Source organism: Neovison vison, chromosome 3 (assembly GCF_020171115.1).
Source record: "Neovison vison isolate M4711 chromosome 3, ASM_NN_V1, whole genome shotgun sequence".
Taxonomy (NCBI): domain Eukaryota; kingdom Metazoa; phylum Chordata; class Mammalia; order Carnivora; family Mustelidae; genus Neogale; species Neogale vison.
Window position 1 is genome coordinate 156,071,691 of NC_058093.1, and position 72,089 is coordinate 156,143,779.

At 36.1% G+C, this 72,089-nt stretch overlaps 1 pseudogene; it reads left to right on the top strand.

The window, feature by feature from the left end:
* Window positions 1-17,322: 17,322 nt before the first annotated feature.
* On the top strand, window positions 17,323-33,543 carry LOC122903573 (annotated as a pseudogene).
* Window positions 33,544-72,089: the final 38,546 nt, after the last annotated feature.

A 72,089-nucleotide genomic window follows, 5' to 3' on the forward strand; every position in this document is an offset into this window, starting at 1 on the left:
CAAAATTAATGCTATATTATAGATCTTAACCTTTTGTCTGGCCCCTGCATTTCAATTTCTCCCCTAAATTTTTGGTAGATCTGTTGAGACTTTTAACCTTCATACAAAAATATTTCTACTTCTTATGGCTAAATATTACCTATTCTTTTTTGGTTGTTTGTTTATTATCTGTACTTCTTGCCCTAACAAAGTTTCTCTAAGTCTGCTTATCAGATCTCTTGGAACAGTTGTTTTTTATTTTGCAGTTAACCATTTAATTCACACTAAATTTTATTTTCTATATGGCATAAGATAAATGGATTGTTTTATTTCTATAGACAGGAGATATATGTGTGTGTACACGCATATATATATGTATATATGTGTGTGATATATACATATAGATATATATCTATATATATATAACAATATAATATGTTAAACCAAGGGGCATCAAAACTTTTTCTGTAAAGTTCCAGATACTAAATACTTTACTCCTGGCATACCAGATGGCCTCTTTCATAACTACTCAACTCTGCTGTTGTATCACAAAAGGAACCATAAACAATATACAAATAAACAAATGAGTGTACTCAAATGACATTACAGACAAAGGGCTGATATCCAAGATCTATAAAGAACTCTTCAAACTCAACACACAAAAAACCGATGATCACATCAAAAAATGGGCAGAAGACATGAATAGACACTTCTCCAATGAAGACATACAAATGCTAAGAGACACACGAAAATATGTTCATCATCATTAGCCATCAGGGAGATTCAAATAAAAACCACTTTGAGATACCACCTTATACCAGATAGAATGGCCAAAATTAGCAAGACAGTAAACAACAAGTGTTGGAGAGAATGTGGAGAAAGGGGAACCCTCTTACACTGTTGGTGGGAATGCAAGTTGGTGCAGCCACTTTGGAAAACAGTGCAGAGATTCCTTAAGAAACGAAAAAATAGAGCTACTCTATAACCCTGCAATTGCACTACTAGGTATTTACCCCAAAGATACAGACGTAGTGAACAGAAAGGCCATCGGTACCCCAATGTTCATAGCAGCAATGGCCACAGTCGCCAAACTGTGGAAAGAACCAAGATGCCCTTCAATAGATGAATGGATAAAGAAGATATAGTCCATATATACAATGGTGTATTATGCCTCCATCAGAAAGGATGAATACCCAACTTTTGTATCAACTTGGATGGAACTGGAGGAGATTATGCTAAGTGAAATAAGTCAAGCAGAGAGATTCAGTTATCATATGGGTTCATGTATTTGTAGAGCATAAGGAATAACACAGAGGATAACTCCTTGGGTGAAGGAGAGAAGTGAGTTGGGGGAAATCGGAAGGGGAAAAAAACCATGAGAGAGTGTGGACTCTGAGAAACAATCTGAGGGTTTTGGAGGGGTTGGGGGTGGGGGATTGGGTGAGCCTGGTGGTGGGTATTAAGAAGGGCATGTATTGCATGGAGCACTGGGTGTGATGCATAAACAATCTTGGAACACTGAAAAAATGAAACATTTTTTTTTTAAATGAGCATGCTGTGTTCCACTAAAACTGTACTTATGGACACTAAATTGTCACGTAATTTCACATAATTTTAATGTGCCATGGGACATCATTCTTATTTTGGTATTGTTTAAGTCATTTAAGAATGTGAAGCCTGTCTGAAAACAGATGAAAAATAGTAATGACTCATGGCCATAGTTTGCCAAGTGTTAAACCATTATTTTCTGGGTTATACTATTATATTTCCCATTCCTATGGCAATGTCATATTGACTAGATCACAGTGGCTTTATAGTGTGCTCTGATATCAAATAAGGCTATTCCCCCATAGATTTTTTTTCCTACTTTTTCTGCTTATATTGGAGAATTTTGGCAACATTCTTCCATTGTAAAATAAAATATTTGTTAATTTGGGGTGAATTTACTTTTTGACGGTTTAACTTATCAAAGAACGTGGCATAAATTTCCATTTAGTTAGCCCTTATTTCATAACCATTAAAAACACTATAGTTTAATCCTTGTGCATTTATTCTTAAGTCTTTTAATGTATGGTTTTCAGATTGTAACAGGAGTATTTCTTTCATTTACATATCTACATAAATCTTATACAGATATATAAGAGAGAAAGTTGGTTTGAGAAAGTTGGCTTTTTTGTTTTATTTTCATCATTCTTCCCAAATTCATCTCAATATTAGTACTTTTAAAAATAAAAATGAAGATATATTAATATTTACATATTCTTTTCTGATGATTATAACACTTATTTTCTTTTCTAATCTTACTGTATTTATTAGAACCCCTAAACAAATATGTAAAAATACTGTGGTATTAGGAATATCAGTGTTAGTCTTGATTTTAATTAACTTGCTGTTTATTCTTTGGAATAATATTTTCTGTGGATTTTGTCAATTCGTTGTATTGTTTTTAAGCATATTTTCCTATTCCAACTATATTGAGGTTGTATTAGAAGAATGTTGAGTTTTGCCATGTACCTTTTTAGTATGTATTTGGATTTTCTCCTTTGTTGCTTTGATGATTTATTTTTGCAATGTTGATATGTTCTTAGAAAAAAAAACTGTGAAATTTGGAAAGATGGCCGGTGGAGATATTGGAGCAAAGAAAGAACAGAGATTGCTCTTACCCCAGTAAATATTCTTTGAATTAGCTGGTGCCCCTATTCCTCAAGGAGCTGTAGATTAGCCAAAGATTTGTGAATAGTCTGCTATGTCCTTTAAGCAGGGAACATACCAGCACTTGCCATCTTTTAAGCTGAGCAGACCAGGAAAGAGAGAGGCATGAACTGAGAGAATAAACAGGATAATGATGAGCTTCCCACCATTATACTATGTCATGTCCTTAGGTAAACCAACAATGCCTCCTATAATTCATCAGCTTTTTGCTACAAGCCACAGAAGCTGGACCTAAGACCCAGGGAATAGGTAAATGAAAAAAAAAATGAAATACAATTTAAAAATTTAAAAGTGTCCTAAGTTCAAAGAGAAAAGAAATAAAACATACCCAGAAGACATGACTTCTAGTAAAACAGAATTACTGAAAGACTAGGTCAGACAATAATTTGAACAAAAACAGCAACAAAATAGCAGGGACAATTAAAATTTATAAGACAAAAAATTCTGTGAAAGAATCTTATTTCCAACTAAAATATTTAGTAGCTGAAACATAAGGAAGATAATTTTAAAATATAACAAGATATGTGCAAAACAAGTAGTAGAAATAAATCACATGGGGTAGAAACATGGATATCATAAAAATTGTGAAGAAAAAGCCAGGAACATGGAAGATAATCAGTTGACCCTTCCATATAAATAGTGGAAAGCAAGAAAACAAATTGAAAAAGAAGCCTTGGTAAAATTAGATGTTGGGTGCATGGCAAGCGATTAGAAGTTATAAAGGTAGGTGAAAATAAAGATGAGTGAGAAGATTAAAAGCCCCAATACTGAACAGAACAATCATATATATATACATATAAATATGTGTGTGTGTGTATATACATGTATACACACATATATATGCATATATATATAATTTCTTTTCAGTGTACCAGAATTCATTGTTTATGTACCACACCCAGTGTTCCATGTAACACATGCCCTCCACAATACCCACCACGAGGCTCACCCAACCTCTCATACCCCGCCCCTTCAAAACCCTCAGATTGTTTTTCAGAGTCCATAGTCTCTCATGGTTCGTCTCCCCCTCCAATTTCTCCCAACTCCCTTCTCCTCTCCATCTCCCCATGTCTTCCATGTTATTTCTTATGCTCCACAAATAAGTGAGACCATATGATAATTGACTCTCTCTGCTTGACTTATTTCACCCAGCATAATCTTTTCCAGTCCCATCCATGATTATACAAAAGTTGGGAATTCATCCTTTCTGATGGAAGCATAATATTCCATAGTGTATATGGACCACATCTTCCTTATCCATTCGTCCATTGAAGGGCATCTTGGTTCTTTCCACAGTTTGGTGACTGTGGCCATTGCTGCTATGAACTTTATGGTACAGATGGCCCTTCTTTTCACTACATCTCTATCTTTGGGGTAAATACCCAGTAGTGCAATTGCAGGGTCATAAGGAAGCTCTATTTTTAATTTCTAAAGGAATCTCCACACTATTTTCCAAAGTGGCTGCACCAACTTGCATTCCCACCAACAGTGTAAGAGGGTTCCCCTTTCTCCACATCCTCTCCAGCACACATTTACTGTCTTGTTAATTTTGGCCATTCTAACTGGTATAAGGTGGTATCTCAATGTGGTTTTTATTTGAATCTCCCTGATGACTAGTGATGATGAACATTTTTTCATGTGTCTCTTGGCCATTTGTATGTCTTCGTTGGAGAAGTGTCTGTTCATATCTTCTGCCCATTTTTTGACATTATTATCTGTTTTGCGTGTGTTGAGTTTGAGGAGTTCTTTATAGATCCTGGGTATCAGCCTTTTGTCTGTACTGTCATTTGCAATATCTTCTTCCATTCCATGGGTTGCTTCTTTGTTTTGTGAACTGTTTCCTTTGCTGTGCAGAAGCTTCTGATCTTGATGAAGTCCCAAAAATTCGTTTTTGCTTTTGTTTTCTTTGCCTTTGGAGACATATCTTGAAAGAATTTGCTGTGGCTGATATCGAAGAGGTTATTGTCTATGTTCTCCTCTATGATTCTGATGGATTCCTGCCTCATGTTGAGGTCTTTTATCCATTTCGAATTTATCTTTGTGTATGGTGTAAGAGAATGGTTGGGTTTCATTCTTCTAGATATAGCTGTCCAATTTTCCCAGCACCATTTATTGAAGAGACTGTCTTTTTTCCACTGTATATTTTTTCCTGCTTTGCCGAAGATTATTAGACCATAGAGTTGAGGGTTCATATTTGAGCTCTCTACTCTATTCCACTAGTCTATGTGTCTATTTTTATGCCAGTATCATGCTGTCTTGGTGATCACAGCTCTGTAGTAAAGCTTGAAATCAGGCAACATGATGCCCCCAGCTTTGTTTTTCTTTTTCAACACTTCCTTAGCAATTCGGGGTCTCTTCTGATTCCATACAGATTTTAGGATTGTTTGCTCCAGCTCTTTGAAAAATGCCAGTGGAATTTTAATCGGAATGGTATTAAAAGTATAGATTGCTCTAGGCAGTATAGACATTTTTACAGTATTTATTTTTCCTATCCATGAACATGGAATGGTCTTCCCTTTTTTTGTATCTTCTTCAATTTGTTTCATGAGTGTTCTGTAGTTTCTCTAGTAGAGAACCTTTACCTCTTTGGTTAGGCTTATTCCCATGTATCTTATGGTTCTTGGTGCTACAGTAAGTGGAATTGACTCCCTAATTTCCCTTTCTGTATTTTCATTGTTAGTGTATAAGAAAGCCAGTGATTTCTGTACATTGACTTTGTATCCTGCCACATTACTGAATTGCTGTATGGGTTCTAGTAGTTTGGGGGTGGAATCTTTTGGGCTTTCCATATACAGTATATGTTATCTTCAAAGAGAGAGAGTTTGACTTCTTTCTTGCCAATTTGGATACATTTTATTTCTCTTTGTTGTCTGATTGCTATTACTAGGACTTCTAATACTATGTTGAACAAGAGTGGTGACAGTGGGTATCCTTGTCATATTCCTGATCTCAATGGGAAGCCTGTGAGCTTTTTCCCATTGAGGATTATATTTGCTGTGGGTTTTTCATAGATAGACTTTATGAAGTTGAGGAATGTTCCCTCTATTCCTAAACTTTGAAGCGTTTTAATCAGGAACAGATACTGGATTTTGTCAAATGCTTTTTCTGAATCAATTGAGAGAACCATGTGGTTCTTTTCTCTTCTCTTATTGATTCATTCTATCACATTGATTAATTTGCAAATGTTGAACCATTCCTTGAAACCCAGGAATGAATCCCACCTGGTCATGGTGGATAATGTTTTTAATGTGCTGTTGGATACTATTAGCTAGGATCTTGTTGAGAATCTAGGCATCCATATTCATCAGTGATATTGGTCTGAAATTCTCCTTTTTGGTAGGGTCTTTGCCTGGTTTGGGGATCAGGGTAATGCTGGCTTCATAGAAAGAGTCTGGAAGTTTTCCTTCTGCTTCAATTTTTTGAAACAGCTTCAGGAGAATAGGTGTTCTTTCTTCTTTGAAAGTTTGGTAGAACTCCCAGGGAATCCTCAGGTCATGGGCTCTTCTTTTGGGGAGATTTTTGATCACTGCTTCAATCTTGTTACCAGATAGCAGTCTATTCAGGTTATCAATTTCTTCCTGGTTCAATTTTGGAAGTTTATAGTTTTCTAGGGATGCATACATTTCATCTAGGTTGTGTAACTTATTGGCTTATAAATGTTCATAATAATTTCTGATGATTGTTTCCATTTCCTTGTTGTTAGTTGTAATCTTTCCCTTTTCCTTCATAATTTTATTAATTTGGGCCTTCTCTCTTTTCTTTTGGATTAGTTTGGCCAAAGGTTTATCGATCTTATTGATTCTTTCAAAAAACTAGCTTCTAGTTTCATTGATTCATTCTACTGTATCTCTAGTTTCTATCTCATTGATCTCTGCTCTAATCTTGATTATTTCCCTTCTTGTATGTGGAGTAATTTATTGTTGATTCTCCAGTTCTTTAAGGTGTAGAGACAGCTGGTGTATTCTGGATTTTTCAATTTTTTGAGGGAGGCTTGGATGGCTATGTACTTCTCCCTTAGGACAGCGTTTGCTGTATCCCATTGGTTTTGGACTGAAGTGTCTTCATTCTCTTTGGTTTCCATTAATTGTTTAAGTTCTTCTTTGATTTCCTGGTTGATCCAAGCATTCTGAAGCAAGGTGTTCTTTAGCTTCCAAGTTTGAATTTCTTCCAAACTTTTCCTTGTGCTTGAGCTCCAGTTTCAAAGTGTTGTGATCTGAGAATATGCAGTGAATAATCTCAATCTTTTTGTATTGGTTGAGTCCTGATTTGTGACCCAGTAGGTGGTCTATTCTGGAGAAGGTTCTATGTGCACGGAAGAAGAACAATTATTCTGTTGTTTTAGGGTGGAATGTTCTGTATGTATCAATCAGGTCCATCTGGTCCAATGTGTCATTGAACACTCTTTGTTTCTTCACTGATTTTCTGCTTGGATGATCTATTACTGAGAATGGCATGTTAAGATCTCCTACTATTAATGTATTCATATCAATATGACTCTTTATCTTGATTAACAGTTTTATGTAATTGATTGGTCCCATTTTGGGGGCATAAATATTTACAATTATTAGATCTTCTTGGTAGATATTCCCTTTAAGAATTATGTAATGTCCTTCTGAATCTCTGACTACAATCTTTAGTTTAAACTCTAATTTATTTGATTTAAGAATCACTACCCCAGCCTTCTTTTGAGGCCCATTGGCATGAAAGATGCTTCTCCATCCCTTCACTTTCAGTATGGGTATATCCTTAGGTTCAAAATGGGTCTCTTGTAAACAACATATGGATGGGTCCTGTCATTTTATCCAATCTGCAACCCTGTGTCATTTTATGGGAGCATTTAGGCCATTCACATTGAGAGTGATTATTGAGAGATATGTTTTTATTGATATCGTGTTACCTGTGAAGTCATTGTTTCTATAGATTGTATCCATATATTTCTGTTCAATAATATTCTTGGGTTTTTTCCCTCTTTTATAGAATACCCCTTAATATTTCTTGCAGTGTCAGCTTGGTGGTCACATACTCTTTTAAACCTTGCCAGTCTTGGAAGCTCTTTATCTCTCCATCCATTTTGAATGTCAGTCTTTCTGGATAAAGTATTCTTGGTTGCATGTTCTTCTCATTTAGTGCCCTGAATACATCTTGCCAGCCCTTTCTGGCTTGTCAGGTTTCTGTGGGCAGGTCTGACGTTATTCTGATGGGCTTTTCTCTGTATGTAAGGGATTTCTTCCTCCTAGCTGTTTTAAGAGCCCCTGTCTAAAAGTATGATTCATAATTTTCACAATCAGGTGTCTTGAGGTCTTTCTGGATTCTATTATCTTGGAGGGAGACCTTTCTGTCTCTAGTACACAAACGCTGGTTCCATTCGTCAGATTGGGAAATTTTTCATTTAGAATTTGTTCAAGTATATCTTCTAGTCTTCTTTCTTTCTCCTTCCCATCAGGGATTCCAATAATTCTGACATTGGAATGTTTCATGGCATCATTTATTTCCCTAATTCTGTTTTCATGGCTTCTAAGTTGTTTGTTCCAGACTTCCTCCTGATCCTTTTTCTTTATCTCTTTGTCCTCCAGATCACTAATTCTATCTTCTTCCTCAGTTACACTAGCTTTTAGAGAATTTAGATTGGAACGCATTGTTAACATCATCCCTCGTCGCTTTCACTTCTGCCCTAATCAATTCCATTTTGTCATCAAAGGCTTTCTCCAACCTAGCTATTGCCTGGATAATTGTTAGCCTGAATTCCCTTTCCAACATACTGTCTATGTCCATATCCAATAGCTCTAAGGGAGAAGGCACAGTCTCTGAATTTTTCTTCTGTTGGGCATTCCTCCTCCTAGTTATTTTGGTGAGAGAAGGCTGAATGGATATGTAACTGAATGTATCAACCATGGTGCAGACAAGTTGCACCCTGTGGAATGCTTCTGTCCACTGACATCTTCTGCCCCCATAGAGATCCAGAAGTGTATAATTATAATCTCAGGCTGATTTCACTGGTGATCAGAGTTCTTTGGTAGGTGATCAGCTCACTTTAGGGGACAGGTTGAAACAGCGCCTCCTACTTCATTGCCATCTTGTCTCCTCCTATTGAACAGAACAGTCTTTGAACACATAAATAAATAAAAAGGTGAGAGCACAGAAGAACAGCCTTGAAATAGTGCAGAGCTTTCTTCTACACAAACTGTTCTGAATAAGCACATGTTAAGATATCATTGGGAGGATCTGAAAAAGCTAAGTACTCTTTCCTTGGCCATGCCAATTAAAGGTAATTACTAGTTCTTTAATTTGAAAAGATTTATGCACCCTATGTTTATTGTAGCAGTAGCCAACATACAGAAGCAACCAAACTATCCATTTATAGATGAATAGGTAAGGAAAATGTGGCATATATATATATATATATATATATATATATATATATCTCACATCCATGAAAAGCATGACATTGTGCTGTTTGAGACAACATAGATGCTAAGTGAAATAAGTCAGACTGACTGGATGGATGGATGGATGGAGCAGATGTGGTATATTTACACAATGGAATATTACTCAGCCTTTGAAAAGAATGAAAGCTTGCCATTTTCAACCATATTGGTGAAACTAGAGAGTATGCTAAGCGAAATAAGTTAGTGAGATAACAGCAAATGTCATGATTTCACTCATATGTGGAATTTAAGAACAAAATGGATGAACACAGAGGAAGGGAAGAAAAAATAAGATGAAAACAGAGGGAGACAAACCATAAGAGACTCTTAATTTTAGGAAACAAACTTAGGGTTACTGGAGTGGTTGGGATAACTGGGTGATGGGCATTAAGGAGGGCACTTCATGTAATGAGCACTGAGTGTTATATGCAACTGATGAATTACTAAATTCTACTTCTGAAATGAATGATACACTATACATTAATTAATTGAATTTAAATTAAAAAAGGAAAATCTTTAAAAGAAAGTCAGATTGAGAATGGTAAATACCATATGATTCCACTCATAGGAGGAAGCTAAACAGCAACAACCAAAACAAATAATCAAAAAGCAAAATCAGACCTATAAATATAGAGAACAAACTGGTGGTTGCCAGAGGGACGGGTGTAGGCATTTGGGCAGAATGGATGAGGGGAGAAGGGGAGATACAGACTTCCAGTTATGGAATGAATAAGTCACAGGAATAAAAGGCACAGCATATGGAATACAGTCAATGATAACATAATAGGGATATAACAGGACAGATGGTAGCTACACTTGAAGTAAACAGTAGCATAATGTATAAACTTGTCAATATATAAACCTGTCAAATCACTAAGTTGTACACCTGAAAGTAATGTAACATTGTATGTCAACTATACTCAGTAACAACAAAGAAGGTAATTACCAGTTCTTCAGTGAGGTGGAAGTGAGCATTGAAATTATATATCTTTTTAACTAAGTTTTACTATTTTCTTGAATATAAGTATACAAAACACCACTATAACTATTAGATTTTTATTAAAAACAAGCAAAAATGGGCATTTTCCTTATCTCAAGTTGATTCTTAATCCAACTTCAGCTCTCCATGCCTTTGTTTAAAATCTTTGGCTCACTATTTAGGGCCTGTGGGCAAATGCTACTCCCTTTCTACACCCAATGTTAGGTCCCCAAACTCTAACCTGTCTGAAAAGCTGTGTGTCCCCATTTGTTTAAAAATAGAAATAAGATGATGATGCTTAAAATTAAAAATGGATGGTAACATTTAAATACACAAATTTAAAAAAATAGTACTTGGATATAAACACAAAACAATAGTCCTGAAGAAAGCAATAATAAAATTCTATATTATTATGTAAAACATTAAAAAATAAGTCTATATAACAGAATTTATGGGATGAAACCAAAAGCTCTATACAGAAGGAAATGCTCTTAAACATTTACATTATTAAAGTAAAAGAAAAAATATTTTAACTAGTTATAAGGGTTTTTTTTTCCTCTAGTAAATCAAAAAGTAATTGTTAGGAAAATTGATTATAGTCTAAGAAAAAAACATGAAAAATTAGAAAATCAGAGTGCAGAACAACAGTAAATTGGTTAGTTTTTTAAAAAGTCAAAAAACTGGGGTGTCTGAGTGCCTCAGTGGGTTAAAGCTTCTGTCGTTGGCTCAGGTTGTGATTCCAGCATCCTGGGATCGAGCCCCATATCTGGCTCTCTGCTCAACAGGGACCCTGCTTCCCTCTCTCTCTCTGCCTGCCTCTCTGCCTAATTGTGATCTCTGTCTATCAAATAAATAAATAAAAATTTTAAAAAAGTCAACAAACCTGTAATTTAATCTATTTAAATTTTGTGCAGTTAAGAAGGATCACAATAGACTTTTCATGAAAAAGCATATACTGTATGTGTTTATATACTGATTAGTGTATATTTCTTATTGTCAAATGAAATGAATAAGGATGAAATGAAATTTTAAAGCACTATTCCAATCAAAACTTATATGTTCCGGTGGTTTTGCTGACAAGTTATTTTCCATTTCTAATGAGTAGGTAGTACGTGTGGTATATAGACTATTCATGACAAGATAAGGTAGATCCTGAAACTTGATGAAGTTTTCAAATACAATGAACAATCTCATTTTGGAAGACTTGTAAAAATAAAGCAAGAAAGCAACAATAAAAAAGCTTAGTAGAAAATATAATTGCATGATATATAAATAATGCCCCTGCTGGACCACATAGTTCTTATCAAGGGACCAGTAAAAGTACTCTCTCTGTTACTGTAAAGCATTGTAATGGAAATGTCCCAAAAGCATGGTCAGATCACTGCAAGGAACGTCATGAAAGTGTGCGGAGCATTTTAAATAAATTCAGTTAATTCTTAAACAGTTCAATGAGGTAAATAATATGATTATGCCCATTTTACAGAAAAAGAAACAGAAGCTTAGAGAGTGGATGAAATGTTTCCTTTACTCAATATGTAAATGACTCCAGGCTCCCCCAGAGGCTGACTCTGTCCACACTTGTAAAGCATGTGCCATGCTGTCTCCTGCTCAGTATCACAAATATATTAATCAAATGTGTACTCATCCATAATAAAGATGCAAATGTAGAAACACATGGACAACAGATTATGTTAAAAATTATCTATTTTGCAAACCAGTGACTAATCGGAATGAAAACAAAATGTTTCAAATACCCAGGTAAAACACAGGAATGTCAAAAGTGTATGTGTAATTACTGTATTTGTTTAGTTATTTTTAATATTCTCACAAATTCAATAATGTATAATTATTTGAGAGTAAGAGATTTAGGCCTAGCTGAAATTCCACACAGGGTCCATGAGGGAAACAGTCCCATGAAACAGGTTGGCCTGGCACTAGGGTCAGAATAAAGTGGTTTTCCCTGGGCTTCCCAAGTCATCTTGTACCATTAAACTCCAAAGTTTTTCAGAATATTATTGGTATGTCCATGTGGATGATCATTTTATATCTATTATTTCATTTGATCTGAAGATTTCATAGTGGACTCACTGCTAATCTTCTATTCATTTTGGTGGATTAGAGAACTTAAACATTAACTAGACGTCCTGACATTAAGAAATAGTATGAGGTAGGTCCACTGCTATTACTACCTAGTCTCTATGTGCCAGCACCCTACACAGTGCTTTCCATGTCTAATTTCCCCAACTTTCTCAAGGGATCTTTGTCAGAACTCAGGTCTCCAGAATCCCATACTTCACTCAGGTTTTTCTAATATTTTTGTACTTTTTTCTTGCTACACCTTCTCTTTCTTTCTCCTTCCTTTCCTCCCCTTGTCCCTCCCTTCTTCCCTTCCTTTATTGCCTTGAAAGGAGGAATTCAATATGCAACTTTTTGTATTGTTCTTATCACCTCTTTGGATAGAACTCAGTATGTTTATTCTCGTTGGAACTATACAAAAAAAATTTAAATAGTAATAACAGTAATATATTCAATAATAATATAAATGGTACATTCAATAATAATTCAAACAATATATTCAATCATAATAAAATCTAATGCTTATTTAGTGCTAACTACCTGTTCAATGTTGAGAACATAAGCTCTGTGAGGATAGGGGGCTTTGTATGTCCAGTCCTAAATCCTTTTGCCTAGGGATATACTTGCCACACAGTGGACACAGTGATAAGATATTTAAGCAAATGAACATTGTTACTGTGCTAGGAATGTTATACCGAGTATTTTATTTAATTCTTAACATACCTCTAAGAGGTATCATAATCCAGGTTCCACAACTTGGCCCAAAGTCACATCCCTTCTAAGAGGAGGGAGTAAAATTCAAACTTTTGTCCATCTTAGTCGATAAGTTTAACCACTAAGCAAGTTTGCACCTTCTGTATGTGTGTGTGTGTATGTATGTATGTATGTATAGAGAGCATGAGCAAGGGGAGGGAAGAAGGAGAGAGAGAACATTAAGCAGGTTCCATGCTCAGTGCATAACCTGACTCTGGGCTCAATCTCACAACCCTGAGCTCGTGACCTGAGCCAAAATCAAGAGTTGAATATTTAACCATCTGAGCCACCCATGCACCCCTGTTCTTTGTGTATTTAAAGTTGAGCATTAACAAGTAACTTTTATGTTTTAAAATACTACACTATGTGTCTGCCTTTGCTGGTGGATACCGAGTTTATCTCTATCTGTTTACTGAAGCCATGTTTGCTATCAGGATGGCTGTTTTGAGTTAACATTGGCTATCAGCCTTCTGGCTTGTCTTGCTAAGGGTAGACATTCAACCAAACAGCAGGGAAATAGAAAATTATAACAATGGACACACCCACTCTAGCTACTGTCCTTGCATGCCTTTATGGTACCCCCTCTGCTTCCTCAGATCTGGTCTTCCAAAGACCCGGGAGGCTTTGCCCTGCAGCCCAAGGTTTCCACTGGCACCTGACCATTTGCCTAAATCAGACTTTAGCATCTTCCTGATTCTCCTTGTCTTCTCAGACTCAGCACTCCTACAAACCTGACCTTTGATTTGGGAACAAGCCATCTCTTCCCTTATTCTAACCTTTCAGTTGTCCACGCAACCTGCTGCTACATGTATTTGCACATGACAATCACATTTCCTGCTCCCCAAGACATTTACCCTTGTCATTAGCATTTCCACTGCTAAATATCTTCCACAATAGTTCCCCCATGGGTAGAAGAATATTTGGGGAATGCAGCTGGTAATTAAGATTCAAACCCAATCTCACAGCAAGGTGAACAGGAATGCTATATATTAAATGTATTTCCAGAGGGCTTTTAGGGGCCATTTTTTCTGGTTTTCACTGGCCATTTTTCTCTGTATTTCTCTGTCATTTTGTGTTATCTCACCACCTTTCCTCAGGGCCAAAGTCTCTGTCTCTCCCTCTCAGCAATAGGAGGTTGCGCTGCTGAGAGTTGCCCTCATCGATCCGAGACTTTCAGATACACAGTGAAATAGAGGCATGCAGATTGTTGATCAACTTACTAGATATCGGGAAAATTACCTTGGAAATGTTCACTTTTCCTATTGCTTTGTTTGCTTGTTGTACATGACAGGCATTTGCCCTGTGAGACCACAATACGAAGAGCAGATGGCAGAGCACTGCTCTTGGTCATGAAGGATGGTTTCCTAACAAAAGAGGTTTTATTCTCCCCTGTATTTCTCTTACATATGGCAGGCATTTTCTCCCTTATTCTTCCCTTTTATTCTTTCTTGGACAGCATATATGGCCTTGGCCACAGCCTTGTGGCATTTTGCTCATTGATCAGCATTAGCTCAGAACTAATAATAAATCTCTTTTCATTTCTCCCACTGGGATGCATTAGGGTTATGGCTTTGGAAAGTAAGTCATACCAGCTGGGTTATCTCTGCTGTCTATGCCTCTGGTGGCAGGGTGTCATCATGAGCATGCATTTACGAATCCCAGAATTGTTATCCTGTTTTTGTTTTGTTTTATTTTTTTATCTTTTTTTTTTTTTTTTCTCCCCAACACAGACTGTGCCTTGTAGTTCCATGGAGCAGGTGTGTCACTCCGGATGGCGTGATTATGGGGACGGAAGCCTCAGCCACGACCTCTGAGGTTGAAACAGTTAGAATAGAATTTGGTTTTATGAAGCATGTTTTATGCTCAAAATTCCTCAAAGAGCTTTAAATATAATGAGTTCAGCAGTGATAGTCTAGGAAACTTGTAAGCAAATAAAATACCCTCCCTATGTTTTGTTTTGCTTGTAACTGATGATTTTAGAAGTATCTTTATTATATCATTACTTTAAAAGAGAAATGATCTTCTCAAGCTCTCAGGTTATCTGTTTTCTGGCAAGTACTAAAGAATTTATTAATGCTCCCAAAAGAACATAGTGATTAAGATTATATCCATGTAAGAATGTAGTCCTCTGATTTCTAAAAAGCCCATGTGAGCTACAACCCAAGGAATGGGAGCCAGCACCCCTACACCTTCACCAGGGAAAGCCACTTAACACTTGCAGAATAATAGCTGGTACTCTTAGTTCTTAACCTTATTTTCAATTTATTTGCAATACAGAATCAGCAATAGTGACCACCCTATGGTTTTAGGCAATCGTAGCTAAAAGAGATTTTGGTTATCATCTAACCCATTGAAAGTCTTGGGGGTTAAGTGATATTGAAACCCAAATACTTCTGCTTGTTTCATGAAACTGTAAGCTTCCACCCTGTCTTCCAGTACTCTGACTGGGAACTTTCTCTCCTCCCTGTCTCCACTGCTTAGTGCTTTTCTCCAAATTAAAGCCAAATGATGAGAATAGGAGGATTTTTTTAAAACTAGAAAAATAACCTTTAGTACACTAAGACTTAAATAATGTGTTCGGTTGTTTTGAGGCTTAAACATTTGAGAATTTGTTTCCAAGTTTTCACTTTCTGTTTGTTATGTGCATTATGTGGACATGACGTAATGCACTGTGCTACCTTTATATATTATGTACCAGTAGGAATAGTACCATATAAGAGAAATTGGGGAAACACATATTAAATTCCAGGTTCATTCAGCCCTTGGATTTAGGCAGTGTTTGGGAATAGTTCAGACCCCATGGTGAAGAGTAGCCATAGAGCCCTAATAGCGGTCCTGGGAGAGAGATGGTTCTGATCTTCTAAAATGACATATTGTGCACTATTAATTTCTGCTCAACTTTTCAATATCTGAGAAAATGTTTTAATTACAGGTTTGACTTTTTAGTGATGTTTATCCTGGACAAACACTGGACTTTGTTTGCATTAGATAAGTAAACATCAAGTGATCACAGAGGCAGCCCCAACTTGGCATTGCATTTCTGTTGCAGATAAAACCCATATGCATAATGAGATTTGATACTATACAAATCAGTGAGGATTATATATTAAGAACGTGTCTGGAGAAAGTGCATTTTTGGAATAGGGAGATGGGGAAGAGGAAGGAGAAAGGCCAGACCACGTTGTCAGCAGTTCCTTCATCTAGCTGAAGACTAGGGAAGACTTCACGGAGGGAGAAAAGCAACCGAAGTTTTCATCTATCTGACTGCTCTTCCCTTCCATCCTTGAATAATAAAGTCAAGGCCTACACAAACATGACTTTTGATAAGATTGGAAACTAGAGGATCTAAGAATCCTTTCATTGCCAGGTTTTGCTGCTGTCAGCAGCCTGTGATGTGAGCTCTAACTCAGCAGTTGGATATCCTGTGGCATTTGTTCCTTAGAGGGATGGAGCCACCAAACACTTCATAATTAAAATGCAGAAGCTGGGGAAGTTGTAAAGCCTGCTGAAGGAGGCTGGGACAGGTGAAGAAAGACAAATAGGGAGCTAGAAGAAATCTTATCAGAGGAATTAGAAAAGGGAATATGACAGAATGCCAGTTTGGTTTTGCCTACTCTGCGACAGAGGGTGTCTGAGTTTGCAAAATGAAAAGATCGGGAAAGATATCCCAGAATTTCTCATTTCCAGTCCTACATGTGAATTGAGCGATTCAGTCATTTATAATGGTTCCTCTAACTGCCTTCTCTCTTCTATTTCCTGTAAAATTGCACTATGAACACCTGTCCTACCAATTAAATTACAAAAGGAAAAAAACAAACAAGCAAAAAATCTAATGAATGTCTCCACCATCCTCCCAGGGTCCTAAGCCAGAAAACTTGAAAATCATTATTAAGTACTTCCTATTCCTCCCCAAATGCTTCCATAACATTCAATTGATCTAGCCAACCAAGATATGAGCTACCTAAGATCATTGGGAAACTTCTTTGAGAGACAAATAATTAAAGATTAGAATTCATGTCTTTCACACACACACACTCTCACACACACATACACACACACACACACACACACAGCCCTGCTTGCTTATATTCCTGTCATATATTCCAATTCTCCCCATTTTTCCCTTAACCAAGATTTCTTAAGAATTGAGTTCTGACAAGTTGAGGTTTTCCTGTAGTGACCATAAGAATTTTCTCAATCTTTTTTGTGGAGGTTATCCAACACAGAATATTTTTATTTTATTTCCTATCCACTAACCATGGACTATATGAAATTTCATCCCATTAAATTTCATCTCTGGAAAATGAACATCTTGATGAAAGAAGCTGATTCTGGCAAAATTCATACATACACAGCAGAACCTGATGCAACCGAAAGATTCAGTACATCCCACTCAATATGCCTCCTTGGCAGCAGTTACAGGCTATCTACACTTCACAGCCAAAATGGGCCTTGCTTCGCCAACTGGGGACAGGCCATGAAGTAATAGGAAGAGAACTGGGAAGTGAGACAAGAGAACCGGGTTCTAATCCATCTCTGCTTACTAGGATTTCTGAACAAGTTATTGAATTTCATTAGCCTCAGTTTTCTCACCTGTAAAATAGAACTAATTATGCCTACCTTACCTATTTCATACAAGATATTTAAAGTAATCTACAGTAAAAACACTTCCTAAAGTCATATAATTATTTCTATTAATATAAGCAATAAGTCTATAAATTTGCCACAGTATTAAAATCGACATTAAAAATTATTTCTCTCTATTCAGCAAAGGCATGAATCTAATAAATAAGGAGAAAAAGAAATTTCAGTGAGTGTCCTTGATGTTTGACAAAATGAGAAAAAAAGGAAACTGAATAGATTAGTTTTAAAATACTATGTGCTGACACAGAGATGAGATTCGAAATCTGTTTTCCACTTTTTAGCTAAAAATGCTTTACCTTCCAGAAATGGTTTTGGCCAAGACTTTAAAAGCTTCCCAAACAGTAATTACTACATTAAAAATAAGTAGGTGACAAGGAAAACAAGTAAGAGGGATCCAGATTTTTTTTCTGGTGTATCCGATGAGGAAATGATGGTGCAGGGGTTAGTGTTGGGGAACTACAATAACAAAATATAGCCTAAAATTTAAGATTGATCCTTGGGTTTTTAATAAAATGAATAAAAGTTCACTGAACATAAACTTTGCAGAAGTAACTCCGCCAAGTACTTACTCTGCCAAGTACAGTGCTAAGTACAAAGGAATATAAAACAAGAACAGGATATTTAAGATGATTAAAGCCGAGATTGGGAGGAAAAACCTATCCACTTGAAAAGTTAATTTATGATGGAAAGTGGCAAGTTCAGTATACCTAAAAATGGAATGGAAGTGGAAGAGATCTTATCTCTGGTGTAAGTTTTGATACATGCTTGTATCAAACATTTTGTGCAAGCTGTGTAAACTCAGATTAATCTATATATCTCTTTCTCTCATCATCTAATTCTGTGAGTCTGTGGTTCTAAATGGCCAATTCTATACTATGACAATGATGTTGCTGTTTTATTTTGGAAGAAACTGTGAAGTTAGAAAGACTTCCCAGAACAATATCTATAAACTGCTTCTTCTTTATGTTAACCACTTCTTAAATAATAAGTTAAATTAAGATAAGCAGAGAGGAGTAGGATGAAAATTCCTGAGAAAAGTAATGTAATAAGAAAATGCACACTCTTCTGAATCTAGAAGATTCTAGAAATGAAAAGCCTAAATGGACCAGTGCAGATATTCAATGAAAATAAGATAATGAGGAAGTTCAGAAATTAAATTGGGACCAGAAATTAGAGGGGTTTTTTGTTTGTTTGTTTGTTTGTTTGTTTTTGGCCAACTCAGGAGTTTGGGCTTTCTGTTTCACATAATGGTATGGCTCTAACATTTACCAAACACTAATGTCTGCCTGATGGATCTACCGCTTCACACAACTTCTAACAATTAGGCATATTCTAATTGCTTCCAAATGCTTGTCTTATATACAGACTTCCTCCTCAAGTGAAAAATACTAGATCTATCGTTGCAGTTGCTTTCTGATTATTAAGTCAAGCATCTTGATCTCAACAGATCCTGCTTTTAAATGCTTTTAAGCAAAATGTATGAGCTTGGTTGTGAAGTGCGTTTGCCATGAAGTCTGTAACATTTGTGTTTGGTCTTGAAGGGTAAGAACATAAATTGATGGATGGAAACAGGGAAAGTCAGCATAACTGCAGAACTCAAGCTGAACCTGACACGGAGATACAAATGAAAGACCAGTTACAAAGACACTGCCACAGTAGAATACAGAGGTAATCATGGTATAATTTAAGGGCATTGAAGGAAATGAATTTTAAAAATAATCAACTATCTTTAGTTACTGATAGATTGTAAGTGGCAACCAAAAGGACTTTCTAATCATAGACATATATAGTCCTAGTCTTTATGAAGAAAGAGTTTGTTCAGTTTATGCTAATTATTATGTCCTTGCCATGGTAAGATTTTGTCAAAGATTAGATATAGGGAATATTCTATTTCAACCATAGATGGAACAAAGAAATGAAAAAAGAGAAATACAGTGACTTATTTTAAAAATTCTATAACTTTGAAACCACAGTCTTCGAAAATTAATTTTATGTTCTCATCCATCTTGCCCATACCTCCTGTCTATAGTCATTTTGTGGCTTTTGCTTTCTTCTCTAGACAGGTAATTATAACACCTGAGTCCAAATCTTGTAGTTCTTTACTCTGACCACAGTGTCCACATTCTTATCTTTTTCAAGTTTCTTTGCCTCTACCATTTGTTTGTGTCAAGCAATATCAAGAAATCTGTGAAAATCAATACTTAATAAGTTACAGTAATATTTTCAGTTTCCTGTCACCTTCTTTAATGTACATGTATTCTCCATAACTCCTCATCACTCACTAAATCCATCTTGTGATCAGTTAGATGTAACTTAATGTAAAGTTAATCTTTTCCTGAGTGACCTCAAATTTCACTGCATGAAAACCAGGTCTGCTGGACTTAGTCATTGTTTGGTATTTGAGAAGGTAAGGAAGATAATGAAAAAGGTGAAGGCCACTTACCTCTAGTAGTGACAGTCCTGTGCATAGGGTGTGTGGTGGTAGTATTTTGACAAAAAAGAGTAATAACTTGGGCTTTTAATTCTTAGGTTACTTTTTCATTTCACTAGGGTTGGCGAGTGTTGATCTATGCCCAGGTATGAATTGCTAGGTTTATTGTTTCACCAGTGTGTAGAGAGCAATTGAACCCACGATTTCTGGCATTAAACATCTCAGTGGCATGAACTTTTTGAAATCGTTTTCAAATATATCCTAAACTTTTATAAAGAATCATCTTCAATCTATTTTTTAAAATATTTTATTTATTGATTTATTTGACAGACAAGATCACTAGTAGGCAGAGAGGCAGGCAGAGAAAGAGGAGGAAGCAGGGTTGTGCTGAGCAGAGCCACCCAGGCACCCCTTCAATCTATTTTTCATAGATTAACTCTACAAGGTATTAGGAGAGCTGTTTTTATTTTTCCAACATATTCATGCTAGTTTTTCTTTTTTTTTAATTTCAATAACTTTTTCCAACTGTAAATGTAGAATATACTCAATACATAATGCTTGAATACAGCAATAAAAATGATCACTTTTGTTTTTGTTGCTATGCTACATGACTATATTACAAATATATATAATACTATAAAACAATTTTATTCTTAACTAAATGTATTGTGACCATTTTCCACGTGTTATTAAAAATAAAAATATTAAAATATATTTATTATAACAAAAATATTTCTGGCTTTTGTAAGAGCCAGACACACAAAAATAGTTTGAAAATTCTCTCTTTAAACATCTAAAATGGTCGGGGCGCCTGGGTGGCTCAATGGGTTAAAGCCTCTGCCTTCGGCTCAGGTCATGATCCCAGGGTCCTGGGACCGAGTCCCGCGTTGGGCTCTCTGCTTGGCGGGGTGCCTGCTTCCTCCTCTCTCTCTGCCTGCCTCTCTGCCTACTTGTGATCTCTGTCTGTCAAATAAATAAATAAAATCTTTAAAAAAAATCTAAAATGGTCACCAATTACAGTAACAAAAACAAAAATTACAGTGCATTGCTAGGATCATATGGGAGGGACAAGTCCTCAACAACAAGAAATTTTCAGATGCCCAATTCAGAGCCAGTAGGACCTAGAGGTAATACTTCTAATTACCTGAGATGTGGTTGGAACACTTAGGGACTTGAATATACTATGTATATAGTGATCCAAGTCAAAGTTCTATACCCAGAAGAGAATGTATTTAAAATTGAGGCCCCTAAAGAATGCATAAGATTAGGGGCGCCTGGGTGGCTCAGTGGGTTAAGCCGCTGCCTTTGGCTCAGGTCATGATCTTAGGGTCCTGGGATCGAGTCCCGCATCAGGCTCTCTGCTTAGCAGGGAGCCTGCTTCCTCCTCTCTCTCTGCCTGCCTCTCTGCCTACTTGTGATCTCTCTCTGTCAAATAAATAAATAAAATCTTTAAAAAAAAAAAAAAAGAACGCATGAGATTAAAAACGTGTTCATTCCCATAGAAGACCACAAGGAAGCTTGTTGGTGCCTGGTTTTATCTCTCCCTTAAAAAAAATTAAGACTTTGAACCTCTATCCCTAAAACAAGGAACTGAATCTCAGCAGGGGATAATCGAGGGTCCCTTACATTAGTAAATGACAGCCAATGGAGAGACAGATTTAAAACCTAAGAAGTCTTGAACCCTCACTGAAGTTAAGCTTAAATTTAAAAATGTCCTTCTTTTAAAAAGATTTTATTGATTTATTTGACAGACAGAGATCACAAGTAGGCAGAGAGGCAGGCAGAGAAAGGAGGAAGCAGGCTTTCTGCTGAGCAGAGAGCCCAATGTGGGGCTCAATCCCAGGACCTGAGATCATGATCTGAGCCAAAGGCGGAGGCTTTAACCCACTGAGCCACCCAGGCACCCCTAAATTTAAAAATGTCTTAGTACAGCAACATACCTGCCAAATAAGAGTTCACAGACTGCAGTAAATAATAATGCCATCTGTAATACCTTCCTATTCCTTGTAACTTTATTTTACATTATTTCAGTATCTGAATTTTCCAGCACAGTGTTGAACAGACATGTTGATAAACGTCCTGGCTAGGTTTTTTTGTTTGTTTGTTTGTTTGTTTGTTTTGGGAAAAAAATGTTCATTATTTCACCATTAAGTATAAATTTGGTTGTAGATAGTTGTATGGTTTTTTTTTCTTTTTTTCTTTTTCCTAGATGCTGTGGCTCAGACTGAGCAAATTCTCTTCTATGTCCCTGTACCTAGTTTGTCAAACAGTTTAATCCTGAGTGGGTACTGAAATTTTTTCAAAATATAAAGTATTATCCTTTAAATATAGGTAGCATCTGCAGTAAACACCCTCTTCTATTCCTGACAGTGATGGTTTTTATTTTTGATTCAGAATTACTAGACTTTTCCAGCTCATTCTTTTATATATGTGCTGCCGAAGCGAGCACTCCAGCTCATTCTTGTTAAGCTTCTCTGTTGTATACTTGTTTTCAGCATTACTGATTTAAGCCCTTATTGTCATTTTGTTCTTTCTACTTTGGGTTTACTCTATCCTTCTAGATTTTAGAAGTGAAATCTTAAGTTATTGGCTTCAAACTTTTCTTCCTTTCTATAGATATTTAAGACTATATATTTTTCTCCAAGTACTGCTTTGGCTGTATCTCACTAATTTCCATATACTTTTTTTTTTCCCAAGGCATACATCATGATGTTACACTCACACACACACACACACACACACACACACACACACTTTTTTTTTTTTTTTTACCCACACACACATTTTGAAATGATTACTACAACTAAGATAATTAACATATCTGTCACTGCACACAGTTACTTTTTGGGGATAAATATTCTTTTTATCAGCACAAGTCAGATGCAATCCACATACTTTATTTTATTTAAAGTGTGTTCTAATTTCTTTGTGATTTCTACTTTGACAGTTTTTTTTTTATAACTTTGTTGATTAATTTATAAATATTTGGTTTCTTACAGAGCATGTTGTTAACAATGCTTCATTAATTTGCTTGTGCTTAGAAGATATCCTTTGTACGATAACAGGGTTTTTTGAGACATAATTACATAAGATAGTAGATAATGTTGTTCAGCTATTTTGTGTCTTTACTAACATGTATCAGGGTCTAGTTGTTCCATCAGTTGCTGAGAGAACAATGTTAAATTTCTTAAAATTTCTATTGAAAAACTTTCTTGCATTGGATTTGTAAGTTTCTACTTTTGGTCAGTGTTTCTTTACATATGCTGAAATTCTGTTCTACCCATGGATACTAATAACTGACATATGTTCTTAATGAATTGCTCATATATCAGTATGGAAGATCTCTCTGTGTTTGGCGAAATACTTTCTAATAATAATTTCTAATTATTTCTAATAATCTCTCCTCTTAATAGAGGTGTTTAATATAGTAATATTTAATGCGATAGTTGATATGAAAAATTTTAAATCAACTGTTTTATTATTTTTCTTCATCTTCTCTATTTTTAGCCAATCTCTTACCTTTCCTATTCTTTTAAATTATTTGAGTAGTTTCTTTTTAGAATTCCATTTTAACTGATTATTTTTTCATTCATACCTTCTTGCTTTTTATTATTATCACTGTTGTTTTTATTGCTCTAGGAATTTTAGTATGCATCCTTACCTCACTCATGTCAGTTTCTTCCAAGTTTCAACTCCCCTCCAAAATGTTTTTTATTTATTCTTCAGAGATGTCAGGTGATAGTTTGTTTCTTATCTCATATATAGCTTATAGTTATTATGTGAAGGATAATTAATTTTTTAGAAGTTTACTAATCCCTACCAGATCTAAAATTCCTAACATTTACATGAGGGAAAAAAAGAAAGAAAAAACTGTGAGGATTTACCACTTACAGAGCTATTATTGAAAATAACTGTAACTGAATTCAAGAAGAACAATAATTCAAGAAGAATAATAATAAGAGGTAATGAAATGCTATAAGCAATATTGTACAACTAAATTGCTAAATATAGTAGTGAATCTAAACTAACATTGACTATGTGAAAATGATTAATATTCGATTAGAAAAAAATAATTTCATTTCTTTTCTTATTGAGGTGTAATTGACATAAAACATCAGTTTACAGTATGGAGATTCAATATCTGTAAACATTGTAAAATGACTACCAAGGAATAGACATTCCTCCTCTGTCCCCATACAAAATGAATACATTGTACATTGTATCCCCATGATTTACTAATTTCATGTTGAAAGTGTGTACTACTTGACCCCCCCCTCACTCATTTAATTTTCCAACCCTTCTCTAACAACCACAATTCTGTTCTCTGCTACTAATAGTCGGGGTTTTTTTTTGTTTGTTTGTTTGTTCTGTTTCTTAGATTCCACATGTAAGTGAAATCATGTGACCTTTGTCCTTCTCTGACTTATTCCACCTAGCAAAATAACTTCAAGGTTTGTGCATATTGTTGCAAACAGTAGATTTCATTTTTTTTTATGGCTGAGTAGAATTCTGTTGAATATTTGCAGCACATCTTTTTTATCCATTTATCTATCAATGGACACAGTTTGCTTCCTTATCTTTGCTATTTTAAATAATGTTGCAATAAACATAAAGGTGCATATATTTTTCAAATTAGTATTTTCATTTTCTTTGGATAGATAACCAGAAGAGGAATTCCTGGATCTTATGATAGTTTTATTTTTAATTTTTTGAGGAATCTCCCTACTGTTTTTCATAGTAGCTGTACCAATTTACATTCCCACTAACAGTATAGGAGTGTTCCTTTTTTTCCATATCCTAGCCAACACTTGTTATTACTTGTCTTTTTGATAATAGATATTCTGACAAGTAGAGTGATATCTCGTTGTGGTTTTGATTTGCATTTCCCTGATAACTAGTGATGCTGAGCATCTTTTCATGTGCTTATTGATGATCCGTATGTATTCTTGTGAAAAATGTCTATTCAGATTCTCTGCCCATATTTTAATTGGATTCTTTGATTTTTGTTATTGTGCTGTATGAATCCTTTATATATTTTGGAAATTAACCCCTTACCAGAAAGCAATATCTCATTCAGTAGGCTGACTTTTCATTTTGTTGATGGATTTCTTTGCTGTGCAGAAGCTCTAGAGTGATAGAATCTCATTTGTTTATTTCCACTTTTGTGTTTGGAGTTATAGCCAAAACAAAACAAAAACAAAACTTTTCTAAGTATCAAAGAGTTATGGCCTATATTTTCCTCTAGGAATTGTATGGTTTTAAGCCTTACATTCAATTCCTTAATCTGTTTTGAGTTAATTTTCATATATGGTATAAGGGTGGTCCAGTTTTTTTTTTTTTTTTCATTCTTTTTCAAGTAGCTGTCCAGTTTTCCCTATATCATTTATTCAAGAGATTTATTTTGCCTTCTTGCCTCTTTTGTCATAAGAGTATCAGCCACATATGCTTAGGTTTATGTCTGGGCTCTCTATTCTGTTCTGTTGATCTTTTTATCTCTTTTTATGTTAATGCCATAGTATTTTGGTTACTATAGCTTTGTAATATAGTTTGAAATCAGGGAGCATGATACCTCCACCTTTGTTCTTTCTCGGGATTATTTTGACTATTTAGGGACTTTTGTGGCTCTGCGTGACTTTTAAAAAATTTTTATCCTTATCCCATATTATTTGCATTATTTTATTTATTTTTTGTTAAGTAGCTCTACCCCCCCAAATGGAGCTTGAACTCACAACTCCAAGATTAAGAGTCACAACCTTTTCTGACTAAGCCAACCAGGCATCCCCTGTTTCATATAACGTTTGGAAATATTTGTTCAAGTCTTTGAAAAATGACATTGGAATTTTTACAGCTACTATGGACATTTTAACAATATTCTTCCAAAAAAAAAACCAATATTCTTCCAATCCATGAGTATAGAATATCTTTCCATTTTTTTATGCCTTCTTCGATTTCTTTCATCAGTGTTCTTATGGTTTTCAGAATACAGGTCTTTCACCTGCTTAGCTAAATTTATTCCTAGGTATTTTAATCTTTTCAATGTGATTATAAATGGGATTATTTTCTTGATTTCCCTGATAGTTTGTTATCAGTGTATAGAAATGCAACAGATTCCTGTATATTGATCTTGTATCTTAGAGATTTACTGAATTCATTTGTTAGTTCCAGTAGTTTTTGGTAGAGACATTAGAGTTTTCTCTATATAGTATGATGTTATATGCAAATAGTGGCAGTTTTACTATTTCCTTTTTCTTGCCTAATTGCTGTGGCTAGGATTTTCAATATTATGTTGAATAAAAGTGGGACAGTAGGCATTCTTATCTTGTTCTGGTCTTAGAGGAAAAGCTTTCAGCTTTCCACCACTGAGTATGATATTAGCTCTTGGTCTGTCATAGATGGTCTTCATTATGTTGTGGTATATTCCCTTTATATGCATCACATTGAATGTCTTTTGTTTGTTTGTTTGTTTTATCCTAAATAGATTTGGGGTTTTGTCAGTTGTTTTTTTTTGTAGCTGTTGAGATGATCATATGGTATTTACCTTTCATTTTATTAATGTGGTGTATCACATGATTTACAGATATTGAACCACCTTTGCATCCCTGGAATAAATCACACTTGATCTTGGTGTATTTTTTAAATATACTGCTAATTTGGGTTTGCTAATATTTTGTTGAGGACTTTAGCATCTATGTTTTATAAATAATATTGGCCTGTGATTTTCTTTTTGGTGGTGTCCTCATCCAGTTTTGGTATCATGGTAATTCTGGCTTCATAAAATGAACTTGGAATTATTACTTACTCTTCAGTTTTTTGGATGAGTTTATGAAGTATAGGTATTAAATCTTTGAATGTTTGGTAGAATTCACTAGAGAAACCGTCTGGTCCTGGACTTTTGGGGAGCAGTGGGAGGGGTTGATTACTGATATAATCTCCTTATTAATAATTGGTCTATTCAGAGTTTCTATTTTATCATGATTCAGTTTTGGAAGATTTTAAGTTTATAGAAATTTATCCATTTCTTCCAGATTGTCCAGTTTGTTGGCATATAATTGTTCATAGTAGTCTCATGACCCTTCTTTCTGTGGTGTCAATTGTAACTTCTCTTTTATTTCTGATTTTTTTTTCTTGTGAGTCTAGCTAAGGCTTTGTCTATTTTATTTATCTTTTTAGAGAATCAGCTCTTAGTTTCCTTGACCCTTTCTATTGTCTTTTTAGTCTTTATAACATTTAGTTTATCTCTGGTCTTTATTATTTATTTCATCTCTGGTCTTTATATTTTCCTTCCTCTACTAAGTTTAGGCTTCATTTGTTCTAATTCTTTTAGGTGTAAAAGTTAATTGTTTGAGATATTTTTTGTTTTTTGAGGCAGTCCTGTATTGCCATGAACTTCTTTTTTAAAACAACTTTTGCAGCATCCTATAGATTTTGGTGTGCAGTGTTTCTGCTTTTATTTGTCTCTAGATATGTTTTTAAATTTCTCCTTTGATTTCTTTTATGACCCAGTAGTTGTTCAATAATGTTTTTTAATTTCTGTTTTTTTCCCTACAACTAATGTCAAGTTTCATACCATTGTAGTCAGAAAAGATGCATGATATGATTTCAGTCTTCTTGAATTTACTGAGTCTTGTTTTGTGGCCTAATATATGATCTATCCTGGAGAATATTACATATGCACTTGAGAAGAATGTATATTCTGCTGCTTTGGATGGAAGGTTTTGTAAATATCTATTATCTCCATCTGGTCTAATGTGTCATTGAAGGCTAATGTTTCCCTATTGTTTTTCTGTCTGTATTATTTATCCACTGATGCAAGTAAGATATTAAAGTCTCCTAATAGTACTGTATTACTATCAATTTCCTTGAAAGTCTGTTAGTATTTTCTTTATATATTTTGGTGCTTCTGTATATTTATAAATGCTATATCTCTTGTTGGACTGACCCCTTCATTACCATGTATTGTTTCTCTTTGTCTTTTACTACATTTTTTTAAAGTCTATTTTGTCTGATATGAGTATTGCAACATTAGTTTTCATTTGTGTGGCATACTTTTTTTTCCCCATTCTTTTCACTTTCAGTTTGTTTGCATCCTCCTTTTGAAGTGAATCTCGTATAGGCATTATATATAGGCATCTATATTCCTTTCTTCTCTTTCTCTCTTGCCTTGTGGTTTGATGAATTCCTTTAGTGTTATGTTTAGATTCCTTTCTCATGTTCTTTGGTGTATTTACAATAAGTTTTTGCTTTGTGGTTATGGTGAGGTTCACATATATCATCCTATATATAGAACAATCTATGCTAACTTGGTAGCAACTGAAATTTGAACACATCCTAAAATACATTTTTACTCTTTCCCCTCATGTTTTATGTTTTGATATCATTTTACACTTTTAATTTATGTACCCTTATTTAATTGCTGTAGTTCTAATTAATTTTACTACTTTTCCTTTTAGCTATCTTAGTAGCTTTGTAAGTGGTTAATCTACTACATTTACTATATATTTACCTTTTCCAGTAATATGTTTTCTTGGTATTAATTAATACCATTTCTATTCAGTTTAAAAAGTCCCTTTAACATTTCTTGTAAGGCTGGTTTAATAGTAATGAACTACTTTAATTTTAGCCTGTCTGGAAATTCTATCTCTCCTTTAATTCTGAATGATAATCTTGCTGCATAGAATATTCTTTGTAAAGTTTTTTTTTTTTTCTTTTTAACACTTTGAATATGTCATGCCACTTTATGCTGGTCTGCAAAGTTTCTGCTGAAAAGTCTGCTGATAGCCTTTCCTTTGAGCTTAATTTGTTTTTTCTCTTGCTGCTTTTGAGATTTCTCTTCATCTTTAACTTTTGCCTTTTTGATTATACTGTATTTTGGTGTGGATCTCCTTATTCGGCACTCTCTGGGCTTCTTGGACCCGAATGTCTGTTCCTTCCCTACCTTAGGGATATTTTCAGCCAGTATTTCTTTAGATAAGTTTCCTGTCCCTTTTTCTGTTCTCTTTCTGAGAACTCTGTAATGTGGATGTTATTCTACTTAATTTGCTGTTGGTCCTTTCAGTGATTTGTATTTTTTAAAAAAATTTTTTCCTTTTGCTCTGTCTGGGTGAGTCCCATTGCTTTGGCTTCTAGCTTGCTGATCCATTTGTCTGCTTTATTCAGTTTGCTATTGAACCACTCTGGATAATATTTCTATTTAGTTACTGTATTCTGTCACCCTGTGACTTCTGTTTGGTACTTTCTTATGTTTCCTTTTTAAAGTTCTCACTGTATTCATTCTCCTGACTTTGGTGAGCATCTTTATGACCATCATTTTGAATTCTTATCAAGTAGGTTGCTTATCTCTGTATCATTAAGGTCTTTTTTTTTTTTTTTGATGTTTTGTCTTATTTTTTTGTTTGCAAAATATTCCTCTGTTTCCTCATTTTTCTTGACTGCCTGTGTTTATTTCTATGTATGAGACAAAACATCTACATCCCTGGGGTAGCTGGGGTGGCCCTGCTTAGAAGATGAAACTTCTCATTCACTTTCTCATTCATCTTTGCCTTAGCTCTTAGTTTTCTCTCAGACATTTGTGATTATCTACACTTTATTTATTCTTGATACGACCCCATTGTTGAGGGTATGCCAAGGCCTGTCAGTGTACTAAGGGGAGTAATCTCATTTAGTATTTAGTTTCAGGAAGTTTGGAAGTCTTGCTCTCAGACAGCAGTTTTCCAAGTAGGCAAATAAATATAGTCTGGTGAGGCCACAATAATAATACCTGCTGACCTCCAGAGTAGGAGATCTGGAGGTATCCTCTGAGCAATAGTTGCAAAAATCAGCGTTCCAGACAAGTGGATAATCTCCTTTCTGGGAGGTCTTGTCAAGCCATAACAAGGTACAATGACGCTGTCTCTCTGTTTAAATTCCCTGGGCCTACTTCCTTAATCTCTAGATGTGCAGGAAACCTGATGCCTATCTCTCAGGCTGAAACTTCAGACTAAGTAAATGGTCCATTTTCTTGAAAAAGCTGGGATCATCTCTGTCTGCTCTCTGTGTTGTGTCCCCGGGATGGTTACTTGCTAAGAACTGTCTTACCAACTGTTACATTCCCATGGAGCTCAGGAACATCAGCTCTCTTAACTACCAGGGTCAGGTGATCAAGGGGTGTCCCCTGGGTGGATTTCATATACCTCCTGTCTTTAGCTGGGCAGGTGGAGAGCTTAGGGGGCAAGGAAACCTTGATGGTTTCATAAAGGGAGTGGTGGAGTTCTACAACTGCCCAGTATCTTGGGCTTCAGCAAGACAATCGGGTTGTGCCATGATGACCTGCAAGGTATCAGGAGGGTACCATGTCTCAGCTCACCCATCTGTGCCGGCAGGCTGTGTAGAGAGTTTAAAACTATTTTCTAGGAAAAAAAATAAAAACCAGTGCCTCCATCTCTAGGGAGTTTCAACTGTATCCCACCCCTCCAGCACATGCTTTTAGATTAGGAAATTAACCTTTTTCACGAGTGCTTTTCAGATTGGTATTTTTTCATTGAGTCTTAGGAGAAATGAGACTATAAGTGAGCCCTTTAAAAGGGAAATCTCAGTTTCCTTTTGCACGTTCGGTCCCTTGGACATCAGCTCTGTTGGTTTTATAAGCCAGATGTTGTAAGGACTGGTCTCTCCAGTGCAGTTCCCAGAGGTTGGGGCATGTGATATGGGGCACAAACCCCTCTTCCTTCAGGAAGAAGTACCAGATGGGTGAGATCTCTTCCTATTGTGTGTCTTTATGCCAGGGGTGGGGTTTTAATGAGAGTGCCTCAGGTGTCCTTTTTGTCTTTTGTTGTGGAAAATCAGTTTATCTAGTTTTCAAAACCTTTTCAGAGGGAAATGATCCATATGGAGCTATTGATATGATATGTTCATGGGAGAAGGTGAGTTCAGGATGCTCCCATACACCATCTTGCAGAAGTTTCCCAAGAGAGAATTAGATTCTTGGCATATGGATCATGTGATATGGAAGAAAGGTCATGAACTCTTTAGAAATGATTTGTGCTGAAACAGAAAACCTGATTAATGGTGGCTGAATTCAGTAGCTACTTAGAGAGTGCACATTTACCTTTAACAATTTTATAGTAAAAGATAGCAAAGTAGAAGTTCTGTCAGGAATGTATTTCAGGTCAGCAAATGTAGAGCTTTATTTCGATAAGGTGGAATAAGTGTGTGAACCTTTCAACATTCTTAAGGGAAAAAATGGGTTTTAAAAACTTCAGGGCAACCATTAAAATAGAAGAAATAGAATATAAAATTATATATTATTGGAAAATAAAAATAAAATAAACATGTGATAAATTTGACAAAAAAAGACAAAAGAGAATAAAAGAGCTAAAAAGTAATGGAAATAAGAGTATGCGAGATACCTTAGTTTGAACAAATCCAAATCCAGGCATAACTTATTTTATTATGCTTCACATTATGCACTTTTCAGGTACTGAGTTTTAATACAAATTAAATATTTGTGGCAACCCTGTGTTGAGAAAGTCCATTGACACCATTTTTCCAATAGCATTTATTCATTTCATGTCTCTATGTCACACTTTGATACTTACTGCAATATCTCAAACATTTTCATTAGTCCTGTATGTGTTATGGTGATCTGTGATTAGTGATCTTTGATGTTACTATTGTAATTGTTTTAGGGTATGATGAATCATGCTCATATAAGATGGTGAATGTATAAATAAATGTTGAGTGTATTGTGATTGCTCCATCAACCAGCTGTTTCCCCATCTCTCTCCCTCTTTTGGGCCTCCCTGTATCCTAATATATAACAGTATTAAAATCAGGCCAATTAATAACTCTGCAGTGATCACTAAGTATTCAAGTGAAAGGAAGACTCACACACATCTTACTTTAAGTCAAAAGCTAGCAATGATTAAGCTTAGTGAGAAAGGAATGCTAAAAACAGATCAAAAGCTAGGGCTCTTGCACCAAACAGTCAAGTTATGAATACAAAGGAAAAATTCTTAAAAAAAATTAGAAGTGCCACACCAGTGAGCACAAAAATGATAAGAAAGCTGATTTTATTGCTGATATGGAGAAGGTTTTAGTGGTCCAAAGAGAAGATCAGATCAGCCATAACATTCCTTTAGACCCAAGACTAATCTAGAGCAAGGCCTTAACTCTCTTCAATTCTATGATGACTGAGAGAGGTGAGGAAGTTGCAGAAAGTATGAAGCTAGCAGGGTTTGGTTCATGGGGCTTAAGGAAGGAAGTCATCTCCATAATATCAAAGTGCGAGGCAAAGCTGCAAGTGCTAATGTAGAAGCTGCAACAATTTATCCAGAAAATAAGTTAAGCTCAATAATGGAGATAGCCACATTAAATAGCAGATTTTCAATGTAGACAAAACAGCCTTGTATAAGAATATAAGGACCATCTAGGATTTTCATAGCTAGGAATATGTTAATGCCTAACTTTAAAGCTTCAAAGTACAGGCTGACTCTCCTTTTAAGGGTTAATGAGGTTGATGACTTTAAGCTGAATCCAGTGGTCATTTACCATTCTGAAAATCCTACAGCCCTTAGGAATTATGCTAAATTTACTCTGTGCTCTGTAAATGGAACAAAAAAGTCTGAATGACAGCACATCTGTTTTTACATGGTTTACTGAATATTTTAAACCCACTGTTGAGACCTACTGCTCAGGAAAAAAGACTCCTTTCAAAATATTACTGCTTATTAACTATGCACCTGGTCATCCAAGAGCTCTGATGGAGATGCACAATGAGATTAATGTTGTTTTCATGTTTGCTAACACAACGTCCATTCTTCAGCACCTGGATCAAGGAATATTTTTGACTTTTAAGTCTTATTATTTAAGAAATACATTTTGTAAGGCTATAGCTACTGTAGATAACAATTCTTCTGATCGATTTGGACGAAGTCAATTGAATACCTTCTGGAAAGGATTCTAGATGCTATGAAGAATATGAATCACAAGAAGAGATCGAGATATGAGCATTAATAGGACTCCAGAAGAAGTTGATTCTAGCCCTTATGGGTGACTTTGAAGTGTTCAAGACTTCAGTAGAGGAAATAACTGCAGATGTGGTGGAAATAGCCACAAGAGAACAAGAGTTAGAAGTGGAGTCTGAGGATGTGACTGAATTGCTGAAATCTGACATGAAACTTAATGGATGAGGAGTTGCTTCTTATGGATGAGCGAATAAAGTGGTTTCTTGAGATGGAATCTACTCCTGGTAAAGATTCTGTGAAGACTGTTGAAATGACAAAAAAGGATTTAGAACATTATATAAATTAAGTTGACAAAGCAGCAGCAGGTTTTGAGAAGATTGATTCCAATTTTGAAGGAAATTCTGTGGGTAAAATGCTATCAAACAGCATGAAATGCTATGGACAAATAATTTGTGAAAAGAAGAGCCAATTGATGAGTCAAAATTTACTGTTGTATTATTTTAAGAAATAGCCACAGCCTCCCAGCCTTCAGCAACCACCACCATGATCCATGAACAGACATTACCATCATGGCAAGACCCTTACACAGCAAGAAGGCTATGACTTGCTGGAAGTTCAGGTGATAGTTAACATTTTTAGCAATAAAATATTATTAAATTAAGATATATACATTGTTTTTTAGACATAATCCTATTGCCCACATAATAGACTATATTATAGTATAAACATAACTTTTATATGCATATATAAACATATATATATAAACATAATATATATAAACATAACTTTTATAAACTTAAGACAGAGTACTGGGAAACCAAAAAGTTCACCTGACTTGCTTTGTTGTGATATTTGCTGTATTGAGGTGGTCTGGAATAGAACCCACAATATCTCTAAGGTATGCCTATATATCAGTAAGTGCAATAAATGTCAAAAGCTGCTCATTAAAATATAATCATTCTCAGATTAGAAATTTAAGTTATCTGACTACCTTTGGTTAATAAAGATACACATCTAGAATATGAGATAACAGAAGAACAGAAAGTGAAGGTATATAATAAGTTATAATAGATATAGTCTTAACCAAAAAAGGCTGGTTATTTATACGAATATCAGTTAAAATAGTAGTTCAGTTTAAAAATATTACAAATAATGAAGGTTATTATTAAAGGGAATGAGTCCTTATGAATATTAAACAGTTCTTCACATGTATGTATCTAAAAAACTTAAGACAGAGTACAAATAGCAAAACTGGAAGATTACAAAGTGATTTAACACTGTTATTCCAATCTCTACCATTATTATGGATATCAGTAAGAGGTATCTTAAATATTGTTAACCCATTACCATACTTGGGTCCATAGGATTCTTTTATTTAGAAGAAACAAAGAGAAATGGGGAAAGTAATTTATTTTCACAAATTGAAAATAGCCTAAAGTCAATACTACAAAAATCACAAAGGTACTAACATTGGTCTCTTAGCTAATGAGACGCAATGAGAAAATTGATGGAACTGCAGTTTCTTTTATCTTTTCCTTCCCCATTGTTTCCTTTTCAAAGAGTTCATTAACAAAAGGAAAAAGAGAAAGAGAAAAGTAAAATGAAAATCAGGCTGCTATTGGACAAAGGATTTACAGATCTTCCTTACAGATTATACCCAAGAGAGACCTTACATGAAATTGTAATATATACTTGTTTCTAATTCACAAAGCACAACAATTTCTTTATATTTATGCATTATTAAAATTATCACTTCTATTTACTCTTTGATGTGTGAAATCTCTATTTTCAGAGAAAACATTTTTCAATCAAATATTTTCAATAATCAGAATTCCTGTTAACTCAGAAAATAAATCAATAGTTTTAATTCTCACTATGATAGAAATAAGTGATATACGAAAAAAGCTCTTGTTCTTACTTTTATTACCTGTGGTACCTTGTTCTTCCAGGATAATGTTCATGGCCTAGTGTGCTAGAGGCAAAAGGAGGCAAAAATATTTAATCATATGATAAAATCTCAAACACTATTGAAAAAGACCTCTGAAGACGCCAAAACAAGTACAATTACCTTCTCAATGTAAGCGTGATTATCTATTCACATAGTCTTTCCCAGTCTGCCTGGGTGTTACGGACTGCAAATTTGTCTCCCACCAAAATTATATGTTGGAATACCTAACCCCTAATATAATATTTAGAGGAGGAGCTTTAGGAACTAACAAGGTCAGGAGGATGGAGCCTTAATGAATGGGATTAGTGTCCTTATTAGAAGAGGCCAGAAAGCTAGCTTGCTTCCTTTCTGCCACAAGAGGACAAAAGGAGAAGTCTGTAACTCAGAAGAGGGCTCTCAACAAAAGCCAATCATGCTGGCATCCTGCCCTTGGACTTCCAGCATCCAAACCTGTGAGAAATAAATTTCTATTGTTTCTATGACTTGATCTATGGTAACTCATCACAGCAGCCCAAATGGAATAAGACACTGGGTCAATGTATTTGAAGACCTACTCTTGTGCAAAGAGAACATTGGAGTAATTTCGCTTCTTGGACATTATAGAGATATCCCAAAGTGGCAATTTTTATTATCTGTCTACTTTATCCATGTACTTTACCGAATTTCACCAAATAGCCTCCTAGTGTGCTAAAGAGATACATTGAAGGGAAAAGACTAAATAATCTATAATGATCAGAGTAGTTTCCCTTATCAGTTGAACTAGTGTTATAAAACATTTACTACTGGAGAAAATATATTTTGACGACTCACGCTATTATATCTCATGGCTTAGTTGTCAGACATTAAAAAACCTGGATGTCAGATATTTTAGCTTTCAAAACTTCCTAGGAGAAGGAAAACAAGAAAAGAAAGAGAGGAACTTGGTATATACAGGAAGTATGGGACCATGGACATAATTATACCCATTTAACTTACCTTAAACTCTATCAGATATTACCAAAACAGTCTGATCATGCTTATTTATATACCATTATTTCATTGCAGAGCACCAGTGGTGTCACATATTTACCTGTAGGTCAGTGTCTTTTCCATGCAACATTTTGCTTATCTTTTCACAACCCTTATTATTTTATGTGTGAGATACCATTGCAGGACTCAAGATCCTTCTCCCCATCCAGAATATTTTGTTATGTTTCAAAGGGTCTATTATGAATATGTGTTTGATTTAAAAAGAAATCAAATGGGCTTGGGATTCTGGTCCCATGTGTAAGGAGCTCAGAAGTTGACACTTTATGCTAACAAGTAAAAGCTGAATAGACTGAAAAATCAACAACTCTTCCTCAGTCCATAAGAGAGGGGAGAACACAAGGCAGACTGCTGCCTTCAAGATTGGAGACAGGCAGGTGAATACAGAGTCACAGATATAAACCACCATAGAAACAAGTGTTGGGTAGGAAAGCCTGAACTATAATGACAAATTGCTGCATACTTACTGTGGACAACTGAGTTAAAAATTCTCAGGGGACCAGTCATAGGGATGCTGCCATTATAGTGTGTGACTTACCCTCAGGAGCTTGACCAGATTTCCACAGTAAATATCAGAGAAAAATCCACTCATTTCTTTGGCAGAAGGAGAGGAAAGAGAACCATTTTGGAACACAGCAGAGTGCTCTGTTCTTAACAAGACCTACCTTCAGGAGAAGCTAGTTAACCAGAGACTACCTGCTGGATTCTTTTATGAATCTGATCTCAGGGAAGAGAAACAACAAACACCAGTCAGCTTTAGTGTCCCACATGGGGAAAAGGATACACCCAACTCTAGCCATCCTGTCACACCTTAGGAGAGAAGAAAAAACCTAGGAAACATTTGTGATGTACACAGACCAGAGACATATACTCACTATACTTGGACCTAATCATAGGACTATAGAATGCTTCCCCTCTCACCACTTTTTTCCAACATCCTACTAGAAGGTCTAGATAATGTAATAAGACAAAAACAGAACTAAATGGTATGTATATTGAGATGGGAAAAATACAATTCTCGATGTTCACAGATGACATAATCATCTATGTAGAAAATCTGAAAGAATCAAGAAAAACAATAAACCTCCTGAAATTAAAGAAGTATAGCAAGATTTCAGGATACAAGTCTAATAATATACAAAAGTCTATCATTATATATCTATCAGTATATATACAGAAAATTAACAAGTAGAATTTGAAATTCAAAATGTAATACCATTCACATTAGCAACCTCCAAAATGAAATATTTAGGTAAAATTCTAGTAAGATCTATATGAGGAAAGATCTATACAAAACTCTGATGAATGAAATAAAAGAAATAAAATGGAGAAATACCCCATGCTCATGGATAAGAAGACTCACTATTGTCAGCATGTCTGTTCTTCCCAAGTAATCATAGATTCAATGCAATCCCAATCAAAATCACCAGAAAGCTGTTTTGTGAATATTCACAAACTGATTCTTCAGTTTATATGAAGAAGGAAAAGGCCCACACTAGCCCAGAAAGTATTGAAGGAGAAAACGGATTTGGAGGACTGATTCTATCTGGACTTCAAGACCTACCATAGAGCTACCATAATCAGGACAGTGCTGTATTGGAGAAAATTAGACAAATAGATCAGTGGAACTGGATAGAGATCTGAGAAATAAAACCATATAAATACAACTGCCTAATGTATGACAAAGGAGAAAACACACTAAAATTGGAGTGAAAATAATCTTTTCAACAAATGATATTGGAACAACTGGACATTCACAATGAAAATAATGATTTTAGTCATAGACAATACACGCTTCATAAAAATTAACTCAAAATGGATCACAGACCTAATTGTAACATGCAGAACTCCTGGAAGAGAACATGGGAGAAAACCTAGGTGGCCTTTGATATAACAATGATGTTTTTGATACAACAGCAAAGGCATGATCCATGAAAGAAGTATAAATAAGCTGGACTTCATAAAGATTAACATCTGCTATGTGAAGTATACCTCTGATAAAGGACTATTATTTAAAATATAATGAGGAATTCAAAAACTCAACAATAAAAAAACAACTTAAAGATGGACCAAAGATGTACACATGCTAAATAAGCACATAACAACATGTTCTGCATCATATGTCATCAGGGAAATACAAATTAAAACAACAAGATACCACTACACACTTATTAGTATGGCCAAAATCTGAAACACTGACAACATCAAATGCCTATGAGACTATGGAGCAACAGGAACTCTCATTCTCTGCTGGTAGGAATGCAAAATGGTCCAGCTGTGTCTGAAGACAGTTTGGCAATTTCTTATAAAACTAAGAAACTATGGAAAGACATGGAGGAAATTTAAATGCATATTACTTGCTGAACGAAGCCAGTTGGAAAGGTTACGTATTGTATGATTCCAACTACTTAATATTCTCAGAAAAGCAAAGGTGTAGAGACAGTAGAAACAGTAGAAGCATCAGTGGACTAGGTGGAGCACAAAAAATGGTTAGGGCTGTGAAAATACTCTACGTGATACTATAGTGGTGGGTACATGCCATTATATAACTCATAGAATAAACAACACCAAGAGTAAATGGTACTGTAAACTGTGGACTTTGGGTGATTATGATGTGTCAATGTAAGTTCATCCTTGGTTAAAAAAAAAAAAAAAGGTACTGTTGTAGAGGGTAGAGGATGTTAATAGGAGAGGCTGTGCCTATGTGGGGTTTGGAAGTATATGAGTAATTTTTGCACATCCTCTTAATTTTGCTGTGAATCTAAAATTGCTCTTTAGAAAAAAAGTCTTTAAAAATTTTACAAGGATTTTGACCAAACTGATACCATTTTTAAAGTTAAGTGCTTCTTTCAGCATGCAGTGTTACCCACTGAATAATGCAGTTTAGGTTAAAATGCTAAAACCTTGACCTATGAGATGTGACACATAGAGGCCCAAGAATGTAAATGCCAGAATGGGCACATTTTCTCAGAGGCAGAGTTCCTTCTTAACTGTCCTACTGATTTCTCAAAGGCATGTGCTAATGGAATGTTACATTTTGAAAATAAAGCACCAAAAAAGTTCAAAACAAATGGAGAGCAGGTGGATCGACTTTTCTTGCTCTCAGGGGGCCCGAAAGGGTAGACATGCTCCATTGCACAGAAAAAGGCTTTTTGTCTTCTAATTATTTTTGTGACAGTTTACCTCCTATAGCCATTTTCCCCATGTAGGAAAGCTTGCCACAGCTGCTACCTTTTATTTTCTCCCTAACTCCCCTCCCTTCATACCCTCTAAACACAGTTAACAGATATGTTTATTTATCTTTATATGTATTTTTTCCCTCACTTCTTCTCAAGTGTCTATTGTTTCCTTGCCGTATGATCTCAGAAGGTACTAATTTCCTCTGGCTCTTGGTTTAGCTTCTACTTTCTATTTAGGTAAGACCTGTTATTTAAATATTTAAACATTGGAAGAAATTGAAGCAGATCTTTCTTTAGATCTGCATAAGTTCTAGAGACATCTTATTTGAGTTTGTTACACTTACTGTCTATGGGGATCAAATGAGTACATTTTTATGGGGGGGGCTTGAGTACATAATCTTATAGTCTCAGGTTTTGAAAGTTTTCTTTACCTTGCTGCTTCTCTGTTTTCCCATAGGGAAGTAGACATTTTGGATATATCAGCATATATCAGTATTACTATATTAAGTAAACATAAAATATAAAAATCGTTTTGCCATGTAATGTAGTTAGGATGGGTCTTTATGGCTTATCCATTATTTACAATATTGGTCATCTTTCTTCCTACATGAAAATGTTAATAAACAAGTAATTGAATTCCATTAAGAAAAACATCGGAATTCTTAGCCTTGATGACAATATTGATTTAAAATAGTTTTGACGTTAGAGACTCTTAACCATAGGAAACAAACTGAGGGTTGCTGGAGGGGAGGTGGGTCAGGGGATAGGATAACTGGGTGATGGGCATGAAGGAGGGCACTTGATGTAATGAGCACTGGGTATTATATGCAACTGATGAATCACTGAACTCTACCTCTGAAACTAATAGTACACTATATGTTAATTAAATGGATTTTAAATAAAACAGTGTTTGAAAATGAAGGCTCATGGCCTGAGTTGTGTCAGTAAATTCTCTCTTTCTCAAGATAGGTAGATAAGTAGATAGATAAACAGAGAGATGTATAGGTAAGGAAGGAAAGGAAGGGAGGGAAGGAAGAAGAGAGGGAAAAAGAAGAGAGGGAGGAATGGCAGGCATTAGTGTTTTTAGAAAAAGACTAGGTACCTGTAGACAGATAAGAAACTCTCCCTTTACCCATACACACCACCACTGCCTGTTGACTGGCGACCAGCTCGGTTTACACCTTTTCCTTTACTTCCTTGAACACTGTATGCATTGTGCATTTAAGTTGGAGGCACCTGGTGTGGTGTATTCACCTGGACACATTTATTCTAAAAACTAACAAAGATAAGGTGAATTCATGAATCAAAAGCCAAATGTTAAAGCAAGTTAATAGAACAGAAATTCCACCAAAGATGGCATTTTCCAAACTGTGCTCAAGATATGCAGAAAAAATGATGATTCCACGGACAAATTTTAGAAAAGCTAGTTTAAACAGAGGTGAACTGATAAACTGATTTTTTAAATTGTAGTACTCTGCCTAATCTGAAATGAATTAATGTAATTTGGATTATCAAAGTGTTGGTTGGGTTGTATATGTTCAATGTTTCCAAAGTGTACTTTGTAATGGAACCTTTGAAGGATGTGTGTGTGTGTGTGTGTGTGTGTGGCATCTCTAGGAAGGACAGTTTTGTGACCTATTCTTTAACTCCCCCACAATTTTCTCTACCTCAAAAAGTGACAGGATTCACATGAAGGACTCTGTAATCTTTCCAATTTTCAACAAGAAAGGTAAAATAATAAACGTAATAGTGTCTATTAAACATAGTAGACCCAGGCAGAAAACATCGCCGATTTACCTTCAGAACTACTTGTTTCCTGAAAGATCTTACTGTCTGTACCATTTAACTTCTGGTATAGATACGTAAGATCTACTGCTGTATATTCTAATTTAGTGGACCTAGAGGCTTGGCGGGCTTTAACCTTTGGTGTTTTTTTGTTTTGTTTTGTTTTTTAAGATTTTATTTATTTATTTGTCAGAGACAGAGAGAATGAAAGCACACAACCAGGGGGAGCAGCAGGCAGAGGGAGAAGCAGGCTCCCCACTGAGCAAGGAGCCTGATGTAGAACTTGATTCCAGGACCCCAGGAAGACCTGAGCAGAAGACAAATGCTTAACCAACTGAGCCACCCAGACCTCCCAACATTTGTATCTCTTAATAGGATCTTTACTTGATTCTAGTGCAATCCAAATTTGAGGTCCAGCCTATGGACTCTTCTTGCTTACAAAGATATTCAGTATCTCTCTGTCCAACAAAATAGCAATGACAGCACTCCTCATTTACATTAACCTGCAATATGTCTTGCATCCTCTGCTAACGTAAATTTTTCTCTCCTGGATACATGGGTTGCCCCTGTCATTCTGCATGTCGCTGGCACAAACGTATGTCTGTAGACTCTGTTCCTTCCTGTTCCAAGGAAACTGTGGTATCTTGCTGGTGTGCTGATCCCTGGGCCCGGGGCTCCTATTCATATGTCGCTGCAGGATCTTCTGGAAATGACTATGACTTAATGTCTCAGCCAATCACTCCTGGCCCCTCAATTCCAGGTGCTCCACAGCTGATTCCACGACTGTTCTTCGCTGGAGAACATACAATCTGGAATTATCCAGCCACCGTCCACGGCGCTCTGCTGAGTGAGCTGCGAGAAGCAGGAAGGATTGCAGACCAATTCCTGGGGGCCATGTACACTCTGCCTCGCCAGGCCACACCAGGCGTCCCCGCACAGCAGTCCCCAAGCATGTGAGACTGATTGATGGGTTCTGAGGGAAGCAGACACTGTGAGTCTTCTGCCGTGTGAGCAGAGCTCTTGGAGCAATACTGGATCCCACTAAGGAACTCAAGATGCCAGGTGGCCAAGGTGGTGGCCTTCTTTGAGTGACTTAGGGCTAGAGGGGCAGTTGTTCGTTAGTGTGGAAGTCAATGTTCTTCCTCAAGACTGAGGTAAGCAGGCGTTGTGAGAGGATGTCGTAGTCTCTTGGTGTGTGGTGTTTTTTTTATATTTTAAAAATAAAGCTTCATATAAAATTCAAAAAAAAAAAGTTGCAGTCATTACTTTCGTTGCAGTCATTACTTTCGTTGTTACAACTGCCTAAGACTTTAAAAAAAGTCCTGTTCTAACATCCAAGTGAATTATCTATGTTACTGCATTAGGATACAGTAACCACAGTAAGAAAAATTTCAGTAGCTGAGAAAACAGGTTTACATATGCCAGAGATGGACAGATTTTCATCTGAAGCATAAATGAAAACCACAAGTATTTAACAAAACCATACCAGTTTCATTCAGCGTTCAGGTATTGCATTACAGTGCATAAATCTAATGAAATATAGCCCTTGGGTTAAACAGAGATGCTCCCTTCAAATATATGAATATTAACCAGGCCATGACATTCTCAGTTTCATTAACTAGCCCCAACTAGTTATTTCAGCTGCTGCATATATAGGCTGGCCTTCCTCAGAGACCAGCCCACCCGGGGTCATAAATTGAAAACTGGTGTCAGGAGAATTGCAGATTGGTTTCAAAGCAGAGAATTACAGTGAGGAACATCAGTGCTGTTGACAAAGATGTCTCATTGGTGTTCTGCATTGTATCATCGACAGTTCTCACATGGGGACAACAAAGAGAATGATCCCCTATGAGGGTCACTTTCTTGCCTTCTTTTGTATTTGTGGATCTTGTTGTTTTTTCTCTCTCTTTTTTTTTTTCTTCCTCTATTTTATAACAAAAAAGGGAAGTGGAGCAGCCAAAATATAGATAATTTCCCTTTAGGATACGAATTTATGAAACGGTGAAAGATTTTTTAGGGTATTTTCTCAACTCCTTTTTTGTGATTGCTATAGTCAGTTATGGATTCCTCATCTTGAATTAAGTTTGCTTTTTAATGAAAATATCACCACATCTTGAATTTCCCATCTTATCTCTGCCAGTTAGCTGTCTACTTGGAAATTATATCAGCTTGTGTAAATCATTATCTTTGGAAATTTAAAAACAACTATGTCAAGGTAATTCTCAGTATGATAACAATTCAAGTGTCAAGGTTACCAGTGACTTCTACATCACTAAATGATCAATTCTTAATTTTCATTTTACTTTACTCAGTTGCAGCATTTAACACATTTCCTTCTTCTTGATACACTTTCTCCATGTGAATTCCAGGATCCCACTTCTGCTTTGTTTTCTCCTAATTCGCTGGCTACCTCTTCTCCTCATCTCCCTGACTTCTAAAAGCTAGTGTTACCCACAGTTCAGACATTGGACTTCACCTTTTTTTCTAACTGCATTTACTTCCTTGGGGAATTTCATCTAGTCTCTTGACTTTAAATAACTCTTGTGCACTGATGACTTATGTATTAGTTTCCAGGGCTTCTATAATAAAGTACCATAAATTAGGTAGCTTGAAACAACAGAAATTTATTTTCTCACAGGTCTGCAAGCTAGAAGTTTGAAATCAAAAATGTTGGCAGGGCCTCTCTGTCTGGAGACTCTAGGGGAAAATCTGTTCCATGCCTTTCCCTTCACTTTAGTGTTGCGGGCAATCCTTGGTGTTCCTTGGCTCAGAGATGCATCACTCAGTCTCTGCCCCTGTGTAACATGGCATTCTTCTTGTGAGTCTGTATCTTTTTTCTCCTCATAAGGATGCAAGCTGTAGTAGATGAAGAGTCCACCCTTCTTCAATAGGACCACATATTAACTGTATCTACAATGACCCTATTTCCAAATAAGGTCCTATCCTGAGATTCCAGGAAGAATGTGAATTTCAGGGGGACACTACTAACCTTAGCACAACTTACACATTATATTTCTAGCCTAAACTCCCTTTCGAATGCCAAACACATGTATCCAAATTCGCATTAATAGCTCTTCTTCAAGTTGAAGAGGCATTTCAAATTGAACCTGTACAAATCTGGATTGCTGTTCTGCTACCCTAAATTTACGCTTTCTGCAGTCTTTCCGTCTCAGTTCATAGCAACTCCATCTTTCCAGATATTCAACAGAAATATTGAAGCCGTTCTTTCTCCTTTCTTTATTTCATCTTCCACATTCAATGATTCAACAAATTCTGCGTAAAACGTACCCAGTGTTCAATTTCTCCTTGCCACTTCCCCTCTTCCCAATCTCAACAAGCCAGTCAAACCAATTTCTTGTAATTACTTTCAACCTAGGCATTCTGTTTTTTTGTTTTTGTATTTTTTTCGCTTGTGTCTCGAGTCTATTCTCAAAACTATAGATAGAGTGTGGCATTACCACATTAAAACAGTCAGATCATGTCATTCTCTGTTCAGAGTACATACTCCTGTAGCGTCTTCTCTTACTCTGAGTACAGTGAATGTCCTTCGACTAGACTCTGTGAGAAAGTTCTTCCATTTCCCTCTCTAACCAAATCCCCTAGCAACACCGGGCTTCTTGCTCTTCATGATATTTATGAGGCTCATTCTTGTCTCAGAGGCTCTGTATTTCCTTTTCCCTCTGCCTAGACTCTATTTCACAATTGTTCCCAAAGCTTGTTCATCACTGACTTCACGTCTTTATTTGAATGCCATTTTTCCCCCCTGGGGCTTTCTGTGAATACTCTGTTTAAAATTTCGTTGCCTCAACCCTTTCTTGATTAATCAGATTTTTCTCTTTTGTGCATACTATTATGTACCAGAACTTATACCAACCAATTTACACAACTTATGCTACCTATTTTACTTGTCTCCCTTGTTCAGAATGCAAGCATCAAGAACACAGAGGTTTTATGAGCTTTCTTCATTGCCATATCCTTTGCATTTAGAAAAGTGCCACACACCAACCCTTATCACTATTTGCTAGATCAAAGAATGAGTGGTATCCGTTAACAAGGAAGAGTAGGAAAACTTGGGCGCCTGGGTGGCTCAGTGGTTTAAGCTGCTGCCTTCGGCTCAGGTCATGATCTCGGGGTCCTGGGATCGAGTCCCACATTGGGCTCTCTGCTCAGCAGGGAGCCTGCTTCCTCCTCTCTCTCTGCCTACTTGTGATCTCTCTCTCTCTGTCAAATAAACAAACAAACAAACAAAAAATCTTAAAAAAAAAAAAAGAGTAGGAAAACTTGAGGACTGTGTTTCACAGCAGCGGGTTCTAGTCCCATGTCTGCTGTTTGTAAAGCTTTTGCTCTTCAGTGAGTCTCTTAATCTCATGAAAGTTCTATTTTGCAGACTATCTCAAATTGTGTGAACCCAGTCTGGAAAGCACTGAAGCAGGCTATGGAACCACACTCAGTCTAGCTGTCTCCAAATTTCCTGTATCTGTGGAAGACGTATAAAAGGCTAGCATTAAGCCACAAATAACCAAACCTTCTCTTTGCCATAGTCAAGTGGTTCTCTTTCTGAAACTACAATTCCTTTGAAAGCTTTCAACAACAATGAAGCATGAGCAGGTTTCTTCACAGAAGTTTAATAGTAAGTCAACATTTCTAATGTATAGGAATTCACAGTTCTAGATTTAGTTTTGATCAGAAAGACAAAAGTGGAATTAAAATGGTAAAGGGGGAGAGGCAACAATTTCCAGTCTACTCTTCTTTATCCTGAGAGACTAAAAGTGCTACAAACTCCTCACAAAGCTCTTGTATTACTTCTCTACCAGTTGGTAAACAGAGATACCATTTGAAACCTGTGTTTCTCTACTCTTCTTAATTGCTTAGAGTATTAGGATTTATCTTTCTGATATGGAAAATGTTTTTTTACAGAAACTGCAGTGTTTTGGAAAAGGGAAAAATATTACCCAGCGTATTCTATTAATGAATGTTTATGAGTTTCAGTTCTGGCAATTCAAAAGGCTCTGGAGATACCTATTCAGAGAGCTCAATTCAACAAGAAAGACATTTAGTTTTATAATAAACCACGTTATTTTGTGCGAGATGTAGAACTTTCCTTCAAATGTTAACTAATTTTCCCATTCTGAACTGATCACCATGAATTCATTTTATTTCCCATTCACAGCAAAATATCATTGAATAACATCCCTCTTCAGATCAACAGTATAAGAGGCTTCAATTTCTTTATATTTTAATTGTATTATGAAATGCCAATTAACTGTGGGTAAAATTAGACTGTTACAGTATAAGAGAGAGAAAAAATTTTTCCACAGGGTCGGGCAAACACCCACTGATTGATCACGGAACTTTCTTCCTTTCAGAACCTAAAATAGGGTCGGCTGATCAACCACAGATACATTTCTGGCAAATGTGGCTTTGGGAACTACAGACAATATTTTCCAGGGGAGAAACTTAGCATGGCTCTTTTGCCATGCTATGTGAAGACAAGTATTCTGATAATATCAGATTTAAAGATATTAATCACAGCTAGTAAGATTTTTAAGAACCTTTGTCACAATATACTAAGTGTCTTTTGACACTGTAGAAAAGGAAGAAGAAAAATTAGGTCTCTGTGCCCTGCTATTTTTCCAACTTTAGAAGATGAGTTAGAATCCTCTGTGAACTCTGACACTGCACAGCTCCTGCCTCAGTAGGTGAATCATCAGGACATAACATATTCTTATTAATCAGACATTTAGTTTAAAATAAATTCCCTTCCTTTTGAAAACAAAAAAGATCTCTTGTTTATATAAATTACATCCATTGATTGTTGTTTCTTCTATTTTCTGTAGCACTGAGGATTTAAGGCTACATGATGGGCAATGGAATTCTGAAAGTATGTGGTTTGAAGCCATCCAAAGACTGGCAGGAGAAGCTTTTGTAGGTCATGGAGACAGTAAAGAGTAGAGGCTAATACAAAAACCATTACTTGAAGCAAATTTGGTGATGGGCTGTATATAACTGGCAGCACAGGGAAAGTATCTAGAAGGATTCTTGGTTTCTGGCTTATAATCTTTGGTTGATAGAGATGATGAATAGATGATAGAAAAGGAGCTTATCTAAAAGGGGCCTGTATTTCATATATGTATGTATGAATTTATTTGGACATACTGATCTGAAATTAGTTTGAAAAACTAGAGTAGATGGTGATTAGATGGTTGACTAGATCTGGAGATCAGCACGTGGAAATGTAAGACACATCACTGTCACATGTCTAGTGAGCAAAACCTAAGACTCGGTGAGAATCTTGTCAATTAAAAAAAAAAAAGTTTAAAAAAAGTTAAAAAAAAAAAAACAAAAACACAACAGAGGAAAGACTGAGGAGAATTTCCAAGTATAGCTGCTCAAAGGAGCCACCCATTTCCATCTATTTCTGGGTAAAAGACTTTGACTTGGCTGTGACCATATCACACCTATGATCAAAAGCCTTCAGTGACTTTATCCACAAAATAAAGGCTAAAATGTTCTGGCCAACATTATGACCCTTCATAGCCTAGTCTCTGCATGACATTCTATCTTTATTTTAGGAATTTCCCTCAATAATTGTTCCTCCAAAATCAACTTCTACTTGTTTCTGTAAGATTTCTGACCTCTGTGACTTGGCACATAAAATTCCCTTTACATGTAATGACCGTGTTCATGTAACCTCACCTTCTATGTGTGTTTCATTTTTCTTCAGGGTCCAGATCACTTGTCCCTTATGGCGCAATTGGCAAGGAGCTCCTTGACCCCATCTCTCTGTTCTAGTAAGTCACTTTGTGCTTCTCATTATATCGCATATTCACTGACAGTAAATAGCATGTTTCGTGACCTGATGTGAAGAGGTAAGATGGGTAAAATGCAAGCACTCAAACATTCTCTGTTGTTTTCTCTTGTTTCTGTCATAGTAGCCTGCTTGTGGTCTTGCATGTATACCTTCCTGTAAGCAACCCACTTTTGCTGAATGAATAAAAACTTGAGTTTATGAGATAAAGTAATGTAGATTAAATTCCTGTTGTCCATATGATACCTCTCTGAGTATGCATATAAAGGCCTTTACAGCTTTGTTCCAAGTTTTCTGTAGGAGCATTTAAGAAAGTGAACAAAGAAAAACTGAGCTATATTCTTGTCATTGCTTTCAACTCAGACAAATCACTTAACTACCTTGATTTTATTCTTCTTCTTTCTAAATGAAGATCATGATACTTTCCATCCCTATTCATCAAATTATTGTATCTCCTTGTGATGAAGTTATAAAAGGTATTTGAGAAATTTAAATTTTTATCTATATTTTAGATCATTAGGGTTTCTTATGGCTGTGATCATATGAAAGAGATCCATTGAGGACTTTAATGTTAAAGTGATAGAATAAATTTTGTATTGGAATGAAAAGGCATTTTTTTGTAAAGAAATGTGTGGAAATTGTTGTAAGATAAAAAGAAAATCAATGAATTAATATAAAATCTAAATAGTTGTGCTAGATATTTTTCTTTTCTTTCTTTCTTTTTTTTTGGGGGGGGGTATCTCCTCAGTCTCTGCCCTGTTTTGAAATGCAGGAGGTTGACCTTAATGGGCTCTCTTGTCTTTAGGTCCCTGGTTGAGTCTGGCAGATGGGAGGCCAGTGGTAGATCACTGGAGAACAAGAGCAGAGTGAATCCAGGACTTTATTTGACATGTCTTTTCCTGCAGGGTTGAAGCCTGGCTGTGCCTGTCTTTTGAAAGAGGCAGTTCTTTTTGAGATGGATTTTTCCTACAGCTACTCTCTAGTTATTGTTCCCTAATTTTGCCCCTTGAGGCTTAGGGATGGAAAACCTGCTTCAGTGTTTCCTGGTTGTTTCACATTTTCCCCCCACATATTTGTAAATATCCATTCTACTCTCTCTACACTTCTGGAATTTAGTGGGCAGCTTTTGGGTCAGACTGTAATAGATACAAAATCAAATTAAGATTTTTTTGTTTCTTTGCCTATAAGCACATAACCATACAATCGCCATTACTCTTAAACACACATTCATCAAACATAGTTTTCATAACAATTCTGTGATTACAAAAGATAACATGTGAGAAAAGCTTGATTATTCTAGAAATATGTAGCCTGGAAAAGAGCAACTGTCTTCAGATATTCTGAAATCTGCCACTTTGAGAAAAATGAGTAGAGTCGTTCCGTTGGCCCTTAACTATTAATAATAAACCACATAAATAAAAAGATTTTATTTATTTATTTATTTATTTATTTATTTATTTGAGAGAGAAAGAGAGCAATCAAGGGGAGAAGCACAGGGAGAGGGACAAGCAGACTCCACATTGAGTACAGAACCTGTAGTGGGGTTCAATCCCTTGTCCCTGAAATCATGACCTGAGTCAAAATCAAGAGTTGGACTTTAATCGACTGAGCCACTCAGGTGCCCCAACAAAATAAATATCAGTTTTGATAGAACAATCTTCTAAAAAATAAAGAAATAAAAAGCGTGCTTGACCTCCTACAGGTGGTGAGTTCATTCCTCCTGAAGGTATTTAAAGAGGATTTAAGTATCCACTTCTACAATTCCAAATCTTTATTTTGGTGGGAGACTGAACAAAATAACCATAAAGTATTTTTGGACTTTATGATGATATGAATAACTCATGTGGCTAACCCAGATAGCAGAAGTAATATTTAGAGATATGTGTAACTGTGTTTAAGAAATGGATCCTTTATATATATCACATAGGGGAATATTTTACACTAGAGTTTAAAATCTGGCTGTTCTTCTACATCTGAGAACTGTCCTCAGAGCAGTCTGTAAACTAAAACTGAATGGAATGTGAACAGTTTTTATCATCCTGTTACTTATGTTTTTATGGCTAAAATTCCAAAGATACAGTACAAATAATCCTGTGTCTGAGATGTTCATTTTCATTCCAAATATTTGGCATCACAAAGATTTATTCATGATCTTCTTGCTGCTTTCCCTGAGGTTCAGAGTGTTCCTCCTTCCTTCCCTTATGTAAGGGAACTTGCTGCGTACCTTCTCCTATGAAAACCACAATATTTCACATGCAGTCAGAATGTGGATGTGCCTCACTTTAGGAAGTTTCAAAATATGAAACGGAAACATGAGATAAAAATTGAATATACCTAAATTAAATCTTATTTTTAAATGGAGGAAAAAGTGTGTGATACTGAAAGTAAATATATAAAAAATGACTCAATTTAAATATAGTTTTGATTGAGGAAAATGTATTATCCTTTTTATATTTATCCTGTATCTTTATTCAATTTAATATGGAGTTCTGTTAAAGAGAATGTATATAACTTAGAGTGGATTTAAAAATCATTCTCATACTGCTCTGCAGTTGTAGATCAGGGTGCTTTATAGAAATTCTAGAAATCTAACTGCATTCCTGGACCATTTGTAAATACTAAGTCAACTAGTGAAACTACAAAGAAAACCAAATTATAAAAACAATACTTGATGTTGTTGTTATGTGAAGTTAAATAGTTGCAAGAATTCGTGGACCTTTTTAATTTTAGAATTGAAGCAAGAAGGACAGCAGAATCTTAGTTCTGCCTTCAACACCAGCATTTTCCATTTAATATTCTCTGTGAAATAGTTTTCATCAAATGTCCTTCCACAATTAATTTTTTAGACTCATATAATATGATTGTATTATCAATTCATGGACAGCTTGCTCAGTTAGATACTCTTGGAATTAATTCAAGATCTTCAAGACACATAACTAGTCCAGAGATCTCACTTTATAGTTGAAGAAACTTTTTCCCAGAAAACTTCCATAAATTGCCCAACATTCTCCAGCAAACTAGAGGGGAGCCGGGTCTTCAGCGAGTTCCCAGAGTTTGTTGCATTGGGTACATATGCAAGCATGTGGAGTTTGAGTAGAATGATGTGACTTTTGGTAAAAAAATTTTTTCTTTTCTAAGATTTATTCATTTCCTTGAGCTGGGGAAGGGCAGAGGGAGTGGAAGAGAGATAATCTTAAGCAGACTCTGCTCTCAGCACACAGGGCTCGATCTCACAACCCTTGGATCATGACCTGACCATAAACCAAGAATCAGACGCTTAACTGACTGAGCCACCCAGCTGCCCCAAAACTTTTTTTTTCCTTAAGCATCTTTATTAAGGTATATTTTAAACATCATAAAGTTTACACTATTCAACTGTATAGTTCAATAATTTGGGTAAATATACAAGTAGTATCATTATAGATCATCTTTAGAATAATTTTCTCCCCCCAGTATGACTCCTCGTGCCCATTTATAGGTAATTACGATCCCCACTCCAGAGTCAAGCAACAACTAGTCTACTTTCTGGGCTATATAATTTTTGGCATGACAATATTTTTGATCTTCAGTTTATTCAACACTAAATATGGTTAGTAATATGGTACTATGAAAAGCATTTAAATAATGTTTGATATGAGGAAAGCATAAAAAATATTTTAGAAGTTAGTAGTAACATTAATATATTCATTGGCATCTTTCCAAAGAGAACACAGGAAATTATGAGAAATGGAGATCACGTGCCTATATTGGCATTAAGGTCAAGACTAGAGTTCAAATCAAATCAAGCCATCATGTTGCTACACTTTACCAACTAAAGCCAAATGGACTGTGAGATCTTTTCATATTTCCCAGCTTCTGCCTCACCCCCAGTGTGTTCCAAATGCTACCGTTGACATTAGGCCTCAGGAAGTGATGAATCAGTTGAATCCTCATCTTTTGGCCTGAGAACACCTGTTAATGGAGCCAATTAAGGCAAAGGATGACAGAGATTTGGAGGAGATGCTGACACTTGTCCAGGAGGAGCTGTGCTGAGACTGCCCATCGAAGTCCTAAATAAACCACCAAACAGCTGTCGAAGGGTAAGAATTTTGAAGGTCTTGGCCCAAGCCAGACTTTAGTAACAGTAATGAAGTCAATGCCTTCAGATCCTGTGGTTGAAGAAATGTGTCTTCCTGAATATGGAGACCTCGTAGCAAAGGATTGCTATTGTTGTCTTACATCTGAGAAGAATCTACTAAAAATATCTATAATCTACATTCAGAGCCCCTCTGCACTCCACAGTGAGTCAGGGAGAGGGATGAGAGGGGTCTGTAGTGTCCGTGTGCTCATTTTAGCCAGAATAACTAATAACATGTTTGAAATCCAGTAGCACTTCACTGCTTTGGAAGTAGGACTGGGGGCACCTTGAATTTTTTTTCTCCACATTGATTAATTGGAGCCAACTCAAGGTATGTACAAGTTTCCAAGTTTTCAACATTAATCACATAAATGAACTGAAAATAATTAGTTCGTGGTGACTTTCTGACTTATAATAATAAGCTCCAACTTAAATATACTTAGTCCAGACAGCTAAATATAACACAGAAAAAAAGGAAACAAACAATTCAAAACCTCCAGGCATTTTTTTTTTTTCTGTGTAGCTCTCCTAATAATTAACAGAGGGCTCTATTTAATTGGCACACTTGATTAAATGACAAAAGTGGTGTGCCACCTAAAACATTTTATTCAGTACTAACACACAAGGCAGAGAAACTTTAGAAGGGGAATTAATAAGGAAAAGTAAGGCTTCAAAAATACTTGGCAACACTATTTCTGATTCCTAAATTTTGTGATCACTCACTTCCAATTTACATATTCTCTCTTCTTTTTTGTTGTTATGTTTCCCTGATCTGAAGGATTATCAAGCTCTTGTTTTACCCTACACCTTCTGTTGCCACCACCACTACCCCAACATGACCTTGGATTAGAAAAAAAAATACTGTCATGACTTCTTTGTAAATATTTCATTTCACCACTGATACTGATTTGCAATATAAATTTAAGTTTAAAGAATTTTATCTAGTAAATGCTACCATTAAAAAAAATAACTCTAGTCACTTGAGCTTTTTAAAAAGTTATTTCCAAAAAATAAAACGTCCTTCTAGTTGCATCTATGCTTATGAAAAGGGAGTTGGGTTTTTTTGCATTAGAAATGTGAGGAAAGAGAGCTGAAACCAGGAACACACAACAAAGGTAAGTCCACTTAAATGAAGAGAGTTGGGCCTCACCAAGGAATCCCAGAGAGAATGCTCTTAGTTGTATGAGGAGTCCTGTCTATAACGTAAAATGAATAACTGACTTCGCTACCCTAAATTAACTCAAATGCAAGCAGTAGGCCTGGTGCTTAAACAATCAGTAACACATTTGAAATTGTCTCATCTTAAGACACCTCTCTGCTCACGCACAGCGAACAGCAAATCCTCGCCAACCTTTCGCACTGTCTACAGAGGGTTGACTTTGGTCTCATCTTTGAGGTCAGGCCTATCAGGGTATACTCACGAGTATATTCTCATGTTTCTATTCTTCTGTCTTCTCCCTTTTCAGTCAGACATCATCTGTTCTCATGGTTATAGTCAACCCATATGTTTGCCTTTTATGGAAAGATGTCCAGGTTGGACTTTGGACCGAGGTGTAGTCTTGTATCTCAAACAACCACCTATACCTTTTCAGTGTCAGTAAACATTAATGTCTCTGGTATCAAACTTACCACAATTCCTTTTAAAGTAGCTCTTTCCCCAAATAGCCAGGCTTTTAACAGCACTCCCTAGAGAGCAGTACCTTTTGTCCCTTGAATTCCTTCTCACTTTCTTCTTCCCTTGTCACTACAGTTCTGTCTCATCTGATTTTCTGAAATGGCTTCTTATAATAAGGCTCCTTGTCTCCAGGCCACTTCTCTGCTTCCATATATTGTCACTAGGCTAATTTTCTTTTAATGTGCTATGTTCATTTACTTTTTTTTTATTCATTTATTTATTCACAGATTTCATCACTCCTTTGCTGAGCATCAATTATGTGCCAGATTTTATGATGCGAGCTACTTCATTGAGATCATTTCTAATAAAGTCATTTATTGGTTATTTAAAATTTTATCGTTGATCTCCACCAGTCATTTTAACCTTTTTTGCTGATAATTTCTCACATCTCCCCTCCATGGATAGGAGTGTTCTGATCATGTTTCTCATTTGCAAGGTTTATCCAAGTATCTGGCTTGCATTATTTCCAGAACAATGTGCGTTACATTTTTTTCACTTTCCCATGGTCTCATTCCTTCATTACCCCTGGAACAAGTTTTATCTACTCTCCCTTCTTTAGCCAGTTAAGAATCATTTCTGTTATCTTTTTCCCATCTCCTTGTAGTTTCTCTCATCCACTTTTGCCAGTTAAAGTTGTACATCTTTTCATTATTAGTCTGGTGAACTGTAGTACAAATTATAATTTCTGGGGGACCAGAGAATGTACGTTTCATGCCATGTTCCCTTCTGCAGCATAAACATATCGTGTGCCTTCCCCAGTGTTTATATACAGGAGATTTGCCTCAGCCATGCATTTGCTCTCTTTTCTCTCTCTCTCTTCAGTCCCTATCATTTTCATCTAAGTGCGCCACCTCCTTCCGCGACCGTGAGTGGTTCCTCAGACATTTTAAAGACTGTATGTCTAGGATTTTTTTTTTTTTAAGTTTGCAAACTACTGGTCAGAATTTTCCCCAGAGTCACTAGATAATCACCTATTTCCTTAATTCCCTCTCCCTGAGGTATTCTCGGCCAATGTGTGTGTGTGTGTGTGTGTGTGTGTGTGTGTGTGTAAGTTTTTCAAATTTATTATCATCCTGTCAGTGATTGCTCTCTGCTTGCCCGTCTTCCACTCCACTGGCTGTCTGGTGAGGATGAGTGAGAGTTAGACTTGAGCAATTGCATGAGGTAGCTGACTGTGATGGTAAAATGCAAACAGCAAAGGAATCAAAGGAACTGCGGACAGAGGCAGCCGCACTGGCCTTGAGTTCAATTCCTCCTGTATCCTATAGTTGTCCTTGAGTGGCTCTGTTGCCTTCCGAAGTCGACGATTCCCCTTGCCTTCTCTTTGCCATCTCTTTCCTGTTCCCCCACTCTCCAGCACACTGACTCCCACTATCTATTTGTCTTAATTGTTTTCTTTGTTTAATTCTACCTTCCCTTACTATTTGAGAAAAACAAAACTACCATGCAAATCCACATTGGAGACATAAAAAAGAAAATAACTTGAGGAATGAGGACAAGTAAGGAGAATTAAATCTGAAGAAAAGTGAAGTTAATTTTCATTTCACTATCCTGAATCCCTGAAAGGGACTGTTTACCTGGAGAATTGTTTTCTGATATCAGGCACTTACCTCAAGCCATTCACATCTCTATTACAATGTTCCCTGACTGGTTAATTGTTACTTGTCATTGAGCCAAAACAAGGAGAAGGCAAAATAACCTGGGAAACTGCAGAATAAGGCTGCCAATAGAGACCTTAAACAAAACAAAAGGAAAAATCCAAATGCTAGGCATTAAATTAAAAAAAAAAAAAAAAGCGTCTGTCAAGCATGCTAGAGATGTGCCCAATTTTATCTATTTATCACTTAATATTCCCATTTGTGTACTTTGCCCTTTTTCCCCTGTTAGCTATGTTCACATTTTACTCCAAAATAGTGTTTTCAATTTAAGTTCTCCCACCCTCAGAAGTAAAATGATAATTGAAATAACATAATAAATGCATCGTTCTTTTCCATTTCTCCATCTTAAATTTTTTCCTTGCATTCCAGACATTACGGAGGCAAATTACATTTTTGCATATTATTTCAAAACAAGTGCAATCACAATAACCATTTATTTCTCAGCATTTTCATTTCGTTTCTAATGAACTTTCCCTGAGGACATTCTCACAATTGAGTATTTATTTATTATAAGCAACAAAAGAAATCTTGATTGTTCCAGCTGTGACAGAGAAACTTACTTTGATAAGCATACAGTAGATGAAACAAGTAATAATAATAATGATAAGCATTTCAATAGTCTGGAATCTAAAGAAACAAAAAGAAATGAAGAGGCATTGGGTTAAGATATTCTCTTTTCTATCTTTCTGTGGAATATTTTAGTTCTGTTTTAGTTCTGTTCCCCAGGATCAAATGAAACTTCTGTTTTAAAATACCAAGTCTCCATAAATTACATTTAAAAAAAAAATGGTAAAATTACCGTAACAAGAGCTTTGAAAAGCAAAGTTCTATCACTTAAATATTTAATAGTAGTAGTAACAATTGTAGCAGGTAAATCATCTTTTTCACAGTCTCATTTTAGTTCATAAAACGGTTCACCTGCTTTTATGTAACTATGTAGTATTCATCCTTCCCATTGTTTCTTTGCCCATTTATTATCCTTCTTTTCATGTTTTGAGGTACAAAGAGTTGTCATTGTTTGTCTCTAAAAATAAACTCAGTGACCTTACTCCTCATTTACATTACTGACTAATGCCTTGGGGTCAAGCAGTAACAACTGGGAACTATTCATTCTATCAATTCTACTAGTTTACAGAAAAGTAATCAATAGTATTTTTGGCTACTGTGTATGATAATTGCTAAATATGAGTTCAGAATGGAGGGAAAATAATACTTTCCCACTACTTTGCCCGCATCCTTTAGACTCCTAGAGATACACACAGCATAAAAGTAGACGATCCTCCTTTGTTAGTTGTGTGTGTGTGTGTTTGTGTGTGTGTATCTGTGTGTGTGTTTAGAAAAGAGAAGTCAAAATGCCATCTGAAAGTCATTCATCTCTGTGAAAATATATATTAGATTTTGCATTATTTTCTTCACTTCTAATTCTCCTTCACCTTATAGAAACCTCAGTTTTCTTTTTTAGCAAGAACACGATTAGAGAAAAGCCTCCATAAATGCTCTCTGGATAAGAGAGAGAATAATTAACCAACTGCCTAACTTACTAAGTGCAGAAAGTACAGACAAGCATTGGCAGTTCTGTTCTTCTTTTAAGGAAAGCAGAGAAACTGGATTGCAGTAGAGATAACAGAGGTATAATTCATCATTGTGGAAGGATCAGGTATTTTAAAACATAGCTTCATTTTGTGGGACTATGTGTAACGGTAATCTTGGTGTATGATAGAATTTAAGTTTGAAAGCCATCAGGTCTTTCTTAACTATTTAAGGAAATAAGGAATCATTAAAAAAAAATCATTTACAGGTCAGGTGAAGGGCTCAATGTGAAAGACAAAATCATAACATTCTTAAAAGATAATATAGAGACTACATCTCTGAGCTCATCAAAAGAAAGAAAGAAAGGAAAAAAGAAAGAAAAAAAGAAAGAAATTTTCTTAGACCCAAAAAGATGCCATCAAGGAAAAGAAAGTTAGCTATATTACAGTAAATAACTTTCATTTAAAAATAGCAAAACACCATAAAGAAGTAAATAAATAGGCTGGGAGAAGATATTTGTAACACACAAAACTGACCACATATGACTATTGAAATATATGAAGAACTCCTAGAAAACAACCAAATGGAAATTGCCACTGAGTCTTGGAACAAGCACTTCATAGAAGAAAACTAAAAAGCCAAAAAACATATAAATATGCTTCATTTAATCAGTATCAAGGAAATGCATACGTAAACCCACCAGAATGGTTAGAAGAAGTCTCACCATATCAAGTATTTGAAGTTGAGTTGATGGACTCATCATCAATATCTAGATGTTTCCCTAGATACTGGCTCGCATAAGGGAAATGGGGGAAAGGTGCAGGAATATTCAGAACAGGAACCTTTTTAATAATGGCAAATGCTTGAAACAATTCATATGCACATCAACTGTATAATAAAATATACTTTCAGTCATCAACATAACTGAATCTAAAAAACACAATATTGAACAAAGAAGCATGTTCTGCATGACTATATATTATATAATTAAAGTGATGTCAAGTTCAAAAAGAGGTTAAATGGAACAATACATCATTTTGGGATATAAACAAAGATGAAAACACTGAAGAGAAGGATAGACTTATCAACAAAAAGTCAGCCCAGCATGTTCTCTCCTGAGGAAGGAGAAGGGTATAATCAGAGAAGGTTATAAGAGTAGCAATTAAGCTACTCATAATATTCTATTTCTAAATGAGTTGTAAGTGCACAAGGATATTCTCTGATTATCTTTAAAATGGCACACATATATTTTATTTACTCCTCTGTAAGCATAATTAATAAAAGCAAAACCAAAAAAACAATAGAATTATTAGGTGAAACACTAACTGAACCGAAGTCTCAAAAGACTTCCATGTAATAGTCCTTAATAGTTACTATTTTTCTCTGCAAGAAATGGTTAGAGAGATCCTCAAAAATATAACCTATTTTGGTTGTGGTATCTATTTCAGCTACTGTCATCTCACCCAGATCCACTTGGATCACTTTTTCCATTTCTATGAGCCTTCAGCTCCCCTTTCCCATTGCTTGGTTTCCAATGGCTTACGCCACTCACACTTCTCTCAAAGCTCCCTTTTGGTGTGAGGGAGCCACTTTACTGAACGTAGGAAGTGTTCCCATCTCCTAAGCCTTAGCTAATGACTGACTGCTACTGGGTTATAGAAGGTCAGCTTCCCTGCCTTCGCTCAGGATACACCATGAAGCTTATTTTAAACTCTGGAGAGCCCCAAGCGATCAGGCTGTGGATGAGGTTTTACCGCTTCTGGGCTTCTTCTCATTCCCTCACCTCACTCTCTCAGAGAGCCCTTGTACACTAACAAGATGCATAAGAAAGTCATTCAGATCTTCGGCTTCGATGTTCCCCCTTCTTAGGGAGACATAGGACCTAGTAAAATTAGTAAGAATGGAAAAAAGAAAATCCTTCTGGGTTTGCATCGACACTGATATTTACTCGTTCTGAGTATTTTTCAAATATAATAAGCATATTGTATTAGCTTGCTAGGGCTACCATAACAGAATGGCATAAGCTGAGTGACTTAAATAATGGATATTTACTGTCTCACTGGAAATCCAAAATAAGATGTCAGACAGGATCCTTTTGAAGCCTGTGACCTTTTTTCTTGGCCTGTATATGGCTATCTTCTTATGTCTCTTCACATTGTCTTCGTGTCCGTATTTCCCTTTGTATCAGGGTGCCAGTCACGTTGGATTAGGGCCTACCTAAGGACCTCATTTTAACTTGATTTATTCTGCAAAGACCCTATTCAAAATAAGATCCATGCTGAGGTGCTAAGAGTTAGAACCTCAAAATAAATGAATTTGGGGGGAACACATTTCATCCTGGTTATAACAAATATTGCTATTAACTACAAATATTATAATATTTTAAAGTTAATTAAATTCTTTGAGTTGTTTCATTTTATTGCTTTTAGGCTGACTTCAGGGAGATTCAGGGGCATAACTGTTTACAAGCGAGAACAAGTGCCAGGGCAGGTGTTAAACTCTGACATTTGATGAGTGACTAAGATCAGCAATCTCATTGCCACTCAAAATCAAAGGAGGTTATATATTTTTAATTAATCCAAGAATTTTTGTCCTGGTACAATTTACTCTGTCCTCAGTGGAAACCTTTGAGAAAGAGGATGGATCGTTTTAACTAGAAATTTTGTTTATATTCATAACCCACTAGTGCTTTCTTGTCGCCTTCCTACTTTATGTACTTAATAGAAATGACTCTCACCCCATCTCCCCACTCACACTATTCTCATACTCCAAATGAGGATGTAGTAAATGTATATGAATAGCCATGGATGGGGAAAGACAAAATTTTTATTACATATATGAAACTGGTTGTCTATCATTGTTTCTGGGGCAGGTGTATGTTATAGTGGAGAAGTTGACATTGCTCGAGCTAAACCCACCCTGATTTTCATCTTTGATAAAATTATGGCTCAACACATTTTGTCACTTACTGCCGTTTCTGTTTAAAATTAAGAAGCCTTGGGGGAAAAAATTTTTTTTAAAAAGTAATTAAGAAGGTTTGGGATGCCTGGGTGGCTTAGTTGGTAGGCATCTGCCTTTGGCTCAGGTTGTGATCCCAGGGTCCTGGGATCAAGCCCCACATTGGGCTCTCTGCTCAGTGGAGAGCCGGCTGCTTCCTCTGCCTGTTGGTCTCTCTGCTTATGCTGTATTTCTCTCTGACAAATAAATAAAATCTTTTTAAAAAATTAAGAAGCCTTAAAAAAAAATTAAGAAGCCTTAACTTTTCAATACCTATTTATTCTTAAATGTAGATTTTTTTTCCTGTGAAACTTCAGAATTATAGGTTAAAATTTTCTATCTTTGAGACCAAGGTGCTCTTTCCATTTCACTTTTTTCATCTATAAATTGAAGGAAAGATACCTGGTAATATTGCCCTCACCAGCTCTCAAAACTCATAATTCTGTTCCCAGAGGAGTCATATTTACCATATGCCTTCTGCGGTCAGGGGCAATAGGTACCCATTTTGCTATTACAATGCCTGAAAAGAAAAAAAGAAACACCTGGACACCACCATTATTTATATGTCTATAACCTTGTTTCTGCTTTCTTCTCTGACTTCTGGCAAAAGGAAACCAGGGGTGACCAGCTGGGACACAGAGGCTTTTATTTATTTATTTATTTTTTCCAATTTATTTATTTTCAGAAAAACAGTATTCATTATTTTTTCACCACACCCAGTGCTCCATGCAAGCCGTGCCCTCTATAATACCCACCACCTGGTACCCCAACCTCCCACACCCCGTCCACTTCAAACCCCTCAGACTGTTTTTCAGAGTCCATAGTCTCTCATGGTTCACCTCCCCTTCCAATTTACCCAAATTCCCTACTCCTCTCTAACGCCCCTTGTCCTCCATGGTATTTGTTATGCTCCACAAATAAGTGAAACCATATGATAATTGACTCTCTCTGCTTGACTGATTTCACTCAGCATAATCTCTTCCAGTCCCGTCCATGTTGCTACAAAAGTTGGGTATTCATCCTTTCTGATGGAGGCATAATACTCCATAGTGTATATGGACCACATCTTCCTTATCCATTCATCCGTTGAAGGGCATCTTGGTTCTTTCCATAGTTTGGCGACTGTGGCCATTGCTGCTATAAACATTGGGGTACAGATGGCCCTTCTTTTCACGACATCTGTATCTTTGGGGTAAATACCCAGGAGTGCAATTGCAGGGTCATAGGGAAGCTCTATTTTTAATTTCTTGAGGAATCTCCACACTGTTCTCCAAAGGGGCTGCACCAACTTGCATTCCCACCAACAGTGGAAGAGGGTTCCCCTTTCTCCACATCCTCTCCAACACATGTTGTTTCCTGTTTTATTAATTTTGGCCATTCTAACTGGTGTAAGGTGATATCTCAATGTGGTTTTAATTTGAATCTCCCTGAGGGCTAATGATAATGAGCATTTTTTCATGTGTCTGATAGCCATTTGTATGTCTTGATTGAAGAAGTGTCTGTTCATATCTTCTGCCCATTTTTTGATGGGTTTGTCTGTTTCGTGTGGGTTGAGTTTGAGGAGTTCATTATAGATCCTGGATATCAACCTTTTGTCTGTACTGTCATTTGCAAATATCCTCTCCCATTCCGTGGGTTGCCTCTTTGTTTTTTTGACTGTGACACAGAGGCTTTTAAAATCAGCTATGAGTGAATGGTCAGTTGTTGGGATGGCTTCCATGCAGTTATTCTAGGAGGAGGGGAGGTTGACTAAATGACCTTTTGAGGATGATTCCAAGTGTATGACTCAATAATAACACTTATCAACCTGCTCTAGTTGTCAGACACAAAATGGGAATGGGATGGGCAGTCTATTATTAGCCACAGGCTTCTGATTAATCTTTTAAGCTTAGGGAGCTTGTGTCTCAGCCAAGATGTGAAGCTGTCTCCTGAGGTGAGGCCATTAACATGCCAGGAATGAGAGAAGGTTATCATTAAGGAGGCATTAGACCCTTATGACCATAGTGAAGTCAAGAATGGCTGGATGGCTGGCCAGGCAAAGCTGGTTAAGAGCTAACACAAGGTCACTGTAAGCAATGCTAAGTCATATGTTCGAATTGAGGATAACTACACAGCAACTCTTTTGTCACTCTCTAGAGGATTCTAGTCAGCAAACGAATGAGAAGGTAGTTCTTTAAGAGTTACAAGAACTATGAGCTCTACCATGCATTTCAATATTGGTGTGTATATGTATACACAAATGTATGGTCATATACTTTGTGTGTGGGTGTGTGTAGGTGTGTCTTCTGGCCAATATCTATAAATGCAAGAGATAATCTCTGGCTTTTAAAAATACATTACCAAAGGAAATCATACATTTGCTTACCAAAAAATTAGGCCCTTTCTCAAATTACAGTTCTTCCTATAAAAAAGATATCAGAACTAAAATTTATAAATGTTCACACAGGTTGGGCATCATAGGTATCCATTAAAGAAAGTCTTGTCCTCCATCTGTCTTATAGAATAATTTATCATTTGGGGGTAAAGAATTTGATGTCAATTAAGCATTCAAAGTAAGAGTATTAAAAAAGAGCTTACTGAATTAGTTTAGAAAGATAAATGGATCTGCTAAATGTGGTTTACTTTTCCACGTATGTTTCTTTCCTCTTGATCAACATAGGATGCTACAGCTATTGATACAGAAAGGATGAGTGATCTAGTAATAATAAATACATATTTAAAAATCTTGGGTATTAATGAGTTCTTGGCTTACTTGCATGTGGCTTTTGTTAAGAATCTGTTTCCATACATGTAAAAAAGGAAAGAAAATGACCTTCTACTTAGTTGCCATCAGGTTTGCAAGTAACAAGCAATGCCTGTGGAAGTGTTTTGGTATCTAGAATGAGGTGTACATATTGTTGTTGATGTTGTATTTGTTGTCATTATTGCCTACATGAGCGTCGGTGCTGTATTTGAATGTCCACAGTTCTGTGTCTCAGGTGTAGTAAATGGTTGGCCCCTAGTAGATATAATGAATACTGAGTTGTGTATATATGTGTGATATAGTTATGTTTGATATGTCCCCTTATGTAGCATGAAACTATCAATATAATGTTTATATATAAGTTAATGTAGATATAAAGAAATGTATTCCACATACATATGTGATTTTCAAATTTGAACCCATATAGTATAATCTTTTTAAAATGTATCTTATAATTACTATATTTATTTCAAGCCAGAGCTTGACAGCATGTCAGACATCTACTCATTCATCATGCACTCCCCCCACAAACCAAAAAGCAGATCTGGAAATTAATGTACTTGAGTTCACATCCTCACTCAAATCACCTACCCTCTTTAAAATGCCTATTTTCTTATCTCTAGTAAGAATAGTAGAAACCAGTATTAAAACACTTCAGTTGTTCTTACATGTAGTAAGTTTTGCTGTAGGGTTTGACTCAACAAGTTTTGCTTATCAAGCAAAGATGGAGAGCACCAAGTCACACCGGTGCCTTGACAAGTCATCTCAAACCATTTAGTCTCCTGCCTCAGAGGGCCATATTCTTCCAAACACATACTCAAACCCAGTTGTGAGTGGTCTTCCTATGCAAAGATATTAGAGCTAAAATTTACAAATGTCTACATGATTTGGATATCTTCTATATCCATAAAAGTCTCATTCTCAATCACTCATAAAATAATTCATAATTTAAGGAATAAAGAATCTGCTGTCAAAGAACCAAAGTCTTCCCATCTCTTTGTCCCTGAATAACATTTAAATGCCCTTCATCCCTCTCTCTGTCACCTGCCCCACCATGGCAATACTTTCTTCAACTCATGGTAAGACTTGGGTTCCGTGAGTGTACCATTAGAGGGAGAATTTGGAGGAGGAGGAAAAAACACAGAAATAGGACACTGAACCTTTGATCACCACGTGATTTGCCTTTTTACACGAACTAAACTGCAAAACTACAGAGAACTGCTTCAACAATTTCAAGGTCTAGATTAATTCACCCTCAGTCTCTGCCCCTGTGATGGAAAAATTACTGTTTCTGTGGTGACTTCAACAGAAAAACAGGAAAGGAATGGAAAAACAAAAGAGTTTAAAAACTACTCTGACACTGCAAGGTTGTTACATTCAGAAAACAAACTTTAGCTGGTGTGTACAAGGAATTGCATTTATCATTTTGCTCTTTTTATTTCTAATATTTACTCACTTTACTTACCCTCAGTACAAATATATATTAAAAATTTACAAGTGTATGCACTAAAATTTATTAGTATTATACATTAATAAATATTAAGAATCAAGATAAATTATAAGCGTTCTTATGCATTCTGATTCATGTACCTTAAAATATAAACATATACATGGATATATAAAAATATTATAGCTTACATGAATCAAAACGACCCAGGACTTGCCAATTTATCTTATTATTTAATATTCATTAATACATACTTCATTCCTATAAATGCTGGGAGCTAGCTGATTGTTGTATCTTTGGAGGGCACTGAAGTCAGTTCCATAACCAGAAAGCAAAGAGTGTGACATTTATTCATTGGACTCTGAAATGGATCTGTAGCATTAGGGAATGAAATCAGGCCATGGTACCCAGAGGTGTAAAAAACAAAAACTGAACAGCAGACATAGTGGCTTAGGATGATGATGCCAACTTTTTTCATTACCTCAGATCTGGCATCAAGGTTAAGTAAACCCTCTTTTTAAACTCTTGACCCCCATTCAGTGACTTCTTTCCATCCTAAGCCCCAAGCACTCTGTTTTGTCTGTTTTCTCTTGTAAAGGGAAATTGATCTGATAAATATATTCTCACTTATTTAATGTGATGTTTACTTCAGTATAATTTGCTTTCTAATGAAGATAGCGAGGAGAGGGCAACACTTCACAGAGATAAATTAAACATTAATAGCAGGACTGGCAGGCCTAGAGAAGAAAAGATGTTTTCAGGCTGGGAGGCCACCATGGTAATGACAACCAGCTAAAACTGAGTAGAATACTAGTGGAGGGCCCAGGTAGAAGCCTTCCTGGAGGAAGGGGCAATCTCCTCTTCATGGTTTTCCTGGTACATACGTGGGTGTGAGGGAGATGCCATGACAAAAATCTGTACGAGAAATCCCTTCTGTTTCTAGTATACGTGGAGATTGAAAGTTAGATGAGGACGAGTTAAGATGCCTAATCTGGGGAAAGCACAGAATTCCCCATCATTCTGCCTTTATGCTGACAAATATAGCAGCATTCGACAAGGGCTTTTGCTAGCTAGACAAGCTGGAATTAATCCGTGAATCAAATCAAGTTAGATCCCCTGGACTATCTGCCAGTCCTTATTTCTTTACTTTCATTCCTTATGTCTTTGTTCTCTCAGGCCCTGATTTTTGCATTTTTGAGCTTACTTGATAATATGGCATTACAATTTCTTTTACTCCTAAATGTGTACTTCTGATCCAAAATAAACCTTTAAAAATAATGTATGATGTCTCAGTCCTTGCACTGGAAAATCTTGAAATCCTCCAGTAAAACAATGAGGTTGCTGGTGATGCTGCTGATGGTAATGATGAAGAAATATAATAGTATTCAGAGTTTACTGAGAGAGAGCGTGATAAGAATGTGAGGTATCTTATCTGTGTTAATCCTCACAGCACCCCCACAGAGTCCGTTAATATGGTTATATCCATTTTATAATCTTGTTAATATCATAATTATGATAATGACCCCATATTTTTATTTATAGGTGAACACTTATGAACATGTTTCCATTGCCATTATCTCTTTAGGTCATCACCACATGTCTAGGTCTCTATAAAATTGGTAATTTAGGGGGAGGAGAGGGATTTGATCTTGGCTCCCTTTAGCTTCAGGAACAGTGACAATCTTGAACTCTTTACACAAGAACAATTTGGGGCCTCCAAAGATCCTAGTTAATTGTCTCTATTTAATATCCATTTCTCCATCAAATTCCATTGCATTGTTAGCCCCACAATTGAGAAACAACATGATATAGTAGCAGGAGCCTTTGCATCTGAACACATGGTATAAAGTCAGCTTCTGTATCTAATGAGAATGGAATTAACTCAGAACCTGTCTATAAGCCAGTGCTTCCTGCCTTTCTGTATCTTGTAAGTATTATACACAATATTTAAAGGCATTTTGTGTTGGCTAATTGAACTGAAATTTTAAAAATGTCTAAAAAAAAGTTAGGGGGGAAAGAAATTTTTAAAACCAAATATTCCAAAGCTGTGGACACTGGTGGGAACACTATATGCTGGTGGGAAAATAAATTACTAGAGCCACTTTGGAAATAATTCCATGTTACCTAATAAAGTCTTTAAAAGCACACACACACAAATAAAAGCATTTTGTAACTCTAAAACTCATTTTTTACTTTTTACCATACAGAATATATGACATAGATATGGTTTATACATCTGTTGCAAAGTGTATTTAGGAATAGGTACCCTATAGATATGGATATTCGAATATTGTCAAAATATAAGGAGAAAGTAAATTCTGTAATTTACTTAAAATGACAGCTTCTTAGCAGTAATTATTATGTCATGAAAGAATCACATATATGCATGTCTCAGGAGAAAAATCAACTTTTGTTTGCTTGATACTCTGAGAATCATATTAGTTAGGTGGCTAATATATGAAAGCACAGTGCTCCCTCATTTTTCTGTAAAAACAAATGATGTAAGCAATATGTATCATATAGAATATGAGTATAAATATCCACCATATATCCATGGGCAAATCAAGAAGAGAACTGTGTTTTAGATTCTCAGTACTGGTACCTGCTTTGAAATGTAAACAGATGCTGTACCTATCACCTTTAGTTGTAATTTTCTTGTTTTTCCACTTCTTTTTACCAAGATCTTTTAAAACATGAGCCATCAAGGCAATACCTCAAAGGTATTCTGCCTTATCCAGTATATGAGCATTTCACATTGTACATAATATATGGAGGAAAAGGTATTCTAATCATAGTAAATCAAAGGGAAAAATTCACACACCATTGTGAGCATTAAGTGCAAGATTTGACAATATTTGGGACTCAAAAGCCTGAAGTATTTAAGGAGTAAGAAACCAAGAAGTGAGAAAAAGTGTACAGGTATGAGTTGGGACATGAAAAAGGAAGTGAAAAAAGAGGGCTTCATCTACCACCCCCAACCTAGTGTCCTGTTGACCTAGTGTTGACATAATATAACCTAATTTAAAATCACATGAGTGAACGAATAGGTAAAGCATGATTAAAAGTTAAAGGACAATGAGGTTATTAGATAGGAGAGAAAGCAATTACATTTGCAATATTCACCAAGCCAAGGAAAGCACATTACTCTCCTCCTTAGGATTGGTTGATGGACTTATAAAGAGCTTGTAAAGCTGAAGGGCAGGACTCACAATGCAATTTAAAGTCTTTGTGATTAACAATTTCTAATTTTATTGACCTTTGTAACAATAATCATGCTCTCTCTCCAAGGGATCTTCTTTCTATTTGTGAAATACGTCCCTCTCAACAGACTAGAGGAACCAAGTTCCTATTATTGAATCTTAGTATTACCCAGGAATGTAGGGGGTTTGAGAAGATTAAAGTGAATGTCTCTTCTCCTTAACCCATCTTTTGGGCCGTGGATCAGAACTACTATATTTCTTTACACCACAAAACACACTCACATAAGGAGCCAAATGGCATTTTAAAATCTTTGTCTTAAGGCCCAATGTTGTTGCAGTATTTACTTACATTATATGCGTGCACATTTCCAAGGCTTTTGCCTTTACGCTCCTTCTCAATTGTATTGTCTCAAAACTTAAGCACTTCCATTTCTCCCCTAGCTTAACCTCTGCTGAAACAATAAACTAAACTCAGGAAACTGCCTTGGCACATATTGTTTTATTTGGTGTTCCTGAAGGTCACGAGCATTCTGAGCTCTCCTTAACCGATTAGGCAGATCATATGCACAATTAATCTCTCCTAATCCCTCCCCTCAGTTAGACCATAGGAGAAAATGCACATCCAACAAGGATAATGCTTTTGTACATCTGAGGCTTCTTTCATCTGAGGATCTCAAAGTCCTTGTTACACATGTCAAAAGCTCCCTATCACTCTTTCGAAATGGGTATTACAAGATTAATTTGTAGAAGGGCAAAGGCAGGCACGGAAATGTTAAAAGACTTTCCAAAGAGCATATACTAAGGATATACAGCAATAACACTCTTGAGTTTGGGGTTCATATGCCCTGGGGGGATAGAGGACATTTCAATATACAGGAGGTTTATCTTTTAGGAAATGAGGTCTCACTAAACAGAAAATGGATTTCTTTATGTTATCATAGGTCATAGGGTTGAATAAAAGACCTCAGACTTGATGCCTTGCTTTCTCTTTTCTTTGTCTCACGGGTTTAAAAAAAGTGAGAGAGGCAAGGCTGTTTTCACCGTCTCTAAAGTACTTGTATGCGGGAGTGAGCCTCGTTGCAAGCATATGTCCTTGGACTTACACTTTTATTCAGAGGACTAAAAGGTCTTGTGGAGGTCCTTGGAAAAAAAATAAGTGTAAGGCAGCAGTTTTTTTCTGTTAGTTGTTTAATGAACCATTGTGAGCACTACCATAGTAAGCCTACTACAAAACAAACTAACATCAATAAAAGTCACAAACAGATAATTCTGCAAGACTCTTTGGAAGTCGTATGTTTAAAACTCAAAACTCATGTTTCCACTGAAACCATTTTAAGAAGGAGGATAGATTCCTAGACCAACCCCATAAACTAACTGTATCAGTGATGCAGTTGAACAACTACTGAATTCATTACTAATGTTAGTGACATGTATAAATTATTGCAGTCATGGTTGTTTCATGGAAAATGACATTTGTTGTTGTTGTTGTCCCTGAAGTACAGTTGACGTGCAATGTTACATTAGTTTCAGGTGTACGGCATAAAGATCCGACAGCACTATATGTTTTATTATGAAGTGTAGCTACCATCTCATCATACAACACTATTACAATCCCATTGACTATATTCCCTGTGCTATACCTTTCGTCACCATGACTTTCTCATTCCATGACTGGAAGCCTGTACCTCCAAGTCCCCTTCACCCATTCTGCCCATGCCCCCACGTCCCTCTTCTCTGGCAACTATCAGTTTGTTCTCCGTATTTATGGGCTTATTTCTGCTTTTGCTTGTCTGCTTCTTTTGTTTTTAGAGTTCACAAGTAAGTGCAATCATATGGTATTTGTCTTTCTTAGTCTCACTTATTTCACTTAGCATAATACATCCTAGGTCCATCTGTGTTGTCCCAAATGGCAAAAATCTCATTTTGTATGGCTAATATTCCACTGTATATATATTCAGCACTTTCTTTATTCATTCATCTATCAGTGGACATTTGAGTGGCTTCCAAATCTTGGCTATTATAAATAATGCTGAAGTAACATAGGGGTGCATGTATCTTTTTGAATTCATGGGAAAATAACATTTTGCTACATAACTTTTCTAACATTTTATCATTTACCAAAGGTCCATGGCCACAGGGACTGTGATCAAAGAAAGGGAATGAACACCCTCTCCTCTCCACACTCCAAAGAGTGTTTGTAGAAGAAGGAAAATGACTATGTCCAGTTCTGAGCCGGTGACTCCAGCATTGGTGGAGGAGAGTGGAGCTCTGTGGATCATTTTCTTAAATGACTATAGTGATGTCAGTGCTGGAAGGAAATATTGTCTAGGCCCTGCAAGTTCAGGGTGTGGGACAATTCCTCCCATGCTGGAGATGACCTTGCCACCTAGACTCAAGGCTTCACTGAAACAAGAGGGAGTTTAGTACTTATACTTTCTTTCTCTACCCAACCCCTGCATTCTCATATGAAAAGCATAGAGAGGAGTTTTTAATAAATGTTAGCTCTTTTAAAGTTATGTTTCTCGGGGTGTCTAGGTGACTCAGTTGGTTCAGCCTCTGCCATTGGTTTCGGTTCAGGTCATGATCCTGGGTCCTGGAATCAAGGTCTGTGTTGGGCTCCTTGCTCAGCAGGGAGTCTGCTTCTCTCTCTCTCTCTCTCTCTCTCTCTCTCTGCCCCTCCCCTAATTACGGTCTCTTTTGCTCTTAAATAAATAGATAAAATCTTTTTAAAAAATTCCTTGTTCCTCTGTATATTGCTTTTCCTATATGAAACATTCAATATCCACCAAGGACTTCCATGTTTATATTCTGCTTGGTTTGCTTATAACCAAGCAATACAAGTTTACTCTAAAAGTAGTAAACCACTAAAGTTAGAGCCTACCCCTGAACTGTAGTTGGAATATAGGGCCCCTGGGACCTTGTTAAACCTATCCAGCCCTTCTTCCTATGATTGCATTCTTTATTTCAGCTCCTATGTGTTCTCTACCAGACTGAATCATCTGGAACAAACAGAGCCTGAGATATACCTTAGCTAGGTACACCTTTTGAATACACTGTGCCCTGTGCTACCTAATTGTTATCTAGAACAACATCTAGTAGTTGGGCTAGTTTATCTTCTCTGGATCCTTCCTAACAGTCATGCTGAACAAAACGCACTATACCATGCTCTGAGCTCATCAGGTATTACGCATGTCTGCGGTATTTGCTGCCTGCAGGGACTTACAAAAATCTTTCCAGGGGTTAGGGTATGTCCTTTGGTCATGGTGGGAGGGGTAGAAGAGCAGCCACAGTTTTTTCCCGCTGAAGTTTGGGGGAAATGAGAAACAAAACAAAACACTTTATCAAGTACAGAAGTATGCAATGATTAATGATGGTTGTGATAAAGAAAAATCTATGAAGAAAAATTAAAGATACCAGGAGAATATATGACTAAAGAACTGAGCTGAGGGTATTTTTAGAATGGAAGGAATTATAGAAAGGAGTCAGTGGATAAACCAGGAGTTAACTTCTCTACCTTTTTCATGTTCTTCTGTCATCATTGCTCTTTGTAGAGATGATATATAGGTTATTAAATGTCAAATCCTAAAATTTTGCAAGCACAACCCCTCCCCCAACCCTGCTTACGATTTGACTGGTTGTGTTTTGTTTGACAGGGAACCTGCCAAGGTAGAACTGAAGACGTACACTATGAGATTCAGAGCACTTGTTATAGCAGAGTTTATTAATTCACTCTCCTTCTTGGCAGTTTAAAAAAAATATATTACTTTGATTGTTTTCAGATTATCATAACCTAATGCAAAACATGTCACAATCATTACCTGAGTTTCAACTATATGTATATCATCCATCAGCTCATCCATCCCCTGTCTAAAAGTCTTATCACCATAAATTACATTTGAAAACCTAAAGTAGATGTTATTCATCCCTATTATTATTGAACAACAGGGGATGCACATGTTTTTTAAATCAAAATCCTCACTCTATATTCACTAACGCCTTTCAATATCTTATGGGATATTCAATTGGCAAATTAGTAATGAAGTTTTTCTAAGAGAAATGATGCCCTTAAAAAAATAATTTCAACACAAACCATTTTGCAGAGGATAAGCATCTCAATAATGGTCTGATGATCCCTGCACAGCTGGGGGGAGAATCTCTGCCTTTCAATCTATTCATTTTGACTCCTATGTGTGTTTGGAAATACAGCATTATTATTCTACCCACTGAATTTATCAACATGCAGCTTTGCACATTCTTAAGGTTACTTGTAAGTCTTCTCCAAGGTCATTCCCCATCTCTTATCTTTTCATGTTCTCCCTCTCTGACTAGCAAGGACAATGGTCCTACTAAGGCACAGCTGAATCATCCCCATTGACATTAATCACTGTCATTGTCATCATCATCAATAAAAGCAACACCCTGTCAAATGCTACTTCAGCAAAGAACAGGGAAATAAATACCGTAAGAGACATTGCATCTAGTTGGGAAGTTTAGCCTTTAACACTCAGGTTCACGTGAGGCTTGGAATTCTACTAATGCACTTGGAGAAATATTAATATATGGCCTTCAAATTTTGTCACCTCTATTAAATTTATAAGGCTTTTTCTTAAGCCTGTCTTTTATCATTTTCCCCTAGCACTCACCCTGTTTACCAGATTATTATTGATATGAACACCAAAGTATTTCAGCTAATTTCTAATTTAATGCATGTTCTCAAGTGCTAAATGTATTTTTTGTTTAGAGTTTGTATGTGCCCTGCTCCATCTGTGACACTAATGCTCACCTGACTGAATACCAAAAAGGCAACAGAGTACATCCCTGTTCTCTGGTACCCTGTTGAGATAGGCTGTCTCCATAGGCTCACCGCATACCAAGTAAACCAACCTCACTATCATTAAGTTAAAATTAAAAAAGGACCAGGCAAATGCAACTTGTATAAAACCTAAAGTTGTATAGGTTTTATACAAGTTGTATTTGCCTGGTCCTTAAGTTGTATTTAAGTTACGGACATTTATATAATCTACTAATTACATTTT